General features: G+C 39.3%; 3 protein-coding genes across 6 annotated transcripts; all 3 read left to right on the forward strand.

Moving 5' to 3' along the window:
• Positions 1-7,003: 7,003 nt before the first annotated feature.
• Positions 7,004-11,612, forward strand: LOC124260637 (adipokinetic hormone/corazonin-related peptide receptor variant I-like). The gene is made up of 6 exons (XM_046694963.1): positions 7,004-7,471; positions 8,705-8,888; positions 9,298-9,402; positions 10,825-10,888; positions 11,246-11,340; positions 11,470-11,612. The coding sequence occupies exons 1-6, from the start codon at positions 7,061-7,063 to the stop codon at positions 11,517-11,519; spliced, it is 909 nt and encodes a 302-aa protein (XP_046550919.1). The 5' UTR covers positions 7,004-7,060; the 3' UTR covers positions 11,520-11,612.
• Positions 11,613-11,707: 95 nt separating this feature from the next.
• On the forward strand, positions 11,708-31,562 carry LOC124260630 (thyrotropin-releasing hormone receptor-like). Of its 4 annotated transcripts, XR_006894139.1 has the most exons (8): positions 11,708-12,720; positions 12,962-13,145; positions 13,490-13,582; positions 14,051-14,105; positions 15,665-15,741; positions 24,697-24,880; positions 26,384-26,476; positions 26,681-26,907. XR_006894139.1 is itself a non-coding variant. In XM_046694951.1 (7 exons), the coding sequence occupies exons 1-7, from the start codon at positions 12,571-12,573 to the stop codon at positions 31,541-31,543; spliced, it is 720 nt and encodes a 239-aa protein (XP_046550907.1). In that variant the 5' UTR covers positions 11,708-12,570; the 3' UTR covers positions 31,544-31,562. The 4 variants fall into 4 exon arrangements, 3 of the variants coding, with proteins under 3 accessions (XP_046550907.1, XP_046550908.1, XP_046550906.1); XM_046694951.1 differs by lacking the exons at positions 24,697-24,880; positions 26,384-26,476; positions 26,681-26,907 and adding exons at positions 28,705-28,781; positions 31,460-31,562; XM_046694952.1 differs by lacking the exons at positions 24,697-24,880; positions 26,384-26,476; positions 26,681-26,907 and adding an exon at positions 18,699-19,128.
• Positions 31,563-35,911: 4,349 nt separating this feature from the next.
• LOC124260629 (adipokinetic hormone/corazonin-related peptide receptor variant I-like) lies at positions 35,912-41,443 on the forward strand. Its single transcript, XM_046694949.1, has 6 exons — positions 35,912-36,457; positions 36,850-37,030; positions 37,311-37,403; positions 39,407-39,458; positions 40,873-40,949; positions 41,272-41,443. The coding sequence occupies exons 1-6, from the start codon at positions 35,990-35,992 to the stop codon at positions 41,322-41,324; spliced, it is 924 nt and encodes a 307-aa protein (XP_046550905.1). The 5' UTR covers positions 35,912-35,989; the 3' UTR covers positions 41,325-41,443.
• Positions 41,444-62,058: the final 20,615 nt, after the last annotated feature.

Below are 62,058 nucleotides of genomic sequence, written 5' to 3' on the forward strand. Positions count from 1 at the left end.
GTCTGTGCAGTCAACCACATCAGACCCATGCTATTCTGATGCTATTCATGTTATTCCGATATTGTTTTACGACCTGGAATGTTCTTAAAACATATCATGTGTGACCCCCAGTAGGTCAACGTGATACGGTTTCTATGGTGATGGCGTACATTCCATCATCCCGAGGGGAAAACACCTGTTTCTGCGCACTGGATACAATCGATCTAGCTGCGGCTTCCTCGAGACAAACATGGCACAACCTTTACAGATCACTTGTCCGCTCGAAGCTTGATTATGGCTCCATCGTAAATGGTGGAGCTTGCAGAAGCAATCTAAAACTACTTGATTCTGTCCATCACCAAGGTCTAAGACTTTGTCTTGGATCTTTTAGAACTTCTCCTGTTGACAGTCTCTACGTCGAGGCAGATGAACCTTCTCTTAACCAACGCCGTATAAAATTATCTTTACAATATATTAAAAATTATATTCTAACGAGTCTAATCCTGCATTTCACTGTGTCTTTAATCCTCTTTATGAGGATTTGTATAACAAAAATCTTCTCTTGTTCCGCCTCTTGGGCTCTGAATTAAGCCATTTATTGCTGCTGTCGGCATTGAGCTGGAAAATATAGCTCCTTCCCGTCTTCTTTCTTCTCCTCCTTGGCAGTTAGTTAGACCAGAAGTTGACTTAACACTTACAACATTTAAAAAATCGGAAACAAATGACTTACAATATAAACAAGAATATAATCAATGAAAAGTAAATATAATACATATAAATCCATATTTACAGATGGATCCAAGGATGGTGGCGCAGTGGCTTGTGCCACTGTCATTGGGTCCAACACAATGTCTTCCAGATTACCCAATGACAGTTCAATTTTCACTGCAGAAGCAAGCGCAATACTTACAGCTCTTAAATATATTAATAAACATCCTAAATATAAACAATATATAATATTTTCCGACTCTATCTCTTGCCTTCAGGCTATTAAAATCTTTCTTGTAAACATCCACTCTTATTAGAAATTATAGAATTATATAATGATCTTGCCACTGGCCAATACGACATCGTCCTCTGTTGGTTACCCGGCCACGTTGGTATTTCTGGGAATACTTTGGCCGATCTTGCTGCCAAGGCAGCACTCAACAAATCTGTGACACCACTTCTTATTCCATACTCTGATTACAAAGCCAGCATTAGAACTTACATCCGTGATCTGATGCAGAAGAAGAGGGACACTCAAGTAGGTATTAATAAATTACATGAAATAAAACCCTATATTGGCTACACTTACTTGGGTTGTCAGTCCAGATTTGAAGAGGTCATCATGCGACGATGTCGTATTGGCCACACTAGATACACTATTGAAAGGTGAGGATCCTCCGTTTTGTATCCCTTGTGAAGAGAGAACCACGGTCAAGCATGTCCTGCTGGACTGTGTTGAATTCTCCACCATAAGGGATAAATACTTCAATGTGAAAACAGTTAAGGATCTTTTTAACACTGTTAATTTTCATTTAATTATTGGCTTTTTAAAACAAATTGATTTAATGGATGAATTTTGAATATTATGTTCTGTACATATATGTATTTTAATTATTGGTAGATTTGATTAGAAACTTAGGTTGTTAGAGGCAGTGCCCTCAAAGGGGGTTGAAGTAGCGTAAAATTATTGTCCTCCTGAGAGGGTACGTAAGTCCCAAAACATTTAAAGTAAATTTAAACCTACTACTATTTTAATCGTAGAATATATGTTATTTTAATGTATGGCTAGATTATCTAACATTGCTAATAGCTGAGGGGGTGGTGTAAATCCAGCTAGGGTCCATGCAGGAAGCAAATGTACTGTAAGTCCCCATGGTCCCTAGTATGGTGATCTACCTTCAGGTGTTGGCAATATATAGCCTGTTTTTACCTTGTATTGTCATCTATAGTTAAACTGTTTTAGATTTAATTACTAGTTTTAAATTCGAATCTGTGATAGTTATTTTACTGTCTTTCCTTGAAAGGTTTTATTGTTTACCATTGCTTAATATGCATAAAATTAATTGTTCTCGTCACTATATGGCTGAAATATTGCCGATGTGACGTTAAATCTTAACTCACTCACTCACTCAAACATGGCACATCATAATAATTAGAGCTGCCTGTGACACAAACTGATCCTTCGTCTGACGGGAACCATCAACGACACACCATTGAGTGACACCTAAGCCGATGTCTGATGACGACAAACGTAGTCACGTACTTGGAAATACAGAAACCTTCCAAATTCTTACGGCAATAATTGCAGTCACAGGACACTAGTGTAAAGGTCAGCGTCTACTGGAAATGGCATGTTTGTATTCACGAAGTCATTACAGAGATGTCGTAAGGGTCATTGCGCCAGATGATGCAGATGCTGAGGAGCGCATGCAGTTCAGGATGAGTGAGAGACACTAAGTATGCATGTGTTAATTTTGTTTTGAAACTCGGAAATTTTACCACCAAGAAGCAGCATGCTTCGCAAGGGTGTGTGTTGACAGACTCACTTGTGTCCCAGGAGAAAAGTGAAGGGTGAAGGGCAGGATTAAGAGCGCTAAGAATAGATTACCAACAATGACAATTACAAATCTACCCTTAGGCAAACGTTACTGTGATACACAAATAACAGGAAGAACCAGTGTTCGCCTTCTACTGTCGCTACTGAAATGTTATTACATGCAAAGACTAATGTTTCAAGATATGGTAACGATTAACAATCCATAACAGCACAGCGTGAGTGAGTGAGTAAAAATTTAAAGTCCCATCAGCAATATTTCAGCCATATGGTGTCCCTGAAATGAGTAAATTCGTAAATGTATAAATGAATAAAAACATACTTATATATATACTCGAAACGAATAAGAACGAATAAGGGAACACATGAAAGTACAAGTGCTCCTATATTTATTTCCAGAATTTCATCCACAGTGCAATACATACCTTGTGAAGAATTCTGGAAAAGAATAAAGGAACACTTGTACTTTCATGTGTTCCCTTATTCGTTTCCATGAGTATACTTACCTTTCTGCAAAGGATTAGCCTATCACAGATTTACACTTTAAATTAGGATATAACCATGAAACACTATTTCTGTCTTCAGTGGGTTACAGGTCCCCAACAACTGAAGGTAGATCACCATTCTAGAGGCCACGGGGACTTACAGTACCTTTGCATGGAGTCTTGCTGGATAGCACACCTTGAACATGAGCCACAAACCTAAAGGGGGTTGACAGGCAAGTTCAATTGGTCACATGGTCTACCCGGTTTAGTACCTCTATGGCACTTCGCTCTGTGGCCTATCAGATTTTAATTGATTAGGATGAAATTTCCCGCTGTGGCCTATGGTCGTTTTGTGTGTCCCTGAGCTGCACTTGTGTGCATTGATGCATTGATGCAGGCCAGGCACATTCACCTCACAGAGGCCACTGAACGTCGAGGAAAGTCCTGGGGAAGATAATTCATTATCCAAGGAAGGCATTGGCGGAGTTCCTGCAGCGTTGTTGGATGCTATGGATGACGATGTAAACGACGCTTCATTTCTTCCCAGACGTATTCAGTGGGTGACAAATCAGGGAATATTGCCGTCCAGGGTAACACATTAACATGTTTTGAATAACACACTGCTGTACAACTCGAGCAGTGTGGTTTTGCGTTATCGTGAAGATACGTCAATCCAGGGTCGTTCTGTTGCCAACTTGGTTAAGGGGCCATTTGTAAAAATCTTGTCTTGGACACAGAATTAAAGTTCCGGGCTGTAAGATCTAAAATTTGATAGTTTTGCTGCAAACGTCACCATAAGTTCCAAATGTTTTCGTTTCCAGGGACGCGTTCGTTGAATCGAAGTGCAGCATCACGGTTCGTGGTATGAAGCATGCCTATATAACTCTCCATCTGTTATTTTCCAGAAGACGTGATATGTCGAACTTACTCCAAAACGACGAATAAATGTTATTTGACGTCTTCACTTTACAAAGACTACACTGAGTGGAAGATATAAGCGTCCGGCCGTCTGATACCAGAGAACTTCTGCTTTTGAGTATGGTCAAGCAGTAACAGTGAGTGAGTTTAGTTCTACGCTGCACTCAGCAATATTTCAGCTACCTGTAAATAAATCGAGTCTGGACCATGCAATCCAGTGATCAATAGCATGAGCATCGATCTACGCAACTGGAATACGATGACATGTGTCCACCAAGTCAGCGAGCCTGACCATCCGATCCCATTAGTCGCCTCTTACGACAAACATGGGTTACTGAAGACCAATTCTAACCCGGGTCAGCAACGGGTCAGCAACCCAAAGGCGCGTAGTGACAGCTTAGTACGTAGATCGATGCTCATGCTGTTGAACCCTGGATTGTCTGAACCGGACTTCAGACATTATTTACAGACCTGCGACATATAGCTGGAATATTGCTATTGTTGTTATACATTTTATTGTGGTTATTTTTGTTGCAAAAAAGGCTATTAAAATTCACATTTCTTAGAGGAAATCTACGAATATTTCTTTAGCTATTTCTAAAAAAGATCTCAAGGTTTAGATTTGCAAACTTTATCCAGGAATCAAAATCAAAGCATTACTCTAAAATTATTGTCTTCGCGAGAGGGTACGTAAGTCCCAATACATTCAAAGTAAATTTAAACTTACCGGATTTTTAAACGCAGTATTTTTGTGATTTTAAGTTTGGCTAAATTTTCCTACAATCGTCAGCGGCTGAAGGGATGGTGTAAATCCAACTGGGGTCCATGCAGGTAGCAAAGGCACAGTAAGTCCCCATGGCGGTCGGGGATCCAACCCGCGACCTTCCGCTCTCCGGGCGGACGCTCTAACCACTACACCACGGAGGCGGTCTCTTTTGCAGAAAGGAAAGTATGTAAGTTTGCTTTTATTTCATGTATACATTTACAAATTGACAACTTTCATAATCACGATATGGCTGAAATTCTGCCGATGTGACTCTCAATTTTACCTCACTCACTCACAATCAAAACATATAAATTATGTCTGGAATTGACGAAAGTTTTCACTGTAAACATTCAGCAGAGATCTCATCCATCTTACAATAATGTACTTCGCCTGCATCATCAATGAGTTAAATCACGAGGGAGATGGAAAATACACAAAAAGACTTGAGATGATAAATCCTGAAGGCACCAGTAGATCAAATTACATTCCATCAATTTCTTTTTAATGTGATATATGTTACAACGCTGCTGTACAGCATGATCTTATGGTAATGCTGGCTGGAAATTCAATTTCTTATCAAAACTGGAATATCAATTTGAAGCGGAATGTTTTGTTTTCTTCTTTTGAATACATGCTGAGAACAGGGAAACATATTGCATTTTCCACCAACATCTAGGTCTTTGTGTTTCATATACTGAGGGAAACAAATAAGGGACTACCTCTTTCATCTCAATGTTCTTTATCTATTCCCAGATTTTCTCCCACAGTGTAATACACAGCTTGCAAAGAAACCTGGAAAAGAACAGGTACTTTCATGTGTTTCCTTAGTCGATTCTCTCAGTATTTAGGCAACATGATTTTCATTTCTTGCCCATATCTAGACAGGTATCTATTTGGAATTCCTCACTTTGCACTCTTCCCTCGTAACAAATAGTGAACTTTGTCAATATTTTAATGATAGTTTGTTTAACAATTTTAATATATTTTTAGGACATTAATTCTGCAAAAGTCACACAGAGTTGGTCTGATGTTTTCATTATGATCGGCGTTTCATTGAGTATTTTATGTTTATTAGTTTTCGAGTTAGATTGCAATTAATCGGTCCGCTTCTGAGCCAAACGGACTATAGGATACGATGACATGTTTCAACCCAGTCATCGAGCCTGGCCACCCGAGCCCGCTTGTCACCTCTTACGACAAGCACGGGTTACTGAAGATCATTTCCAACCCGGATCTCCACGGGTAGCTCATACATGAACCATGTGAAGAAGCTGAAACACAAATACCAACGTGAAGGGATGCCGATCATACATTTCCAAAACCGACGCGAATTCCAGCTGTCCGCTTTCCCCACGGCACTTACAGTAACCAGCGTATCACTTTGTCAGTGTGGTAATGACGAATGGACAGTGTTTCCAGTCCAGGAGTGACGGTTAGAACTTTAATGTTCTTATTAATGTACGATGCTGTGGACATTTTATTTAGCTACAGCAAATACGACAACACAAGTGACCCATGAAAATAATAAGCCTGATTATGTCGTTGAAAGAAATTCAAGGCCTCATCGTTACCAGCAGAATCTAATAGCTTCTCATCGGAATTACACCCACGCTTTCTGTCAGCGCATGCACCATCTTGATACATGTTCTGCCACAGTAACCTAGACCCCGATCACCCCAGTGAGATTTTGGAGACTTCAAAAAACCCGGTCCAGTCCTGTTTTCGTGCGCTGTCTTCATTCTTTTCTTGACTTTCTAGTCTAACGAGAAACATGTTACCCTTATATTCAATGTGTATGGACTACCAATCACTGCATCATTCTTGATAATATTTGAATGTCTTCTTACACATTTGTCAATCTTATTCATGCTCATTCAATCTGGGGCGGTGGGGTATCCTAGTGGTTAAGGCGTTCGCTCGTCACGCCGAAAACCCGGGTTCGATTCCCAACATGGGCACAATGTGTTAAGTCCATTTCTGGTGACCCCTCCGTGATATTGCTGGAATATTGCTAAAAGCGGCGTAAAACTAAACTCACTCACTCACTCATTCAATCTGGTTAGAAAGATTTTCGTTATTTATGCTCAGCATTCCGAAATGTATGTTTCCTAGTTATATTCCATATCAATTACATTTAATTATGAGTCTTAATAACGCACTCTGTATTCATGCAATTTGTGAAAGCATGAACATTATACACATTCCACTATAATATCATAATTGTAATTGGCAAGGAACTGAGAGATTTGATTAGGCCAATTAAAGCAATTACCCGATGGTGCATCTCTTAAATGGTTCCACTGGCATGTACATTATACAACGCAGTGTGTCTTACATCTATCTGGTCTGATTTACAGCATTGGACCAAACATGGAATTTTCCCAGTCGACAAAGAAGAATATCATTTGTGACAGTGTTATTCTCTACACTGGGATATTTACAAATTTGGGCGTTCTAATCCATCTTCACAAGACATGGATTTCCAGGAACCGAGTGCAGGTTTACGTTCTGGTTCTGTGTGTTGCAGATTGTTTGGGGCTTATCTTAAGACAGTGCGTCGAAGTCGGTCTGCATACGACAGAAACTTGGAACACTGGGGAAATCGGTTGCAAAATCATCATGTCTATTTCAATGGCTGGAACCTTCCTTGCACATTTAGTCCTTGTCACTTTCAACATTGACAACCTCGTTGTTGTGACTTACAAACAGTCTCCATCACCAGTACGACTCTGTCAACTAGCGTGTGCTGTGCTAATGACCGCCCTGTTCATCGGTGTAAAGGTAGCTTTATTTATAACATTAGATACAGCCAGTGGCTAAAGTGATGACGTAAACCCTCCTGTGGATCATGTAGGAGTCATGTACAGTAAGTCCACTTCATCCTCAGGAAGGTGGTCCAACTTGGGTCGTTCGTGGTCTATACACTAGTTTACGTTCATACCACATAACTGTCTGAGAAAATAATATTTTTGATAAAAATGGATTTGTTTTATAATTAACTGAGATATTGAATATCTATTTTACCTTCCTTTGTAGACAGACTTTTAACATTATTCAACTTGTTCTCATCGCCATATGGCTGTAATATTGCCGATGCGATGTAAAAATTTAACTCACTCACTATTTTGAACATATACAGAAGTTGATAATTTAGAGGAATGGTTGAACATAAAGTATGTGCATTGCATGTAATAGTGTATGTGCTTGGGAAATCTTGAGACTATACCGCATTTTGTTTAACCTCATATATACAAACTCCACACCCAATATTGTGAGGTGATATCTTTCACGATGTGTTGAAAGCCGTAACCACAAAACTGCAATGTGTTCTCTTACGTTGTTTTATCAATACATACATATATATTTCCTCAAATCTAAATGATTCCCGATGAATAGTATTTCCGCTATATGAATCTGTCATGGTTGTTTTGAAATAAAAATATTCACAAACTTTCTACTTTTAGGGGAATTTGATAACAAAGTGTGAATTTATAGACATTATATGTAGATCATATGTCTTTCCTCTATATGAAAGCTTCATGGTTGTTTTGAAATTTAAAACATTAACCAACTTTCTACTTTTAGGAGAATTTGATGTCTTGGTGTAAATATACAGACATCGTGTGTACTGATAATGCGTTATGTTGTGCCCTCCCAATGGTGCTGCTCTGGGTTAGTGAGTGAGTGGGTAATGGTTTTACGCCGCTTTTAGCATTATTCCAGCAATATCACGGCGGGGGACATGTGAAATTGGCTTCACACACTGTACCGATGGGGGGAATCAAACCCGGGTCTTCAGCGTGAGGAGCAGGCGCTTTAACCACTGGGCTACCCCACCGCCCCTCTACTCTGGGTAGAAGTACAGGGCTCTCTCTCAGCGCCTGTCCCCCTTTACAACCCCACTGCTTTTTCATTCAAATGTGTCGTCAGATGTAGACACCTCATTGTCATACCACAATGTATTCAAAATTGAATACATAATATGTCTTTTAGCATATCTTTCTTCTTTTGCAGATGCATTTATATCACATTGAAATACACCCCATATACGCCACACTAAGACAGTGCACCCCATTTGGAAGAATCTCAGTGGATCAAGAATTGATATATGGAGTAGTCGATGTTGTTGCTGTTGTTTTGTTTCCCGGACTGCTTATTGCAGTCTGTGGTGCATTGGCCTTCATCCACAGGCGAAATGGTGATTATGTTTAACGATTCTCACAGCAATGTGATTCAGTTGATATACAATATGTGGTGTACCGACCGTTTGATATTCGGGATTATGAGTTGGGGTCTGTGGTATCATCTAAACAAAACTTTGTCTGAGGATAGTCTTGAAGACAATAAATAGTTTGCTCGAGATTGCAAGATTGTTTAAAAAAGAATTGTTTGCTTGACGCATCCCCATGACCGACCACTGGAGTTAACGTAGAATGTAGTGCAAGACATCAAAGCCATAAGTATTTCAGAAGCGGTACACCAAACCAGAATTGAAACAAGGCAATAATAGCTACGTAAAGTAAGTTACCATTTTAACAATTCGAGTCCCACGTGGATGTGAATACTGCCATCTGTTGATAAACAATCGTATTTTAATATGTTTTCAGTTTATTCTACCGAGAAGGGAGTTCGACAACAATACGACGACAACGACGACGCTAAGAGAGACCTGTGGGACATGAAATATGATATCTTATATACCACAACATTAGGTAAAATGTATTATCACTAATGTGAAGCCCATTTCTGGTGTCCCCCCGCCGTGATATTGCTGGAATATTGCTAAAAGCGGCGTAAAACTAAACTCAGTCAGTCAGTCAGTCAGTCAGTATTATCACTAAAATCAAAGGTACCTGTTTTCCTTGTCTTTATACATGCAATTTGTTATTTAAAAACCCCAAATAAACTGATCGAACGGAAAAGGAGTTTTCTTGCAGAAAGAGGGAAGTTGTGATACCAAAGCACAGTACATAAGTTATTTCTAACAACGTGAATTATGTATGAGCACGTAATGAGCACTGTAGTAAAATATGACGTTTTCGACTGATTAGACTTCGACGTTGAAGTATATGGTGTCACGGCGCCAACTACCGTCAAGGCAGACTGGATGGAAAATAATCCAGATTAGTAAGCAAATACACTACCCGATTGTTGATACAACCATTTATTAAAGCTAAGTTCCCACTCAAGCATGAATGAACTTGCACCTCAAGCACAACAAGCCGCTGAAAACAACAAGTAGCTAGTTAAGTAAACTCGCCTTAATAGACTAGCTCAGGGGTCAGAACATATATTGACTGGTGACACCCAATGAGTGGGGGATAATGAGGACCTAACTACTGCCACTTACAGGGAGAGTATCGGCCAATCAACATTTAAAACCCCAAGTGATCAATAGGACAAACAGACCAGAACAAGATATACCGTCACAAAAAACAGTCTTGAGCTCCCAAGTTCGGACCTCAGGTCGTCCCACGACCCAGCTATTGACAAATAGGTAGCTGGTCGCCATGCACGAAGCAGTGTAGACTTTCCCCAAGTGTGTTAGATAACTGGCCCCGTCCAGCTATAACGTAACCGCGCGGACGTCGCAGAGGACAATACACGACGCGAGGTGAAAGTTTGCATCTAGCCTCTGACGAGCAAAGAAGTGTGCTAATACTTGGGTACATAAACGACTATAACTAACTTGTAAGCGTATGTATAGTGAAGGGGAATACATGTATAAGAAGAGCGCGAGCTCTGCTACAAATAGATATTGGTGGATATTGAGACAATAGTTTGTACAATTTTGTAGTTAAAACCGTGATAAAATAAGGGGTATACATAAAGGTTGGAGCGGCATAAACGCTTATATCTCCCTTATAAAAACAGATACAGTGACGGGAGTCACATATACAAAAGAGATAGTTAACTCCCCTACAAAAGGGTACATACATAGGTGTTCAAAGATGTTAATTACAATGCATAACAAGCGAAAATTAGCAACAGGGCACGCACGGGTCAATTAGATGAGCTGAATAAACAAATGCGCCGGCACTTACGGCATGTTGCATAACACACACGCGAGTCGCGTGAGTGTCACTGACATAAAAAGTCAGATATGCTAGTTACATATTCTATTTGTTTTGCAGACTGCCTTTTTACTGTATGTTGGCTGCCGTACAGCATCATGAAGATGTTTCTTCTTACACACACGTACGTTTTCAATGGCATGATCCACGTTTGCAAGCAATGTAGATTGTGTGATAAGTATGTGTCAATGTAGAGATCGCTGGTGATCAATGAAGTGGCTTTTGTCGGTGGTGTACATGTATACGGTGTGATAAAAAGTAACCATCGACTTCAAACGCGGCTGACACAGTTTAATTATAGTAAATGTTTACTTTTGTCGAAACGACGGTCACGAGGACCAAAGGCTGGAGCTGCAGTGTTTAAAACTTATAAATGTATAGCTGTCTTGTTATGTCTTATTTGATAAAGTTTTAAGATCTGAGTGAGCTGAACTGGGCAACATTGTGTTAGAGATATGTATGTGCGTATATGGTTTTTCAGAGGACTGTTCCACGAAAGAAATCATTACTTGAAGATATGGGATGCTTTAACGTATCTGTCTATGGTAAACCACTGCTTTAATCCTCTTGTCTACGGTATGTATGCTTCTCACATAACTACTTAATTCCTGTATGTATAGATTCCTGTTATTCCTGTCAATGTGTCGTCCAACAGTATTATCTTCTGACTTATTTCTGAAGATATTCTTTCTTTCCAACCCACAGGTCTTTTCTTCATAGTCTACGGGAGAAAGAAAACTCCAGTGCATATATAGTGAGGCATCATTGCTGAATAATTAGTGATTGAGTGAGTGAATTTAGTTTTACGCCGCATTCAGCAATATTTCAACGGTTTGTAAATATTCGAGTCTGGACCAGATAATCCAGTGATCAACAGCATGACCATCGATCTACGCAATTGGGATACGATGACATGTGTCAATCAAGTCAACGAGCCTGACCATCCGATCCCGCTAGTCGCCTTTTAAGAGAAGCATGGGTTACTGAAGATCAATTCCAACCCGGATCTTTACGGGTCGAACTATTAGTGAACACTAATCTGAGCATTGCCATCGATAATAATGATTCCGTACACTCTCTTCAAGCCGGAGTTCAAATAGTGGCCTGTTTCCAGTATGTCACATCATATCCGAACTCTGGACTTTAAACTTTAAACGGCTGCTTTTCCTCCCACGTTAAACTGATGCATCTGTTCACGGAAGCGTTACCCAACTCACACACTGAAACTATAGCATTCCAGCATCAAGCTGCATGCAAACGCACGATGATGACCTTTCATGTTGCAATTTAATCGTGTCAGTGAATATCAAGCTAGTAATTATTGGCCTTTACAATATATGTGCAGTTTCAACCCGCCCAAGTATCCCGCCGACCTTAATGATTTACAATTACCTCTTGTACCCGAACGTCATTTTCTTGTCTGAACACATTCCACAGCAGAAGAGATCAACGGGTAAGGACTGCGTGGAGGATCTGTTTCTACTCCTTAAACATGGATGATGAATATTTCAACTCGAGTGACTACACATACGACTATGATTACAGCAGTGAAGCGGCAATACCATACGCGACGCCAATTGTAGTCAACAGCGTTCTACTATACATTGGAGTCTGTGCCAACATATGGATGATCAGGTCTCTCTACAAATCATGGAAGACAGGCAGCAGGATGCATTTCTACCTCCTTGCCATTTGTGTTGCTGATTTGCTGGGCTTGTGTGTTCGATGCGGAGTCACCATTGGCGTTCAGGCAACCGTTGTATGGAGAGGCGGATATTATGGATGTAAACTTTTGCAGGTTTTCAGATGTTTGGAGGTACTATGTCCCATCTCATCCTGGCTGGATTCAATATCGATAATCTTTTCACCATCACCTGTAGTCGCTCCATCAAGGCGTTGCGTATCGTCTTCCTGCTGTTGTCCGTTGCAACTGCCTTTATTGCCAGTGCCGTTAAGGTAAGCACATGCTGAGATTTACGTTTTAAACTGTATTTAAGTTGCTTTATGCGGTATACAAGCCATACCAGAAAGATAAGGATTTTGAAGTGGAATCGAAACTGTATTTTACTGTGTCAACGGCTAAGTATTTGATCATTTGGCAAAGAGCTATGTATTTGTTTTGGTTTTCATATTTCCATTTCTTTACTGCAAAACAAGACCTGTTGATTTAAAGTTGCATCTTCTTGTCTCATTTCAGTTCTACTTCTACCATCTGTTAAACGCGACGTACAGAAGTCAGGAAATGTACGTTTGCCTTATGGATGTAGAAACTCGTTTTGCTCCGGGTCCATTGGTGCACATGGCGGTGTATTTCCTACTTCCACTTCTCATGATGATACTGATTGGTCTCCCATCATTATTTGTATGGTGCTGCAAAAAGGGTAAATAATATAAGATATATTTCTTTGAACACGTATCTTAGCACACACTCCGGGTTATTATGCAGGATTATTTGGTTCCACAAACTGTAATATGTAGAAGAAATTCATTCATCCACCCATACACACGCACGCACGATCCATACATGCTTAGTTTTTGCTCTTTGTTGATTGGGCAATTATAATGATGTCAATAGACAACACAAAAATCGATATTTTATTATTAATATATCTATAATATCCTGATATATCATAAAGGGTGGTTTAAATGTATGGTCCAAGAAGTATTTTGTGGCAAGTGTAAGTACAATACTGTTTACAATGTGTCAGTGTTACTCTTTCTTCAGGAACACTCAGCTATGAGAAGATGACACGTGACGATGACTCCTCAACAGACCTTCAGTTCATTGGCAGAGATATTGGAATAGTGTTGGCTTACGGTATGGATAACTGATATGAATATTTGTATCACTGAATGCATCTTTTTGTGTCCCTGAAATAGGTGATGATGAGGCTGACAAAAAAATATGAACACAGAGAATCTTCTGGGTTTCATCTTCTTTTTATTGTTTAGTACAACGTTTCAGGTAGAACTAAAGAACAGTAACTGTTAATTCTGCCCGTGACGTCACAGTGCTTATGACGCATTTAATGACACACGTGATGGGTCCAGAACAAGCCCTGAAACGTTGTACTAAACAATAAAAAGAAGATGAAACCCATAATATTCTCTTTGTTCATCAAACAGCATCTTCTAAAATGCCAATCAAGCAACTGACAAAAAATAGTTTAAAGTATAACTACAAACATGTATCAATATACAAAGAAAATATATGTAGACCGTATTATACAGCTATTTCGAAGTTTAATGCACGAAAAATTTATGCACATACAATATATTTTTTCAGATGTAGTATTCTTCCTCTGCTGTGCTCCGGTGACTGGAAATGATTGGCTCTTCAGGTAACGATATGGTGACCTGAATACATATGTGAGTGAGTGAGTTAAAATTTAACGTCACCTCGGCAATATTTCAGCCATATAGTGACGAGAAATGTTGGGCATATACAACAAATACAAGTAGGCAAATAACTAGTCATCGACGGACTGTAAAATAACTAGAGTATCACAGATATGGATATAAAACTAGCATGGAAAACTAAAACATTTTAATTAAAGCAGATAATGCAATATAAAACACCGGCTATAGATCGCCAACAACTGAAGGTAGATCACCATACTAGGGACCATGGGACTTACAGTGCCTTTGCTACCTGCATGGACCCGAGCTTGATTTACACCATCCCTTCAGCCATTGGCGATTATGCTGAGATTTGGCCATACATTAAAATGACAAAAATACTTCGATTAAAAACCTGGTAGACTTAAATTTGCTTGAAGTGTTTTGGGACTTACGTACCCTCTCAGGAGGACAATATTTTTACGCTACGTCAACCCCCTTCGAAGGCACAGCCACTCACAAATTCAGTTTTTTACTTAAATCACGAATACTAAAAATGCATGTATGTATATCAATCACAATTCATCTATCAGTTCTATTTCTTTTAAAAATTCGATAATAAAATGATAATTGACATTATTAAAAAGATCCTTAACAGTTTTTACTTTGAAATATTTATCCCTTGTGAAGGAAAATTCAACACAGTCAAGCAGTACATGCTTGACCGAATACATATGGAACATCACTACCTGTTACTGACATGTATCATTTATAAGACAAAGTGGCCCAAAACAATCCGGGTAAGAATTGAGTGAGTTGGGTTTTACGCCGCTTTTAGCAATATTCCAGCAATATCACGGCGGGGACACCAGAAATACGCTTCACGCTTCATGCTTGTCATCTACTAATTGTTTCTTTTGAAGGAAATAGGATTGTTACATAAATTTTGAACATGGTACTTTGTAAATGGTAGTATAATTTAGCAGCTGAGATTATTAGTGGCGGTATCCTCAAGAGAGGTTGAAGTACCTTAAAACTATTGTCCTTCCGAGAGGGTACATAAATATTTCAGTGTCAAAACAATGAAGGACCTTTTATCATTTAATTATCATTTGCTAATTGTTTTTTAATAGGAACTTTAATTGATAGATCAATTTTGAACAGTATGGTATGTAAGTAAGTAAGTTTTGTAAGTACCATAAGGCCACGTCTTTCAAAGTGCATTTATTACTACCACATGTTTATTCGTAGAATATGTCTTCGTTATATATCTTTGGCTAAATTTGTCATAGTCGCCAACATCTGAAGGGACGATGTAAATCCAGCTTAGGTAGCAAAAGCACTGAAAGTCCACACGGTCCCTAGTGTGGTGAACTACCTTCATCTCTGAAACGCTACAGATTTTACAGACCTTTGGTGACTGGATTCGAACAACTTGTATTTATTGTGCATGCAAATCTTTACCCGTCACTATATGGCTGAAATATTGCCGAGGGGACGTTAAGTTTAACTTTCTAACTCATGTATTATATTCATGTATATTTTCTATTTCACTCTACAGATATTATTCAATTACGGCACACTTTGTTATGATCTTCCTGGAGATAGCAAACCCATGTCTCAACCCATTCATATATGGTAAGTAGTATAAAGAGTAATCGTGTGTTTTTTACACAGTAATGTCTATTTTCGTGCCTTTGTTCACCAGAGGGATACTCGTATTTGTAATATATCTCAAACAGAAAAGATTTAGGTTTGATTACTCACTAAAAGATTAAGATTTCGATCGGTGGCAAGTTATGTTCATGTATCAAAATGTACATATGTCAACCTTCTGCCACGCCGTGTAGCTACATCTGTTCATAAGCATGTGTGATCGTTATACATACAACTCGGAAATACATACATTGATAATAGTTCTGAAGAATCACTACTCCATAGCTTCACACAGAATGAGGAATGCATCCGCCAATATTCCATTGAGTACACACCTCAGGTTCCTAAAGGAGTGAGTGAGTGAGTTAATAGTTAACGTCACATCGGCAATATTTCAGCCATATCGTGACGGGTCCTAAAGCAATAAGTGTCACTGATACTTAGACAAAGGCCCATCGACATCTTTAGCAATGTCATGAAGATGGTGTTACTAAGATAGGAACAATTGAAGCATTGACCTTCAGTTTATGAAAACATAATTAATACAGTTGAACACTTGAGGGGTAAGTAGGAAGTACAGAATTTGATTGAATGGAATATTTACAAACTGAAACAAGTGTCCAAACTTTATCAACAGCCAAATGCAACAAGTCATGACTTGTCTCTCCACTGTGCAAAATGTTATCAAGTAATGTTGAATGTTCTTTGAGTTGCCACTGGAATAGTACGTGATGAGCACCCCCTTAAAATCAATTCAACTGATCCATCAAGGGTTATCAGAAAGATTAACGTTTGCCTTTATGCATGAAGGTACCCATGTAGCACCATAACGTACCTATATTTTGTTCTGTGTACAGATTCTTGTCATGAAACAAATTCATGTGCATTGCATGTATATGTCAATTTTTCTGTTTTTGCCTGTACAGAATACACATTAAGCTTTGAGAGTACAGATATTCCATCAGCTCAAACAAAATACAGTAAAGCGACAAACGTGACGCATGGGTCATAGGACGTCATGTTTGGCATTATTGTGATATGGTGATAAATATCAACAAAAACACCAAGAGCAAACAAGAAACAACAATAGGTTAATAAAATTAATAATAATGGAATAGGGTGACAAACATTTTTTCACTCTTTCTATATACTGAGTCAAAAAAGAAACTTCACATTCTATCTTCAGGGCACTATAAAAAACAAGAGATGGTAAGATGGTTAAATTGTTATTAATTCATTGCTGAGATCTGTGTGATGTACTCGATACACTGACAGTGCCATAATCAGTTCCATTAGGCTACACCGCCGTTCCAAAACATGGGTATGCAGAATGTCAAGTCACAAGAATAAAAATGCGAAATTTCTCAGTTCAATATCGTGTATGGCCGCCCCGCGCATTCACCACTGCCAAACACCGTGAACACGTGGTTGGGTATTCTGCGCCATTGCTCTTGCAAGGCAGCGCCAAGTTCCTGCAAATTCTGAGGTTGGTTCCTAAGACCACGAAGCCTTGTCCCAAGTGCATCCCAAACGTGCTCTATTGGATTAAGGTCAGGGGACCTCGATGGCCAGTCGATGACGTTGATTCCAGCGTTTTGAAGGAAATTTCGTGTCAACATCGCGGTATGTGGCCGAGCATTATCATGCTGGAACTGTAGACCTGGGCCATGAGCCGCCATGAAAGGAACGAGTTCAGGGGTGAGCACCTGGTCGCGGTAAGCAGCAGCTGTGAGGTTTCCACGGATTACTAGAAGTCGGGAACGGTTGTTCCCACAGAAAGCACCCCGCACCATGCAACTTCCGCCCCCGAATCTGTCGACTTCCTGTACACAACATTGGGCATACCGTTCACGACGTCGTCTCCAGACTCTATCCCTGCCGTCCGCGAATCTGAGGGTAAACCTGGATTCATCGCTAAAGACGACTTGATTCCAGTCTCTCTGGGTCCATCGGAGGTGACGTTGGGCCCACAGCAGACGTTGACGTTGATGAAACGGCGTCAATATTGGCCAACGATATGGACGTCGAGAATGGAGATTGGCAGCCCGCAACCGATTTCGAATGGTCTGTGAGGACAGTCGACCTCTAAACATCTCAGCCCTGGTTCGTGTAGCCGGCAGAAATCTGTCACGTAGGTGACGTAGGACGATTTGACGGTCTTCTGCTCGTGACGTCACACGTGGACGACCCGACCTTGGGCGATCAGAAGTGGTACCAGTTTGTTGTAGACGACCTCGCAAGTCATACACAGTACGACGGCTGCATCCCATTGCTCTTGCGACGTCAATAACTGATCTTCCCGCTTGCAACATGCCAACGGCACGTTCACGTTGCACATTTGACAATCGTGGCATTTCAAGTACCGTTAGAACTGTGGTTTAAAAGTGTTTTTTCAATTCTTGAGGCCAATGCAAACACGTGCATATGAAGAAAACTTCGATTCAAAGATCACGTGATCGACTGCACGTGCAAAACCTGATTTGGCACTAACGTCATTTGCACGACGAATGGATGGGTTTGAGTGGGTTTTGCTAACGTTTTTCTAGAGTCGAAAGATAGGGATCCCATTTCGGATACATAGATGTATCATCAGAGAAAAATTATTCATTATTTTTCAAATTACATTTTGTGAAGTTTCTTTTTTGACTCAGTATATTTACATTAGGGAGCTTATGAATATGTATGGTAGTAGTGTTGTGAAATTAATGACAACCTAATTTGTGATTTTGACACCAAAAACGAACAAATAACAGCAATCGGTTAACAAAATTAATTATGGAATATAATAACAAATGAACATTTTTTCACTCTTACAAATTACATTAGGAAGCTTGTTTTGCAACAATAGGTATGGTAGTAATAAGTATTTAGAAATTGATGACACACTAATATGTGATTTACATCTTCAATGTTGTGGATAAATCCTTTTATCTTTTCAGCCATATTCAACTGCATTGGCAGACGGAGGGAAAGAACTACTCCTGGACTGTAAAAGTCAGAATAGTCACAATCCTAAACAATGACCGGAACGAAATGACGACCGATGTTTACGTCTTAAATCTATTTTTCTTTGTGGAACTTCTTCTATAACCATGATATAGATTTGTTTCGCATGGACATCGCCTATGTAGGTATTGTATATACATGTGCACCATTCTGTATCTATACACACGTTTAGGGGTCACAGAAAGTATACTTCAACGATTTAAAGTTTGGGTATTGTTAATAGGAGCGACAAAACCCTTTCTACTTCCAGAAGAAATCTCTGTTAAAAGCAGAGTCGATTGAACAATTGTGACAATATCATGTGAATATCTTTGAATCTAGAAAAAATCAAATCTATACAAGATTTGAGAGAATTGAGCACATGTTGTGGAGACATCAAGGCGTGGATGTATCACAACAAACTAAATCTGAATAGTGACAAGGCGGAATGCATTGTCCTGGGGCCACAGAAAAGGAGATCACAGTGTGGTCTTACATTTGTCAAGTTTAATAATACAAACATCCAAATTGCTGACAAGGTCAAAGACCTTGTGTGAATATCGACTCAGATGTGTCACTGGATGATCATGTTTCCCATCTAGTTCACAGCTGCTTTGCTCAACTGCGCACTACTGAACATATCCGACCAATATCTCACCACCGAATCGGCCACCACTCTTCTCCTGTCTCTAGTTATGAGCATGATTGATTACTGCAACTCTCTTCTAGCTGTTACCACTAAGGCACAGATAAGGAAACTACAGCGTATGCAGACCGCTGCTGCACGTGTAGTGACCCAATCATGGAAATCTGATGACGCTCTGCCACTCCTTCATTCTTTACACTGGCTGGCCATTCACTACAGGATTCAATTCAAGCTTCTGTGCCTCACTTTCCGCTGTCTGTCTGGATCTGCGCCTTCGTATCTGGCCCAGTCCCTCACACAGAACCGCCCGTATCGCTCTCTCCCTTCTCAGGATAAACGTTTGCTCGTTATCCCCACTGTGAGGACTTCTACATATGGTGAAAGGTCCTTCTTGTATGCAGCCTCTACAACCTGGAACCAACTACCTCAATATCTATGTGACTGTACAAAACTTTCTACTTTTAAATTCCTACTAAAGACTCACTTCTTCAGATTAGCCCATGAGTACAAACAATAACCCATTGAATTGTGTTCCATGTATCTGTAGTCTTTCATTTTCTCTTAGTGTCGGTTTTGTACATACTTCTATGCCTTGCGCTTTGAACATGTTATACATGGAAAATAGTGCATTACAGGCATGCTAATATTATAAGATAATCCAGTGAGAAATAAGGCTATTAATAAGTCAGAAATACCCGTTTGCTTTAGTGATGTTTTACGGCATGGCTATTGCCCAATTCTTAAACGGATTTATACGAGCTTCAACGATATACAACTACAAACACAATTCTCACAATCCCATTGAATGCTTAGTGTGTTCCGACACAAAAATAAATTTTGATTTGCATTGTGATAGAAACACGATTTGATATGGCGACATGTTCACCTCACACAGATGTTCATATGTTTTTATTTCACTTCTCTGCTTATCTGTGCTGGGCCAACTTACACAAAAACCCCGGCTACTTCTGTGATAATTGCTCCACCTTTATATGCCCAGTATGTGTAAGTTTTCTTGACGTATACATGACATGCCGGACACTCGCAATGTTCTGTATGCTGAACGACCTGCTCTGTGTCAACATAGTATGATACCACGATAACGTCTACATGGAACCATGCGACAAAAGGTTGTATAGATGTATACTGAATTCACTTCACTGTCTCTAACAGCCGTTCTTGGCAATACATCTACACACTCCCTGTTTCCTAGCCTGAATTACGTGTACTAACGCTCTATCGAATCAATTATTAATATTCATAAAAAAATATAGTTACTCTGTTGAAAACACATTCAACACACACGTCGGTAACGACCACGTGTACTCCTGTTCATTGTATTCCATTTTAGTTAGCCTGTCAATCAGAATTTATCTTTGCATTGATTGCTATATATTCTTCAAAGTTTTGTCCCAATTTGTATTCATGATTACGCCTATTCATGTTTTCTTACAAAAGCTAAATTATTCATCTTTTTATTGTGTGTTTTCTACTGTTTAGACTTCTTCTCAGAGATAAACATACATAGTTGCACACTGCGTTTTCATATTTCAAAGAATATCCTCTGCATATTTGGAATAGTATTGAGTGGGGCTTAAAACTAAACTCACTCACTCATTCACCTATGTTTGATGGCATATATTAGTGTCTAAATCACATACAGTTTTGTGTTTTAAGACTGAGTCTTTTAGTCTTTATGGCTGAGACTAATCAGATGGTTACTCTACTGAACTCAAAGGTAACCACGTTTAACCTGACACCACGTGTACTAACATACAACTTGATAGACACGTGTGTTTCTGTTAACGGTAAATTTTGAAGTACGAAAATGAAACTAGAAGCGCCAGTAATGCGGTAGAGTGAGTGAGGAGTGGTAGGGGATGGGCACTACTGATGGTGTGTCATTTTACTGGAAATGGTGATAGTTCACATGATTGATAAAAACCTCGTTAATAGTGAGTGAGTGAGTGAGTGAGTTTTACGCACCATTCAGCAATATTCCAGCTATATGGCGGCGGTTTGTAATAATCGAGTCTGGACCAGACAATCCAGTGATCAACAGAATGAACATCGATCTGCTCGATTGGGAACCGATGACATGTGTCAACCAAGCCGGCGATCCTGACCACCCGATCCCGTTAGTCGCCTGTTACGACAAGCTTGGGTTACTGGAGGTTCATTCTAACCCGGACCTTCACGTTTACAGGTTCTATGTCGAAAAAATCAAGGATTATAATCCGCGCTAATGATCCATCGAACTATACAAAGAATACGCTAATGAACCAAAGGCAGGATGCCCCATACATATGTTTCGGAGTAATATTCCTAATTCATTGAACATGAAAATGTACAATTTAAAAACAGAAACGCATAACCCAGAAATCTGTTGCGAAAATGTTGTATTTTCAAACATGTAAAATTCGTCCACAAATAGACATTAGGAAATGAATTTTTGCATCGGAAGGAAATGTCTATACAACCAAGTGGATCATTTTAGAAAATGGAGGACGTTGAGCTCCATGGTGACGACGTAGCACGGGTCCGACGTTGGATCTCTTGGCTCTCAGTCCAATCTCTCTCAACCTGTTCCGTACAGTTTGACCGGATATCCTCCGAATTTCAGGCACCCTGGCTGCTGTGCTCTCGCCCGTCCAGTACGATCACGCAAACGTAGTACCCGGATGTACCAATCTTTGGCTACAGTGGTGACTCGAGGTCTGCCTGTACAGGGACAGTCATTTGTTATACCTGTTTGGTTGTAAGCTGTAAGCCGTAAAATCGTGCTCAGACTAACATTCAGACGCCTGGCAACAGAAGATTGGTAATCTCCAGGGTGCATTCTTTCAATGGCGATGTTCCGTGTCGCAGCGTCATGACGTGGCGTAGTGATTACATTTTGAAACTTCTTCAAAACGAGTGCCGATTTCCGAAAGTAATCTGGATTTTTATAGTCAGATAGTGCATGCTCTTTGCTGCACAATTTCAACTAGAAGGCGATTTCTGTTGCGTTGTGGAGATGCTTTTTTCATCCTTGTAAGAAATCTCAGCAAAATCAACATTTTCAGGTAAAATCGATTTTGTACTTGTGCAATTGTGTAAAATCATGTTATCAACACTTTTGGTACATATTTTGACGATTGTTTGAACACAATAAGTAATTAATAGATTTTAAAAAAATACAAAACGTCTATGCGTTTCTTTTTTTGGATAGTATACTTCTATGACGAATGACGAATATAACTGTATGACAATCTATTCTCTACTCTCGTTTACATGTACATATAATTTCCAAAGCATATACGCGTTGATTCATTTCCGCAAAATGGAGACACTGCCACTGAATACACCACTCTTTAGGATAAACATCAACGCCTGTACTGAGCAGAGAGTGGCTGTGCCAACGTTGCAGTACTCGTGTCGTTACTGAAAACATGGACGTTCATCATCAGTTCTTCATCCCATGTGTTTGTATTGCCCACTTCCTTTGCCTTTGTCATCATTTTGGTATCGATATTGGATGGTTAACGACGTTCGTGTGGAGTGTTCGGAATGTGGGTTGCACGATTTTGTTCGACATAAAAGGAAAACTGCCTCCGTTTATCAATCGAGTAGTTTATGAAGAATGTTGCTCTTATGTTATTTCTGAACTTTTGAATAAGATTCATGGGGCGCCCTTTGGAAACTCCCTGGAACAAAACCTGAAAGGTTCTGTCAACAGACAAGCGTCATATAGTGATAACACCGACTGACTGATGATCGCGAACATGCCAGAATATCCTATCTCACCTGTGGCATTCGTCACAAACACATGTAAAGGGCGCGGTACAAGAACATGAAAATAGGGAAATCCACAAACATCCTTTTTGTCAGACACAAATGAGTCAAATTGTTTAATTTCTCTCTCTTACCATGCTCTACAGACGAAAGCAAACCTGGGTGCATAACTACACCTAATAAGGTATCATCGCTAATCAATCATTAAATACCGACATGAGTGTTGCCATTGATGACTGTGTAAGTAAAATGATTTCCTTCACTCCCCTCAAGCCGGGTAGCTCATTCGCCACTTGATCATGCAAGATGCATCATCATGAGGTTCAAATCCCCATTTATGGTACAAGGTCTGTCAGCGAAATATTCCAGCTTCCAGATTTCAGCAAAGTGGTAAACGCCTGAGATCTGCATCGAATTGAACTTTCCTCCGACATAATACTGACACGTACGCCTGTTCAAAGAGGCATTGAACCCAACTCACTCACCATACAATTCTAACATCAAGATGCATGCGATGATGACCTTTCACGTTACAATGTAACCGTGTAAGTGGAATGCCAATCAAGTACTTATTAGCATGACCAAAATTATGTTAGTTTGACCCGCCCAAAGAATCCTGCCGTGATCTACAATTACCTCTTGTATTTGTCAGTTATCCAGTTTGTTGAACACATTCCACACCAGAAGAATTGAACGTGTAAGAACTGCGTGAAGGAGATTCGTCTCGAGCCTAAACATGGATATGGAGTCTGGCAACATAAGTGACTACACGTACGATTATGATTACGACAGTTTTATACAGACAACAACATACACGACGGAAATTGTGGTAAACAGCGTTCTGCTGTACATTGGAGTCTGTACCAACATATGGATGATCAGGTCTCTCTACAAATCATGGAAGACAGGCAGCAGGATGCATTTCTACCTCCTTGCCATTTGTGTTGCTGATTTGCTGGGATTGTGCATCCGATGCGGAGTCAACATTGGCGTTCAGGCAACCGTTGTTTGGAGAGGTGGATATTATGGATGTAAACTTTTTGTAGGTTTTCAGATGTTTGGAGGTACTATGTCCCACCTCATCCTGGCTGGATTCAATATCGATAATCTCTTCACCATCGCCTGTAGTCGCTCCAACAAGGCGTTGCGTATCGTCTTCCTACTGTTATCCTTTGTAACTACCTTCATTATCAGTTGCGTTAAGGTAAGCACATGTTGAGAATGACGTTATGAAATGTTGCTTTATGAGGTATACAAGCTATATCACTATGATTTAGGGGAAATATTACTAATAGGATTTTGACTTTGTACCTCTACGCGGAATCGAAATTGTATTTTCCGTGTCAGCAGTACGGCTGATGTTCAATTTCTGTTGATTTGAACTTCTAACTCTGTCATTTAATTCTGTCCCAAATACATATTAACTATTACTGTTTAACTGCTGTACTCTAAGTAGTTTGTATATAACTGTCAGAAAGAAAGTATACCATATGCGTTTTGAGTTTTAGTTCCCCCTCCTTGTCTCATTTCAGTTCTACTTCTACCATCTGGTTAACATGTCGTACAAAGGTGATGACATATACTACTGCCTTATAGATTCAGGAGCTGGTTATCTTGCAGTTCCAGTGGTTCACGTGGCGGTATATTTCTTACTTCCACTTCTCATGATGATACTGTTTGGTCTCCCATCATTATTTGTATGGTGCTGTAAAAAAGGTGAATAATTTAAAATATATTTCTTGTACTTACACGTATCTTCGTACAAACTCGGCGTTGTAATACAGTATTGTTTTGTTCCATAGACTGTACTATGTAGGAGATATCCATCCATTCTTACGCACGCATGCACACACATATAGTAGCGAGCAGATAAAATGCGACAAACATATTTTTCCTCGGATTCGGTGCCACTCATGAAATAGCCCAAATAATGTGTTTTGAGCTTTATGTAGCTTATACCGTTGTTATGATATAATCTCCCTTGAGTTCACAGACGGCTTGGTCTCGTTGCTTGCAAACGATGCCGAAACTTTAGCATTACGTTACAACACAGCAGAAATCCATTCCTGGCCTTTTATGAATCTGGTATAAAATCTGTAGATTTAAACTTGTGGATTTGACAAATGTACATCGGGCTTCAATCTACCGCAATTTAAAGACATTTTAAACTGGATTTGGGTCAGAGCGAAAGGCTTGTCTCGGTGTGAACGACAGGCGATCGTGCGTCTTGCAGGTGTACACCCAAACTGGTCTGCAACTTGTTGTGAATTATATAAGTCAAGAAAGCCCTGTTGTATCAGAATGGACTATCAGAAGATATTTGCAGCAATCTGGGTGTGTCAAGCGAGTCCCAAAGAAAATCCAGTTAATGACGAGAAAAAGCTCCGCTGATGTACGGAAAGGCAGAGTAAAGACTTTTCAAATGTGATTTTTACGGACAAATCAAAGTTCCAGTTTCATAGCATCACCAGAAAAAGATGGTCAAGAGGTGGTCGTTGCTGTAGAATGGTTCCAAAGTTCTCACCAAGTATCATGATTTGGGGTGGTATTAGAAAACTCGGAGTAACGCCTCTTCTGACTATCGCAGGAAACGTGAATTCACTCAAGTACTGCCAACTTATACAATATAGTAGAATCACTTAAACAACTCAAGACACACCTGTAACTGGTTTGAGACGAATCACGTGACTTCACATAAACATCCAGCAGCATCAACGGAGTCAAACCCCATTGAAAATGTGTGGCAGATAAGGAAAGACAAACTAGAAAAACCAAAGAATTGTCCAACCTCATCAGTTAAATATGGGTAGATCTACCCCAGGGGAATACATCGAAATTTGATAAACAGGATGGAACGCCGCGCCCGAACAGTGTATCGAGAGAAACGGCGCACTAACAGACTATTAACTTGAATATTCTTAAACTTACGTATCCAAAGTAAGTGTATGTAAAATATCTTTAAATTTACTTATGTGAAAAGTCGCATTTTTTCTGCTCTCTACTGTACATGCATCCACAAATGCATATTTTTTGCTCTTTCGTCAATAGCGATTATAATAGGGATTATAATGAAGTCAATCGACAAGAAAAAATCGGCAATATATCTCTAATAGTCCGATATATCGTTAAGGATGGTTTTAATTTAAGGTCCAATAAGTATTTTGTGGCAAGTGTAAGTACAATACTCTTTACAGTGTGTTAGTGTTACTCTTTCTTCAGGAACACTCAGCTATGAGAAGATGACACGTGACGATGACTCCTCCACAGACCTTCAGTTCATTGGCAGAGATATTGGAATAGTGTTGGCTTACGGTATGGGTGACTGACCTCGATGTGAATATTTGTATCACTGAATGCATCTTTTTGTGTCCCTGAAATGGTTGATCATGAGACTGACAAACAAGAGTTAAGAGGATAATTACAAACATGTATCAATATACAAAGAACCTATATGTAGACCGGATTATAGAGTACAGTTATTTAAAAGTTTAATGCACGGACAAATATATTTTTCAGATGTAGTATTCTTCCTCTGCTGTGCTCCGCTTGTTGGATATAATTGGCTCTACAGGTAAGGTTATAGTGACCTGAATACATTTGGAAGATCACTACCTGTTACTGATACGTATGATAGATAAGACAAAGTGGCCTATGACCATCCGGGTAAGAATTGATACACCCATGTTTGTCGTAAGACGCGAGGTCAGGTAATCGGGCGGACTACATCATCATCTACAACAACACAGAGATACTAAAAAGAACGTATCTACATCTTATCTATTTGTTGAATACATTATACAACCAAGAATAAGTTACATTTAGAGTTGACTGTAAACAGTGTCTGTAAATACGTATATTCAAACCGTCAATGTAAATTATATCGTTACTGGTGTCGAATACAAACACGTAATGTCAATGAATATGTCACTATGCCGTAGTGGCTCATCTTTGAATAAGTGAGTTGGTAAGTTAAGTGTCAGGCCGCATTTACAGTTGGCTAATGATGTTTCAGTTTGACATGAACCACTTTGGTATTTTGATGTGGTAGGTCTTAATAGTTATAAACGGTGAAAGACTGAAATGGACATAAAAAGATCGAACTAGTTCCACAACAATGAATAGATTGATCAGTAATGAATTGACAGTTCAAAAAGTCATTGACATAAATATGTGAAAAATATTTAAGCTTATTTATATTTCTTACATCATCCATTCTAATTTGAGACAAGAAATGCATTTAATTCATGGAAATAATTCCTAAATCAATAATTAATAAAGAGAGAATCCAATCGTATTTTCAGTGAAGTAAAATTCTATGTCGTCTGCCAGTGGGGTCAAAACATAGAAAAAGTTCAAAACATTTAAAATCACTTTTAATACTCATTTCCTTACTAAAACTAATAATGAAAGTGACAAGAAGCTTTACTGAGATAAAAGAAATAAAACTTACTCTGTGGGGACTGTGTAAGTGTCTAACTTTCTTTATTAATGGTTTCTAAAAATGAGCTGCTGAAAGCAGACGGCTCACAAGTCTATCTCTTTCGCGAATATTTAAACTTAGGGAGGTAAATCTGGTAGGATAAACTGAGTGAAGAATTCATAAAATCATTAATCGGTGTTACAGAGCAGTTAGTGTAAATCCTAGTCTGTCTCACAGTCCCTGAACCACATTATTTTCCCTACTGCCAAGCCCTCTCTGCAGTGCTAGAGCCCTAAATAAAGCAAGTCTAGATTTCCTCAGGTTCTGAATCTCTGGTGCTTCTAGGGCTCCTTTTCAATTTAAATGGGCTTGTTTGTTATTATCAAAATTATATATATTCAGAGACTAAGCATTAGTCTATGTAAATCCGTGTAAGTCTGTATAAAGTGTCATCTTACAGTAGGAGGTGGGACCCAATGTGATGCTTTTCGTAATTCATCGTATGTAGGTTTCATGTGTTATATTCATGTTTTCCCATCACAAAGGATAACTACTTCAGTGTCAAAACAATGAAGGACCTTTTTACCTTGTTAAGGATCATTTACTAATTGTATTTTTAAAGAAAATAGAATTGTTAGATAATTTTGAACGAAATCTTCTGTCAAAAGATAAATGGTATTTTATAAATGGCAGTATAACTTAGCAGCTCCCATGGGAGGTTGAAGTACCGTAATATCATTGATATAAGACCACTTCTTTCAAAGTGTCTTATTTCTACCACATTTGTATTCGTAAAATATGTGTTTATTTTATATCTTGGCTAAATTTGTCATATTCGCCAACATCTGAAGGGACGATGGAAATCCAGCTAGGGTCCAGGCAGGTAGCAAAAGCACAGTAAGTCCCCACGGTCCCTAGTGTAGTGATCTACCTTCATCTGTGGTACTCTAGTAATTTTACAGTCCTTTGACTGGATATTTAACAACCTGTATCTTTTATAATATGTAATGTAATAATTATGTATGCAAATCTTTACTCGTCACTTTATGGCTGAAATATTGCCGAGGTGAAAGTTTAACTCACTATTATATTCATGTCTATTTTCTATTTCACTCCACAGGTTTCATTCAATTCCGGCACACATGGTTACGATCTTCCTGGAGACCGCAAACCCATGTCTCAACCCATTCATATATGGTAAGTAGCATGAAAAATTAATCGGGTTTTTTGACACGACTTCACGACTTCAGTGTCCTAATTCACCAGAAGGACACCCGCATTTGTATTACACGTATATCTCAAAAGAAAGGATTTAGGTTCAATTACTCACTAAAAACTTAGAAATCAATCTTTCAATCGGTGATAAGTTATAGCATTCCAGGTGGAAAGAGATCTCAACAACAACACTATGTCCATGTATCAAAATGTACGTATGTCAACCTTCTGCCACACTATGTAGCCAGAGTAGTACACAAGCATGTGAGATCGTTATGCATACATTTCGGAAATCCATACCAATAGTTCTGAAGAATCACTGCTCCAAGGCCTCACACAGAATGAGGAGTGCACCCTCTTTAACACCCATATCCTTCGCCAATGTATCCATGGTATTTTATACAGTACAACCAGAAATTATTGAGAATTTAAGATTGTAATTTGTTTAATTTTTTTCACTCATTACTCACGTATTAAATATGTGAATAATAGCAGAACATAACTCAAGATTCAAAGACAGGTGAACAGTTAGTATTTCAGTGTATTAGGAAACAGCCACACAGAACTTTCATCTGAGAAAATCACATTGTCCCAGTTAAAATTTCTATGCTATAAGCACCAGTTCAATCTTCGCCCCTTTTTTTCAGGTTTCATGATCGGTGATGGAATTCCTCGACTTTTCTGCCAACCCATTGCTTGTAGTTCAGTTCTAATTATCTCCTTACAGGCAACCACAGTTCCTCTATCAATCATATCCAGCCTTAAGTTTTCTAAACGCCTTCGTTTGTTTTAGAAACAAGAATACCAAGCCGCCTCCTGTCACCGACAGTCAATTTTCTGGGCCTACCTGCGCCTCCCTGGTGCTCAATGCCATATCCATTTGCAATATTTTTCAAAACACGATAAAACAGTGGACAAAGGGATGCCTGTTCTACTTGAAATGACTTTAGCTGATCTGATGTCCTTGTTATAATACTCTAAAATCAACTTTCCCTTCTCTAAATCATCCATACTGAGGATCACTGAAAATGTCGTCTGCTAGCAAGTAAACAAAAGGGGATAACTCTTCAGAAACTAATGAAAAAGGATTAACGGAGTTGTCTCTCTTGAATGAAACCAAGCACTTGATAGCTGGTCAAGGTTGTTTATACTGGAAATCCAATTAAACATATTCCTAAAATTCTAAATAATTTCTGGTCATACTATAAATGGTACTGGTAGTATAAATTAGCAGCTGCGATTGTTAGTGGCGTTATCCAAGGGAGGATGAAGTACCGTAAATTATTGTCCTGAGAGCTTACATAAGACCACGTCTTTCAAAATGTATTTATCTCTACCACATGCTATTTGTAGAATATGTTTCTTTTATATCTTTGGCAAAAGTTGTCATATTCGCCAACATCTGAAGGGACGATGTAAATCCAGCTAAGGTCCATGCAGGTAGCAAATATACTGTAAGTCCACATGGTCCCAAGTGTGGTGATCTACCTTCAGCTATTGGCGACTTATAGCCTGTTTTAGTTATTGTATTATCTTCAGTGGTAAAATAGTAAAATATTTACATGCTAGTGTTATACACCGTCTGTGATACTCTAGTTATTTTTTCGGTGACTGGTTGTTTAACAACTGTATTTATTGTGCAAAACATTTCTCGTCACTATATGGCTAAAAGTTTGCAGAGGTGATGTTAAATTTTAACTCACTCACTCACTTCATATGTATTCAGGTCACCATATCATTACTCACTCACTCACTCACTCACTCACTCACTCACTCACTCACTCACTCTCACTCACTCACTCACTCACCCACCCACTCACTCACTCACTCAAGTTCCTAAACGAATAAGAGTCAGTGTCATTAAGACAAAGGCCCATTGACATCTTTACAATGCCATGGAGATGGTGTTACTAAGATAGGAACAACTGAAGCATTGACCATCAGTGAATAAAATGGTGATTGTACTTGTTAAAACATAATTAATACAGATGATCACAAGAGGGAAGACATACGAATTTGACTGAATGGAATTTGATGTCATTACAACCTGAAATATGTGTCCGAAGTTGATCAATAGGTAAATGCAACAGTTCATGGCTAGACTCTCCTCTGGGCAAAGTGTTGAATGTTCTTTGAGTTATGTTCTATTACGTCAAGGGTTATCAGACAGACTAACGTATGCTATTATGCAAGAAGGTACCAATGTGGCACCATAACGTACCTATATTATGTTCTGTGTACAGATTCATGACATAAAACACATTCTTGTCCAGTGTATGTATATAGCATCTTTTCTGTTCTTGTCTGTAACAGAATACAACTTATGCTTTGAGCGTACACATATTCCATCAGTTAAAACAAAATATAGTAAAGAGACAAACATGACGCATAGGTCATAGGACGCCCGGTTTGGCATTATTGTGATATGGTGATAAATGTCAACAACGACACCAAGGGCAAACAAGAAACAGCACACGGTTAACAAAATTGATTATGGAATATAGTAACAAATGAACATTTGTTCACGCCTACAAATTACATTAGCAAGCTTGTTTGGTAACAATAGGTATGGTAGTAATATTGAGTATTTAGAAATTGATGACACACTAATCTGTGATTTACATCTTTAATGTTTTGGATAAATCCGTTTATCTTTTCAGCCATATTCAACTGCATCGGTAGACGGAGGGAAAGAACTTCACCTGGACTGTAATAGTCAGAATAGTCACAATCCCAAACAATGACCGGAACGAAATGACGACCGATGTCTAATCTCCTTTCTCTTTGTGGAACTGCTTCTATAACCCCGAAATATATATATTTTGAATTGACACCACCTATTGAGGCATTGTATATACATGTGTACCATTCTGTATCTATACACACATTTTGGGGTCACAGAAAGTATACTTCAACAGTTTGATTGTTGTTTAAAAGGAGCGGTGGGGTAGCCTAGTGGTTAAAGCGTTCGCTAGTGACGCCCAAGACCCGGGTTCGATTCCCCGCATGGGTACAATTGTGTAAGGCCTCTTTCTTGTGTCCCCCGTGATAATGCTGGAATATTGGTAAGGCAAAATTGAATTTTCATTAGATAATCCAGTGAAATATAAGGCTATGATGAAAAGCTTCATTAAGGTCAGACCACTTGTTGCCTTTGGTGATCTCTTACAGCATGACTATTGTCCAATTCTTAAACGGATTTATACGAGCTTCAATGATATGCAACTACAAACACAATTCTCACAATCCCATTAAATGCTTAGTGTGTTCCGACACAAGAAATAACTTTTGATTTGTATTGTGATAGAAACACGATATCATTATGGCAATATGTTCACCTCACACAGATGTCCATATGTTGTTATTTCACTTCTCTGCTTATCTATGCTGTCTGTTGATAAAAGATGGTGGAGATGTTGAGAAGTGTATCCTGGGCCAACTTGCACAAATATAACGGCTACTTCTATGATAATTGCCCCACCTTTATATGCCCCATTTGTGTATGTTTTTTGACGTATTCATGACATGCCTCTCAATCTCAATGTTCTGTATACTGAACGATCTGCTATGTGTCAACACAGTATGATATTACTACAACGTCTCCATGGAACCATACGACAAACGGTTGTATAGATGTATACTGATTTCACTTCACTGTCTCTAACAGCCGTTCTTGGCAATACATCTACACACTCTCTGTTTCCTAACCTTGACTGCATTGATTTTTCCACCACAAGGGATAAGTATTTCAATGTAAAAATTGTTAAGGATCTTTTTAATACTGTTAATTTTCATTTAATTATTGAATTTTTAAAGGAAATAGAATTATTAGATAAATTTTGACGAATGGTTTGTAAATAGCGAAATATTTTATTATTGGTTGTTTAGTTTAACTGTGATTGTTAGTGGCTGTACCCTCAAAGGGGGTTGGAGTATTGTAAAATTAATGTCCTCCTATCCTGAGAGGGTACGTAAGTCCCAATACATTCATAGTAAATTTAAACCTACTACTATTTATAATCGTAGCATATATGTTATTTTAATGTATGGCTAGATTTATCTAAAGTGCTAACGGCTGAAGGGATGATGTAAGTCCATCTAGGGTTCATGCAGGAAGCAAATGTACTGTAAGTCCCCATGGTCCCTAGTATGGTGATCTAACTTCAGGTGTTGGCAATATATAGCCTGTTTTTATATTGTATTGTCATCTATAGTTAAAATGTTTTAGTGTTAATTACTAGTTTTAAATTGGAATGTGTGATAAACTAGTTGTTTTACTGTCCTTCGCTGACAGGTTTTTATAATTTACCTTTATCTATTGTAAATTTATAACATGTTTGTAGTCACGATATGGCTGAAATAATGCCGATGTCACTTTAAATCTTAACTCACTCACTCACTCACTCACTCACTCACTGTTTCCTAGCCTGAATTGTGCACTAACGCTCTATCAAATCAATTAATAAAATTCCTCAAAATAATATAGTTACTCCGTTGAAAACACATACAACACACGTCGGTGGCGACCATGTGTAGCATACAGATGCATGTCAAATCTGTTCATTGTATTCCTCTTCAGTTAGCTTGTCAATCAGAATTATCTTAGCGTTGATTGCTGTATATTCTTCAAAGCTTTGTCCTATTTTGTATTCATGATTACGCTTATTTGTGTTTTCTTACAAAAGCTAAATTATTCATCTTTTTATTGTGTTTTTTTATTGTTTCGACTTCTTCTGAGAAATAAACTTACACAGTTGCACACTGCGTTTTCATATTTCATAGAATATCTTTTCCATGTTTGGAATATTGTAGAGTGCGGCTTAAAACTAAACTCACTCACTCATTCACCTATAGTTATGTTTGATGGCCTATATAAGTGTCTAAATCACATACAGTTTTGTGTTATAAGACTGGGTCTTTTAGTTCTAAGTCTTTATGGCTGAGACTAATCAATTGGTTACTATACTGAACTCAAATGTAGCCACGTTTCACCTGACACCACGTGTACTAACATACAACTTGATAAAGAAGTGTGTTTCTGTTACTGGGCACTACTGGCGGCGTGTCATTTTACTGAAGGAGAAAGAAATAGTGATAGTTCACATGTTGGTGAAAACTACGTTTATAGGTACTATGTCGAAAACATCAATGACCCATCGAACTCTTAAAAAAATATGCTAATGAGACCAAAGCAGGATGCCCCATACATATGTTTGGGACTTAAATTCCTAATTCATTAAATATGAAAATACTTCTAATCATCATTGAGAGACGAATATAACTGTATGACAGTCTATTCTCTACTCTCGTTTACATGTACATATAATTTCCAAAGCATATTCGCGTTGGTTCATTTCCGCAAAATGGAGACACTCCCTACTGAATACACAACTCTTTAGGATAAACGCCTGCATTCGTAACTACTCGTCGCTTTCCGTAACCCGAAAGAAGACTCGTACCCCTCTCGTAGCCATTTTATTGAACGTGGCTCTGTCTGAGCGCAAAAGCGCAGAGAGAAGGAATTAGTCTAGTCGCCTCACTATTTTCAAGGGCATGTAACTCTAGTTTATTTGGAAAACAAACATGGGTATGTTTAACATGCTTAAAGACGGTGAATACTTTCCTACGCCATAATGTTGATATATCCTGGTTATAAAAATTCAGAAAACCCCGGATGATTGTGCAATACCTAAAATATACTTGAAATGTCTGTGAAAGAAATTTGCAAGCCGAAATGAAAATTATTTCAACAAACTATGTTGACCCAATTTCTTCTCTATAGACGCTCATTCTGATTGGCTGGGGGAATATTTCTCCCGGACATGGCTACGAGAGGGGTACAAGTCTTCTTTCAGGTTACGGAAAGGGACGAGTAGTTACGAATTCAACGCCTGTACCAAGCAGCGTGTTGCTGTGCCAACGTTGCCGTACTCATTTCGTAACTGAAAACCTGCACGTCCAACATCAGTTCTTTTCCCCTGTGTTTGTATTGCCCTCTTCCTTTGCTTATGTCTTCATTTTGGCATCGATATTGGTAGCGACGTTCCTGTGGAGTGTTCGGAATGTGGGCTGCACGGAATGTGGGCTGCACGATATTGCTCGACATAAAGGCAAAACTGCTCTCATGTCATTTCTGAACTTTTGAACAAGATTCATGGGGCGCCCTTTGAAACTTCCCTTTAACAAAACCTGTGCGATTGTAAGGTTCTGTCAACAGGCAAGTGTTTATGAATCACCGTCATATAGTGATAACACCAACTGGTGATCGCGAACATGTCAGTAAATACTATATCACCTGTGGCATTCGTCACAAACAGATGTAAAGGGCGTGGTACAAGAACATGAAAATAGGGAAATCCACAAGCATCCTTTTTGTCAGACACTGATTAGTAAAATTGTTTAATTTCTCTCTCTTACCATGCTCTACATAACTACACGTAATAAGGTATCATAGTAAGACAATCAGTAAATACCGGCATGCGTGTTGTCATTGATAACTGTGTAACTAAAATGATTTCCTACACTCTCTTCAAGCCGGGTAGCTCATGTATGGTAAACCAGCGCGCTTATAATTTTTTATACGGCATGTATGCTTCGCCCATGACTGGTTTACTAATGCACGTCTAGTTATCTTAAATCAATGTCTTCTTACGTGTTATGAACTTTTTACTTCTCTCTCCATTCAGAAGAAAGCTAACTCGTCGCTAGACAATATTGACTAATGGCATGTTGTCATTGATAATCATAGAACTAAAACGATTTCCTACACTCCCTTCAAGCCGTGTACCGTACGGAAGGTCCACTCGTTAGGTTCAAATCCCCATTTATGGTGCCATGTCTGTCAGCAAAATATTCCAGCTGCCGATTTCAGTAAAGTGGTAAACGTCTGAGATCTTTATCGGATTGAACTTTGCTCCGACATAATACTAACACGCCTGTTCAAGGTTCACTCACCATACAATTCTAACATGCGATGATGACCTTTCACGTTGCAACGTGGAATGCCAAGCAAGTAATTATTAGCATTGCCAAAATTAGGTGGTGTTTAACCCGCCCAAGTATCCTGTCGACCTTAATTATCTACAATTACCTCGTGTATTTGTTAGTCATCCAGTTTGTTGAACACATTCCACACCAGAAGCGCTGAAAGTGTAAGGTCTGCGTCAGGGAGATTCGTCTCGTGCTTAAACATGGATATGGAGTCTGCCAACATAAGTGACTACACGTACGATTATGATTACGACAGTTTTATACAGACAACAACACACACGACGGAAATTGTGGTAACCAGCGTTCTGCTGTACATTGGAGTCTGTACCAACATATGGATGATCAGGTCTCTCTACAAATCATGGAAGACAGGCAGCAGGATGCATTTCTATCTCCTTGCCATTTGTGTTGCTGATTTGCTGGGCTTGTGCATCAGCAGCGGTGTCAGCATCGGCAGTAATGCGACCGTTGTATGGAGAGGCGGATATTACGGATGTAAAATATTTTCAGGTCTTCAGATGTTTGGAACTACTATGTCCCATCTCATTCTGGCTGGATTCAATATCGATAATCTTTTCACCATCACCTGCAGTCGCTCCATCAAGGCGTTGCGTATCGTCTTCCTGCTGTTGTCCTTTGCAACCGCCCTCACTATGAGTGGCGTTAAGGTAAGCACATGTTGAGAATGAGTTTGTGCAAGTCTTATCAGTTAGTCTAAGCGGTATGCAAGCCATAACTCTGCGTTAAGTAAGGTAAGCACAATTTGGGAATGACTTCAAGAAATGTATCTAAGTTGCCCTGTGTTGTATACAATGCATAACATTGCGAGGTGCAGGAAAGGATAGGATTTTGACGTTGCACCCTTAGAATCGAAACATTATTCTCAGTGTCATGAGCGAACCTTTTGCCTTTTAGTGTTGCTGCAATGGTTGATTTGAACGTTTTATTATGTAAGCCGTATTACTGGTGAGTGCTCTCTAACTATTTTAAATATCACTGACAGAAAAGAGTATACCGAATGTTATGTTATGTTTAGATTTTCTGTCTCGTTTCATTTCAGTTCTACTTTTACCAGCTAAGACCCATGGGACACAGTAACGAGGCATATTATTGCGGTTTCGGTTCAGCATTTGGCTATGCGTTACTACCATTGGTGGACACGGCGGTCTTTTTCTTACTTCCATTTCTAATGATGTTACTTTTTGGGCTACCATCTTTGTTTGTATGGTGCTGTAAAAAAGGTAAACAATACGGAAATACAGTTTTAGCTTTTCGCGTCTTTCACAATGAATTTTCTTGGAGTTTAGTACAGTATTGTTATGTTCCATATCTTAAATCTGTAGAGGATATTCAGAATGCATAGTTTTGGCTGTTTCACGATATTGCATGATTATGGAATTGGTCGACCATATAGAAGTCAATTGATAAAAGATCTCTGATATCTCGATACGTCGTTTAAGATGGTGTGAAGTCTAGGCTCATGGAATAGTTTTGACAGACTGAGTGTTGATCTTTCTTCAGGAACACTCAGCTATGAGAAGATGACAAGTGATGATGACTCCTCCACAGACGTTCAGTTCATTGGCAGAGATATTGGAATAGTTTTGGCATACGGTATGGATGACTGACCTTGTTAACGCAAACTAAAAACCAGTCTTTCCTTTGGTTTTATTACAACCGTAACCTTCTTGAAAATGTTGGTCATGAGGCTGACACAGAATACGTCAAACATAAAGATATGTTGGATCGCTTTGCTTTGTGCATTTGAGGATATGGAGGGACGGAGTTAGTGAACTTACCACTGTGAAGAGTCTTGCATGGCTAGGTTCAGAGTAAAATAAACAACAATAAAAACTATAGTCCTCTTGAAAGTGTTGATGATGAGGCTAACACAGTTTAATATCACTGTGAAGAGTATTGCAGTTATTTGCCGACCTTGCTACTGATTTAGCAATTCATCTGGGGAAGAAATCCAAAACCGACAAACCACTGTCTATGCAATGGTTTTATAATTTCTTGTCGCGTTTGCCTGATCTCAAAGTCCAAAAACCAAGATCACTTGAGTTACAGTGCGCGAAGGCTACGTCCAAGGAAACGGTCGGACACTACTTCAAAGAACTTGGACAGATTCTTGACAAGTACAACTTGAAGGATAACCCACATCGGATATACAACATTGATGAGAAGGGAATTGTGGAAAACCACACTCCTCCGTCTGTGGTATCGTCAAGTCAGGCCACCCCATATGCTGTCACTTGTCCGAGATCTAGCACTACTACGATTATAGGGTGCGGTAGTGCTTCAGGCGCCGTAATACCCCCGTATTTTGTTTTCAAGGGGAAAAGAATGCGTGAAGAAAACATGACAGGATCGACACCAGGAGCAGCCGGAACCGTTTCTGATTCTGGATGGTCGAATTCCGAAATATTTCGTCAATATCTTGAACACCATTTCCTGAAGAATTCCGTCACAGCGTCTGTTGATCGTCCCTTGCTTATTCTCTATGATGGACATAGATCGCATGTGTCATTATCACTGATAACCTGGGCTCGTGAACACAACATTATATTGTTTGTTTTACCGGCGCACACGTCACATGTCTTACAACCTTTGGACGTCTGCTGTTTTGGACCTTTTTCCAAGATTTACAACAATCTCCGACATAAATTCATGAGGAACAATTCCATCGTTGCTGTTGCAAAACATTCCGTTTGTGAACTGGCATGTAAAGCGTACTCCTTGGCATTAACTCCATCCAATCTACAGTCATCGTTCAAGACGTGTGGGATTTATCCATTTGATAACAGTACTGTAAGTCGCGTTAACTTTGCCCTTCAACTGTTTTCACACCCCATGTGAAGACGCTGATAGATCCGAACGTGTCGACAATTCTAACGACAAAACAACAACATCGTCTGTCAAGAACTTTCTTTTTTCAAAACAAAGCGTTTTGACTGATAAATCACAGTCTACAAAGAAGAGGAAAGTTCTTAGTGCGGTCGTCGGTGGCAAGGCCATTACAGAGGATTCAATTATGGAGAAAGTTAGAGAACATCAAGTTAGCAATCCCCTGTGAAGAAAAGAAAAATCTGCAAATAAAACACCAAAATCGAGACAAAACATCATGACAGATAAATCATCGTCTCCTCAGCCAGGTACATCAGGCATTTACTCCCGTAGAATCGATCCTGTCGTTGATTCTTCTGACGAAGAAAATGAGATCACAGATGATGAACTTTGCTGTCAGTGTCACAGATTTTACACCACAGGAACTCGAAGGATGCCAGAGCATCGTGTTTGTCTCATGGGCAGAATGCACACACCCATCGATGCAAACACTGGGTTCACCTGAAAGTATGCACACCTGTAAGAGTTGTTCGTGCCACGTCAGAATTCTGGTGTCCGTGTCATGATGAGAAGGAGGAATAACTTATACCGCTAGGTTTAGAGTAACAATTATGAGAGTGATTTTCTGTTTCAATATACATGTTTTTATGTTACTACTATGCAAACATTTAAATGTATTTGAAAGCATATGCAGCAAGACCGAATTTTATATACAGATTTTGTTTTGTTAATGCTCGGGAATCTAAAGAACATGCAAATATATTTTTCAGATTTGGTATTCTTCCTCTGCATTGCTCCGTTCATTGTACTTTGGGTCCTTGGGTAATGTGACGTTTTGTTTATCTGAATACAATTGGAAGATCACTTCCTGTTACTTAGCTAGATATAAAAGAAAAAACTGCCCAATACAGCTACCTTAACGTACTGATCTATAGTTACCCGTGTTTGTCGTAAGACGTGACGAAGGGGTTCGGGTAGAAACATCAAACAACCGTCAATATACATTCCATCTCGACGTTTTGTGATACTTGATTCTGATTGGCTGACAGCTCACCAAAAACATACTTGATTGGCAGTTAAGGACCGCTAATTAAAGCGACCGATTGTCCGCGTATGAATACAATGAACTCGTTGACCCTTTTGTTTGTAAGCAAACATGTCGGGACATCGGCGCTTTCACCACCGTTACACTGGGGTTGAAACAAGGGAAATAGTTAAGATTACTTGGCACAGGACTGAAAACTCCCAGAATTTGTCGTCATATACACTGATTTGTCAGCAGCGCAAACGCGGCTGTATTCCGCCATACTTCAAACCGGGTTTAGATCTAGTGGGCATGACATCGACAACACATGTCCTAACCTTTCCGCGTCCGTACCAGCCGTAATGCAGAGGGATTCCACTTCTACTGTCCATCCTTCCCACATAAAAGCTGGCATGTCAGTTCTTTTCCAAATTGGGAATAGTAGCGTGGTTATCAACAATCACTTCAGTGCCACAGTCACACACCTTCGAATAAGAGAGTTGGGCATTTAACTCATGCAAGTTGTGTTATGACTGTGGTACAGCTTACAGGGGAGGAAATCCCGAAGTATTGCAAACCTTTGTCTGAAGTTTGACCCTCGAATACTAAAATCTGTTCATATTAGCAGAAGGTAACGTTAGATGAGAGCGTGTTGGGTGTGAAGCCAAATTTAACTCAAGCGAGTTGTGTCAAATTCTTAGAGGAACTACTGCCAGAAGTGATGCATGTCTCAGTCGTTGATCACTGCTACAAAAACATGAGCACGTATATGGCTCTGAAAAACCTTCGTCTGAAGGAGGACCCTTGAATTCCTAAACCTTTTCATGTTAGAAGAAGATAGTGTTGTTCGGTAACAGCTTTGGCATTATTTTAAACCTCATTAATAAAACGTATACGACAGACACATAATTCATTATATGTTGTTTTCATCCAAAGTGTGATTTTTAATGTGACATGTTAATATATATTTTCTATTCCACACCACAGACACCTTCTATACAGTCTTAGCCTACCTGGAGACTGCAAACCCCTGTCTTAACCCCTTCGTCATGGCTTTACATACGATGATATACGATCATGTACAATTAGAAATATGAATTGCTCTGTAACAGCTTTGGCAGTTTTATTTAAACCACATTAAATAAACGTATACGACCGACACACAGTTCGTCATATGATGTGACTTGTTAATATCTATTTTCTACTCCACAGATGGCATACAATAACCGTCTTCACAATCTTAGGCTACCTGTGGGTAATAAACCCCTGTGTTAACCCCTTCATATATGGTAAGTAACATAAGGGTTATTTTTTAACCAAATATTATCTAGTTTTTTGTCCTTAATCGCCAAAGGAATACACGCAGTTGAACTATATCTTTAGAGAAAATATATATTTTCAGTTAGGTTTTCGCCTGAAAAACATTTGGGAAATTCAATATTGTCTCCACAGTAACAAACAAGCATTTTTTTTCACTCTTACAAACTGCATTACGAAGATGTTTTTGGTTACAATAAGTATGGTAGTTACATTGGTTATTTATAAATTGTTGACAAAATTAATCTGTGTTTTGCATCTCCAAATTATTTTTTGAATTCTTTGTACTTTCAGCCATATTCAACTGCATTGGCAGACGGAGGGAAAAAACTTCTCCTGGACTGTAAACGTCAGAATAGTTACAATCCCAAACAATGACCGGAACGAAATGACGACCGATGTTTACATCTCAAATCTCTTTTCTCTTTGTGGAACTTCTTCTATAACCCTGATAAATATTCATTCCGATAGAACAATACCTACTGAAGCTTTGTACATACATGAGTATCTTTTTGTATCAATGAAGACGTTTGTGCTTCACAGAAAGCAGCCTCCAAAGATGTAACACCGCACACAATATCCCAGCCATATGTAAAAAATCGAGTCCTGACTAGATACTCCAATGAGCTACGATGTCAAGCTTCATCCAAGTCAGATTACCCGATCCCGTTTGTGATCTCTTACTGAATGGCTAACGGCCTATTCTAACACGGATTTGTACAAGCTTCGACGATATACTACTACAACTACAATACCCATATTCCCATGGAATGCTTAGTGTGTTAGATCCGTGAAGGTCCGGGTTCGAATGTTGATCTTCAGCAACCAATGCTTGTCGAAAGAGGCGACTAACGGGATCGGGTGGTCAGGCTCGCTGACTTGGTTGACACATGCCATCGGTTCCTAATTGCGCGTGCTGCGATCACTGGATTGTCTGGTCCAGACTCGATTATTTACAGACCGCCGCCATATAGCTGGAATATTGAGTGCGGCGTAAAACTAAACTCACTCACTTAGTGTGTTACGACACAAAAAATAATTTGTATTTGCATTGTGATAGAAACACCATTTCTTTTATGGCAACATGTTCGCCTCGAACAGATGTTCATATGTGTTTTTTTCACTTTTCCAATGACTATCTGTGCTGTGTGTTGATGAAAGATGGTGGAAATGTTGACAAGTGCATCCTGGGCAAACTTACACAAAATAAGGGCTACTTCTATGATATTTGCCCCACCTTTATATGCCCCATATGTGTAAGTTTTCTTGACGTATACATTACATGCCCCTCACTCGCAATGTTCTGTATACTGAACGACATGCTCTGTGTCAACATAGTATGATACCACGGTAACGTCTCCATGGAACATAAGACAAACGGTTGTATACATGTATAGTTACTACTTTCACTTTAACGTCTCTTACAGCCTTTCGTAGCAATAGATCTGCATACTCTCTGTTTCCTGGCCTGGATTACGTATATTTACGCTCTATCAAATCAATAAAACAATTAATTAATGAAATAGAATTATAGTTTCACTGCTGAAATAACATACAGCATACACGTCAGTTGTGACCACTTGTAGCGTACAGATCATGTCAAATCTGTTCATTGTATTCCTTTTCAGCTGGCCTTTCAATTAGATTTATGTTTGCATTGATAGCTATACATTCTTCAAAGTTTTGTCCTATTTTGTATTCATGATTACTTTTAGTCATGCAATCTTACAAAAGCTAATTTATTCTCCTTTTTTATTGTTTCAACTTCCCTCAGAAATAAACATACATAGTTGCACACTGCGTTTTCATATTTCACAGAATATCTTCTCCATGTTTGGAATATTGCTGAGTGTGGCGTAAAATAAAACTCACTCACCCATGTTTGATGGCCTATATAAGCGTCTAAATAATATACAATTTTGTGTTTGAAGACAACCAATTTTCGGTGCTTTTCTAGACTATCAGTTGATTACTATACTATACTCAAAGGTAACCTAACACCATGTGCACTAAACAACTCGAAAAACAAGCGTGTTTCTGTTAATGGTGGATTTTGAAGAACGAAACTGAAACTAGAAGCGCCAGTAATGCTGTAGAGTGAGTGAGTAGTGGTAGGGGATGGGCACTACTGACTGTGTGTTATTTTACTAAAGGAGAAGGAAATAGTGATAGTTCACATGTTTGGTGAAAACCACGTATATAGGTACTATGTCGAAAAAATCAATGATTATTAATCAGGGCTAATGATCCATCGAACAAAACGTTATAAAGAATACGCTAATGAGCTCAACGCAGGAAGCCCCATACTGGACTTAAATTGTTCCCAATTTTATTGAATATGAAAATACTTTTAATCTTCATGAATGACGAATATAATTGTATGACAATATATTATATACTCTCGTTTACATGTACATATAGAAGATGTACAAACCATATTCGAGTTGGTTCATTTCCGCAAACGAAGACACTCCCGATTGAATACACCACTTTTTAGGATAAACATTAACGCCTGTACTAAGCAGCGTGTTGCTGTGAAAACATGGGCGTCCAACATCAGTTCTTAATTCCCAGTCCTTGCATTGCCGACTTCCTTTACCTTGTCTTGATTTTGGTATCAATACTGCATGGGCAGCGACGTTCGCGTGGACTGTTCGGAATGTGGGTTGCACGATATGCATGTTCACGATGTCGTTTGGGGAAGACATGGCTCACTACTTGGAATCATTTAATGTCAACAACGCCGTCACCATATGCTGTTATAAGTCGTCGAATCCTGTTTGTTGTCTTCATCTTTGCTGCTCTGTGTGCATTTATCTCAGAGGTAAACACTGGAAAATGTTTCTGTTAAAGTGAACATTTCACTTTATGTTTGCAACGGCGTTAGAAACAAATAACTCCTGCTTGCTCAAACCATACATTTGGAGTTGTGGCTGTTTAGAGATCTACTCAGTTAAAGAAATATATAGCGGTTCATCATGTGCTGTATCAACCGTCTGGACGTTTAGATATTCATAATCCATTTGAAGTTATCCTCAAAGGGGGGTTACAGTACTGTAAAAATATTGTCCCCCCGAGAGGGTACGTAAGTCCAAAACCATTCGAAGTTAATTAAAACGTTCCACTTTTTAATCGTAGAATACGTGTCTTTTAATATACGGCTAGATCGCTGAATTGCTAACGGCTGAAGGGACGGTGTAAATCCAGCTAGGGCCCATGCAGGAAGCAATTGTACTGTAAGTCCCCATGGTACCTAGTATGGTTATCTACATTCAGTTGTTGGCAATATATAGCCTGTTTTTATATTGTATTGTCATGTATAGTTCAATATTTTAGATTTAATTACTAGTTTTAAAGTTATATCTGTGATAATCTAATTGTCTACTGTCCTGCATGTTATAATTCACTTTAAATTGTGAATATATTTACAACTTGATTTAGTCACAATATGGCTGAAATACTGCCGATGTGACTTTAAATCTTAACTCACTCACTCACTCACTCACCCTATTTGAAGTTTATATGAAAGGAGGGAGTTAATATTTAACGTCACATCGGTAATATATCAGCCATATCGTGACGAAAACAATTTATTCAATCAAAAAGTGAAAACCTTTTGATTAAAACCTGTCGACGATGAACAGTAAATATACTAGAGAATCACATATATGAATATAAAACTAGCGAGTAAAACTAAAAGAGTTTGATTAAATAAGACAATACAGTGTAAAACAGGGGTTACAGATCGCCAACAACTGAAGGTAGATCACAATGCTAGGAACCATGGGGACTTACATTACTTTTGCTACTTGCATGGACCGTAGCTGGATTTACACCATCCCTTCAGCCACTGGCGATTGTAGGAAAATTTATCCGACTACGTTTAACATACTACGTTTAAAAATGTGGTAAGTTTATTTTTTTACTTCGAAAGTTTAGGACTTACGTACCCTCTCAGGAGGACAATAATTTTACGATACTTTAACGTCATTTGAAAATTAACCGTGGTAAAAAGATCCTTAACTGTTTTCACATTGAAATATTTATCCCTTATGATGGAAAGTGTATATGGAGCAACAGAATTCGTTCTGAAGGACATTATGCACATGGAGGTGCTGTGTGTTATGTTGCAGAGCAAACCATGATGCAATAATGACGCTTTGAAATCTCAGTGGAAGGCGCGTGTGTGATGGAACTTCAACGTTGTGAAGCGTAGAGACCAAAAGCCGTCGGAATATTGCTCGATAAAAGGCAAAACTGCCTCTGTATATCAGTTGAGTAGTTTTGGAACAATGTTGTTATGTTATTTCTAGCTCTGATCAACGTTTGAACAAGGTTCATGGGGCGTCCTTTGAAATCTCTCTGAAAAAAACGTGTGCGATTGTACTGTTCCGTCCACAGGTAAGTGTTTATGACTCACTGTCATATAGTGATGACACCGACTGGTGATCGCGAACATGTCAGCTTGTCCTGACCCACCAGTCGCATCCGTCACAAACATATGTAAAAGGCACGGTACAAGAACATGCTTAGCAGGTCAAAATAGGGAGATCAACAAGCATACTTTTTGCCACTAATTAGTCAAATTGTTGATTTTCTCTTTTTATCATGCTCTACAGACGAAAGTAAACCCAGGTGCATAACTTACATGTTATAAGGTATCGTCACAAGAAAATCAGTGAATACCGGCTTCGATGCAACTAAACTGATGTCCTACACTCTCTTCCAACCGTGTAGCGGGCACGGATGGCTCATTTGCCCCTTGAGCATGCAAGATGCATCGCCACTGTGGTCAAATCCCCATTTATGCTTCTAGGTCTGTCAGCGAAATATCCCAGCTCCAGATTTCAGCAAATTGGTAAACGTCTGAGATCTGCATCAGGTTTAACTTTCCTGCGACATAATACTCATACGCCAATTCAAGAAAGCATTGAACCCAGTTCACTCTCTATATAATTCTATATTCTATTCTAGAAGCATGCGATGATAACCTTTCACACTGCAATGTAACTGTGTCGACGTCTTTGAAATGCCAAGCAAATAATTATTACCATGACCAACATTATGTCGTGTTTAACCCACCCAAGTATCCTGCCAACCTTAATGATCTACAATTACCTCTTGTATTTGTTAGTCATCCAGTTTGTTGAACACATTCCACACCAGAAGCCTTGAACGTGTATGAACTGCGTGACGGATATTCGTCTCGTGCTTAAACATGGATATGGAATTTGCCAACTCAAGTAACTACACATACGATTATGATTACGATAGTTTTATACAGACAACAACATACACGACGGAAATTGTGGTGAACAGCGTTCTACTGTACATTGGAGTCTGTACCAACATATGGATGATCTGGTCTCTCTACAAATCATGGAAGACAGGCAGCAGGATGCATTTCTATCTCCTTGCCATTTGTGTTGCTGACGTGCTGGGTTTGTGCATCCGATGCGGTGGCAACATCGGGATGTTTGCGACCGTTGTATGGAGGGGTGGATATTACGGATGTAAAATATTTTCAGGTCTTCAGATGTTTGGAGGTACTATGTCCCACCTCATCCTGGCTGGATTCAATATCGATAATCTTTTCACCATCGCCTGCAGTCGCATCATCAAGGCGTTACGTATCGTCTTCCTACTGTTATCCTTTGTAACTGCCTTCATTATGAGTGGCGTTAAGGTAAGAAAAATTGGAAAATGATATCGTGAAATGTATTTTCATTGCCCTATGTTGTATACAATCCATAACCCTGCGAGGTGGGGGAAAGAACAGGATTTTGACTTTGTAACCCATAATGAGAATCGAAGCATTATTTGCAGTGTTATGAGCGGACCTTTTGATCATTTGGCAAAAGCAACCATCACTTGTTTTGTTTTGTCTATTTGAAACCGGTATTACAGTTGATTTGAACGTTTAATTACGTATACAATATTACTGGCGAGAGCTCTCTAAGTATTTTGAATATCAATGACAGAATGAAAAGTACACCGAATGCTTCTTGAGTTGACTTTCAGTCTCGTTTCATTTCAGTTCTACTTCTACCAGCTGAAAGCCATGGGACACAGTAACGAGGCATATTATTGTGATTTGGATTCAGTAGTGATCTATGTGTTACTACCATTGGTGGACATGGTGATCTATTTCTTACTCCCATTACTAATGATGTTACATTTTGGGCTACCATCTTTGTTTGTATGGTGCTGTAAAAAAGGTAAACAATATGGACATTTTTAGCTTTTCGTGTTCTTTAAAAAATATTTTTCTTGGAGTTTAGTACAGTATTGTTATGCTCCATATCTTAAATCTGTAGAGGATATTCAGAATGCATAGTTTATGCTGTTTCACGATATTGCACGATTAAAGAATTGGTCGATTATGTAGAAGTCAATCGATAATCGATCTCCGATATCTCGTCGTTTAAGATGGTGTAATGTTGTGAAGTCAAGGTTCAAGACAGAATGTGTGGTGATCGTTCTTCAGGAACACTCAGCTATGAGAAGACGATAAGTGATGATGACACCTCCACAGACGTTCAGTTCATCGGCAGAGATATTGGAATAGTTTTGGCATACGGTATGGATGACTGACGTTGTTAACGCAAACTAAAAACCAGTGGTTCCTTTGATTTCGTTACAACCGTAGCCTTCTTGAAAGTGAAAGAAAGTGAAGATATCTGGCATCGCCTTAAATTTGTGTACTTGAGTATAGTGAGGGGAGGAGTTATTGAGTAAAATGCCACTGTGAAGTGTACTGCAGTTATACCATGGCTTAGTTCAGAGTAACAATAATGAAAATGATTTTATGGTATGATATGCAATCGTTTAAATCTATTTGCAAGAACACGCAATCAGACCGGATTATAACATACAGATGTTGTTTTGTTGATGCTCGAGAATCTAAAGAACATGCAAATATATTTTTCAGATGTGGTATTCTTCCTCTGCATTGGCCCCTTCATTGTGTATTATTGGTTCTTTGGGTAATGTGGCATTTTATTTATCTGAAAACATTTGGAACACAACTACCTATCACTTTGATATATAATTTAATTGACCAATAAAAATACTTTTTAGAAGTGCTCTATTGCAACCCGTGCAACCCGACGTACAGTATCGGATAGTCTGACCCTCGGGTACCATGTTATCGTAACCCAATTCCGTAGATCAATTAGATAGTTTGGTCTAGATTCGATTATGTAACTGTCTAAACTGTCTGATGAAGATCTGGGTAAAAATGATCGCTAGCGAAGGTTCGAAGGTTTTTGTTTCCTCAACTTCCACCAACGGTGGTACATGAGTGAAGTGGAAAAACGTTATATACACATATACACCAAGATGACATCGGAGAGATATAATTGAGGTAGGATAATGTACAATACAATATACATGTACATACATATTCATATATACAAGGGTGTCATTAGAGAATGATACAAACATTTAATTACATATATTTATATCTAAACTTCTATTGATACATTTAATAAATTTTGACAATTCTTTAACATATTGAGCTTTCTTTGAACAAAGTAATCTATTGAGTGTATAAAGGTTGGGCCAGGTATTGACGTACTGAGGTATGTACAGCTGCCGCTGTTGGTGAAGAGTTTGGCACCTGAAAAGATAGTGAAACTCATCACCGACAGCGGGTGAGTTACATAATTTACATAAACGATCAACCCATGGTTGTCTTGACACGCGACTACCGCGATCAGGTAATCAGGCCATTGGATATCATGGTATCATATCCTTAGTGCGTAGATCGATATTTGTGATGTCTCGACTCGATTATTTACAAACGACAGGCACAGAGGTGAAATGTTGCTGTGTAAAAAATAATCAGACAATCTAGGATAAACTGTATCATGTATATTGGTTGAATGAATATTAGAATCAAGAATGGTTGGCATGGTGGGCGAGCTGTCGAAGGCGCCAGGCTAGTGATCTAGCGAGCTTAAGGCGCCAGGATCGAGCCTACCTGTGACCGCGTGTCACAAAATCCTTGGCCATGGTAGCACACTTTCAGTGTTGCCACAACCCCTAGTGTACAGTACACAAAAGAACCCGCAAATCCGCTGGTAAATGAATAAGTGCAAACACCTAGCTGCGGCTACAACGGTAACTGCGGTAACGTGCAGTAAACTTGGAGTTGAGATTGAAAATACGATGCGCCGTTGAGATTGACATCCATTGATCGAGGAAAAACAAAGCGCCTTTGAACAGATGAGCTGGATGTTGGTGCTATACAAATATTACTAAGTATGTATGTATGTATATATGTGTGTGTGTGTGTGTGTGTGTGTGTGTGTGAGTGAGAGAGAGAGAGAGAGAGAGAGAGAGAGAGAGAGAGAGAGAGAGAGAGAGAGAGAGAGAGAGAGAGAGAGAGAGAGAGAGAGAGAATAAGTTATATTTATGGAAAAAACACACACCTTCCATTAGGTGATTTGTGTGTGGAGCCGTATTTAACTTACGTGCATCTTCACGGGTTTCAATCTCAAAGAGGAAGGGATGCCAGAAGTGACGCATGTCCGTCGTTGATCACTGTGGTACAAACCGTGAGCACGTGTATGGCTCTGACAAACCTAAGTTTGTCTGAAGGAGAAGCCATGAATTCCTGAATCGTTTCATGTTAGAAGAAGATAGCGATGATAGCTTAATATACGATCATATATAGTATGAAATATGAACTGTTTGGTAAGAGCATGGGTAGTTTTTTAAACCTCAATAATAAAACGTATGCGACCGACACATAATTAATCATATGTTGTTTTCATCCAAAGTGTGAATTTTAATGTGACATGTCAATATGTATTTTCTATTCGGCACCACAGATTGCTTTCAATAACCGTCTTTACAGTCTTAGCCTGCCTGGAGACTGCAACCCCCTGTCTTAACCCCTTCATATATGGTACGTAACATAAGGAGTATGTTTTGTAACACAGTGTTATCTATTTTCGTGTCCTTATTCACCAGTGGGATGCATGCATTTTTTAATATATCTTAAGAGGAAATATTTAGGTTAAGTCAATTGTTCGCCTGAAAATAAGTTTGAAAAAACAAGTTTGAAAGCTTCACTTAGGCCTTGCATGCTCTTATCTTGATGAGTCGGAGTCAAAGTCGTGTGGCACTCTGATTATTACTTTATCTATACCCACCATGTTAATCCTTAAGCAATCTCATTGAGATGGTCCCTAGTGTGGTGATCTACCTTCAGTTGTTGGCAATATATGGCCTGTTTTTACCTTGTATTGTCATCTATAGTTAAACTGTTTTAGATCTACTTACTAGTTTTAAATTCAAATCTGTGATAATCTAGTTATTTTACTGTCCTTCGTTGACAGGATTTTACAATTTGCCATTAATTACTATGTATAAAAAATAATTCTTCTCGTCACGATATAACTGAAATATTTCCGATGTGACGATACATTTTAACTCACTCACTCACTCATTGACCATGAGATGGTGTTACTAAGATACGGCCGCCATACAGCTGGAATATTGCTGAGTGCGGCGTAAAACTGAACTCACACACTCACTTACTCACTAAGAGATCACTTAGGGCATTGACCATCAATGGATAAAGTGGTGCCTTATGCTCGTTAGAAACATACATGGAAACAGTTGACCACTTGAGTTGATCACTTTGATCCAAAGTTCCCCAATAACTACATGCACCAATTTATAGTTAGTCTCCCCCCTGTACAAAGTATGATCATAAATACGGAATGGTCTTTGACTTGTAATATGTGAATGGCGGAGAGCACTCATTTGCAACTCCAAAGGTTGCAGGGGATAATAATGTGGACAGTACATTTGAACACAGTTCTGTCAACTCTTACTATAGTCTGTTTGCAGTGAAAACGTACCGGTGAATTTCACTTTAAACAAAAATGTAAATCGAATACAGTGAAATTAAGATTGCGAATCCTCATAATTCTACCTTGCCAATTCAAAAATTATCTTAGATTTTTATTCAACAAAAAAGTTGTTTAACAAACAATCATTGTTTCAAATCGCTTATATTGGTTTGTGTTACAAGGGGGTAAGCGCAGTAGTTGGAACAGTGAAACAAATGCACGTGTGGTACGTGATGAGCGTTAACTTAGATCAACCCTCCTTGTTCTCGGTGTTTCATTTAATGTGCATACCCCCTTGTAATGCAAACCAATAATACCGATTTGAAACTATGATCGTTTGTTAAACAACTTTTATCCTAAGTTGAATAAAAATCTGAGATTTAAATTTGAAATGGCAAGGTAAAATTATGAGGATTCGCAATCTTAATTTCTCTTTATTTGATTTACATTTTTGTTTAAAGTGAATTTCATCGGTACGTTTTCACTGCAAACAGACTATAACTACTCTATGAAGATATTTTCTGGCAATAATAAATATGGTAGTAATATTGAATATTTATGAAGCGTTGACATACTAATCTGTGTTTTACATCTTTAATGTATTTCATGAATTGTTTTGTATTTTCAGCCATATTCAACTGCATTGGCAGACGGAGGGAAAGAACTTCTGGACTGTAAAGGTCAGAATGGTCACAATCCCAAACAATGACCGGAACAAAATGAAGACCGATGTTTACCTGTCATATCTATTTTCTCATAGTGGAACTTCTTCTATAACCATGATATATATTTATTTCGCATGGACATTACCTACTGAGATTTCTAACGGAATGGCTAATGGCCTATTCTAACACACTCTAATACTGGCTTCAATGATATTCGACCATAAACTCAGTATTCACAATCCCATGGAAATTCCAGTGTGTTATGAAACAAACAATAAATTGTACTTTGCATTGTGACAGAAACATGATTGGGTGTCTTCCTACACATCTGCCTAACACACATCTTCATATGTTTACCCTTTCAAACTATCTGCAGTGTTTGTTGCTGAAAGATGGTGAAGATGGTGGCCAGTGCGTCCTAGGCCAACTTGCACAAACAGGGCTGCTTTTATTGAAGCTGCCCAATCGTAACAGGTCGCATGAGTAAGTGTTTTGACGTATACATGACATGTCCCTCGCTCGCTGTATATAGTCTGTATACTGAAACATCTGCTGTATGCATACATATACATGTCCAGCCTGTTGATTGTATTCCGTGTCAGTAACACTGTCAATTAGATATTATATTTGCATTGATTGCTATATATTCTTCAAATTTCGTGTCCGCCCGGAGAGCGGAAGGTCGCGGGATCGATATTAAAATATGGTACTTGTTGGTCCCTGCCTGGCGCTCGGCATTAATGGATACAACAAGGACTGGTCGGCTCGGAGTCAGTATAATGTGTCTGAGTGGGGTATTCATGCTTCACTGCGGCACGGTATCTCAGTGGGCTAGCACTATAAAACCAGCTTCAGTCTGGGCTAGTACAAGCAGCCGCACATACACATACACACGCATGCACGTCGTCATATGAGCGAAATATTTTCAAGCACGACGTAAAACCCAATTTCACCTCACCTCACCTTCAAAGTTTCGTCATATATTGTATTCATGATTACGATTAGTCATGTTTTGTTACAAACCTAAATTATTCATCTTTCTATTGTACTTTTTTATTGTCTCAACTTCTCAAAAATAAACATACACAGTTGCACACTGCTTTTTCATATTTCACAGAATATCTTCTCCATTTTGGGAATACTCACCATGTTTGATGGCCTATGTAAACGTGTAAATCACATACAAATTTGCGTTTTAAGACAACCAATTTTCGGTGAAATGGGCCTTCTTCATGGCTAAGACTAATCAGTTGGTTACTATACTGAACTCAAAGGTAACCACCTTTCACCTAACACCACGTGCACTAGAAAAAACACGCGTGTTTCTGTAAATGGTGGATTTTGAAGAAAGAAAATGAAACTTGAAGCGCAAGTAATGCTGTAGAGTGGGTGAGGAGTGGAAGGGGATGGGCACTGCTGACGGTGTGTCATTTTACTGAAGGAGAAGGAAATGTTGATAGCTCACGATTGATGAAAGTTACGTTTATAGGTGGTATATGTCGAAAAATCAAGGATTATAATCAGGGCTAATGATCCATCGAACAAAACGCTATGAAGAAGACGCTAATGAGCTCAGCGCAGGATGCCCCAGACATATGTTGTAAATACTTCTAATCATCATTGAATGACGAATAAAACTGTATGACAATATATTCTCTACTCTCGTTTATATGTACAGATAATTTCCAAATCATACCCGCGTTGGTTCATTTCAACAAAATAGAGACACTTCCTACTCAATACACCACACTTTAGGATAAACATCAACGCCTGTACTATCAATCGTTGCAGTACTCGTGTCGTTACTGAAAACATGAACGCCGAACATCAGTTCTTCATCCTCTGTCCTTGCATTACCGACTTCCTTTGCCTTAGTCTTCATTTTGGTATCGATATTGCATGAGCAGCGACGTTTGTGTGGACTGTTCAGGATGTTGGTTGCTCGACATGCTTGTCCACGATATCATTTGGGGAAGACATGGCTCACTACTTGGAATCGTTTAACGTCAAAGACGCCGTCACCATATGCTGTTATAAGTCGCCGAAGGTGGCCAGGATCCTGTTTGGTGTCGTCTTCATCTTTGCTGCTCTGTGTGCATTTATCTCAGAGGTAAACACCGGGAAAAGATTAAGCCAGTATAGACAAAAAATGCCAAGACTGACAGAAGCTCAACGACACAACGCCATCGGCCGTTTACAAGGAGGGGCATCACAGCATGAGATGGCAAGGCACTTCCTCCAGACAGACCATCTCAAACCTATGGACCCGATACAACATTACTGGGAGTGTTATTGACAGACTCAGGTCATGTCGGCCAAGAGTTACCACCGCCGCCCAGGATCGCTACGTCCGGTTGAAATATCTTCGTTCACGCACCACGACCGCAACATCCACAGCAACCCAAATCCCTGGACTGCGCCGAATCTGCGACCAGATAGTGCGCAATCGGCTACGGGAAGGCGGACTTTTTGCCAGAAGACCAGTTCGACGTAACGTCTTGACACACAGTGCACAATGGTGCAGACAACGAGTGACATGGACGCGGCCAAGATGGAGGACAATTTTGTTCTCAAATGAGTCTTGGTTTCTTCTCAGACGTGCTGATGGTCGTTCACGTGTATACAGACAGACTGAACGAACGTTACTCCGATAACTGTGTATAGCAGATCGATAGATTTGGTAGTGAAAGTGTCATGGTGTGGGCAGGTATCCATACTAATGGCCGGACAGCTCTTGTGCACGTGGCAGGTGCATTGAACGGGGTTCTCCATAGAGACGAGATTTTGGAACGTCACGTCGTTCCCTTTATCAACGTGGATCTTACCAGCATGCCAATGCTCGACCTCACGCTGAACGTGTTTACCAGGACCACGCGTACGTGTTTGCCTCCAGCAAAACAACATTCAGGTGTTGCCATGAAATTCTCTATCACCCGATTTGTCCCCCACGCAGCACTTTAGCAAGAGTATCAAAACATTCCCGAAGACAGCATTCGACGTTTCCTTTCTTCTATGGGCCGCCGCTGCCAAGTTGTTATCGATGCTCATGGTGGTCTCACCAGATACTGACATTTTACTTTAATAGCCCTGGGTGGTTTCACATAACACTTTCTGGATAATCATGTTTTGAAAACTTGTAAAGGGATGATTTTACTGAAATTGAGTGATGATTTCATGTTTGCACTCAGTAAATAAACTCCAAAACAGCATGTCAAGTTACTCTTTTAGCAGAGTATATGTAAGCACATGTGTAAGAGTAAAGGAAAGATGACTATTAGGAAGTTCAAATTATCCGTATTGTCATACAGCCTTGTTGAGAGTTTATTTTTTGTCTGAATCTCTGAATCTTTATGCATATAAAATTAAGTAAATATGAAACAGTTGAGGCAGTCTCACTTATCTCCTTAATTTCAAGTTCAGGTGGATAAATATGTTTTCTTATGCACCACAGCATTTGTTAAATTATTAGCGAAATCCGAAGTATCTGTTTTGCTCTTCTTTATAAGTGCCATGTGTTTTGCTGATAGCTGAAGTGTTGGCCAGTCATGCCGAAGGCCCGGTTTAGATTCCATTACAAAGTTTGCAGCTCTTTGTTTGTTGGCCCCCATCGTGATTATTGTTAAAACGGCTTACGCCTTCACTCACACGCTCACACACTGATCTTTCGATGGTTATCTAAAAATCAGCTTGGCGAAACATACACTTCTCCCTCGCGGCGAACAGCTGATGCAAAATTGCTGACGCGGTATTCAGGAGCATTCACTCCCTATTATGGGCCGTATCAAATACTTGTTTAACGACAGAATAGTTTTTATTCTGATCTACTCAACTGTAAAGCACTGCATTTATGCATGCATCATGGATATGCTCATTTTGTCCAGCTGCAGTCATAGAGTCTAGTGATCAAAACGTAACCTTGACTGAGGTTTCATTACTCAGAATATGAGTAGTACTACAATGAATTAGGCTCATTGTTGGTGTACCCTTTCGAAACGTTGGTAGAAGAATGTTAAAGCAGCTTACAGCAACATATACGAGTACTTTCTTTTTTGTGACCATTTGTCGGGAAAATCCGAATAGCGATATTTTTGTTGATGACCATGTCTTCAATTTGGGTCTGTTTACGTTCAGGTGCAAAAGGGCAAAGCGAAACACTCTCACCTTGTGGATGCTAATCAGCATGGTGACTGTTAATTTGGTGTGGCTGTAAATACTAACTATACTTATAAATAGAGGATACTAAACTCGCTTCCATGTAATACCATTATATTAAATGAGTTAATGATTTGGCATCAAAAGAGCGAAAGCGAGTTTGATGCTAAATCTTTCACGAATTTAATACAAATGTTATTTCACTGAAGCGAGTTTAGTATTGTTTATTACTCTCCAACATAAATTGATAGAAACTGCCTACAGTGTGATGACTCTCAGCTTTCCGTGAGTGAAGCAAGGTCTAATACCATTGTGACAGAGGTATTATTATTGTGACGTCATAACTAAAGCATTATCACGTCATACGTTCAGCGGTTTTACACTCGTGTAATATTGCCGTGAAATTGTTACACTGCTGTATATTCCACGGGCGAATAATAAACAAATATATTAAGGAAGGACTAATTTAATGAACACACATTCGTATTCATAGTTCCGACTTCCGAGCCAAGCTCCGCCCACCTTGGTTACTGTTGCTACGTCCCCCCAAGCTTTGTGATGCCGAGCTGTCAAAATGGCGGATACACTGTCAGGCACCGTTTGTCTGTTGACAGTTCCCGACACAATATCTGTTGCATTTTTGCCAGATCATCCTACTTTGACGCAGCATCGGAAGAGAAAGGCTTAAACTATTTTTTCACGGGGTTATATCCATGAGATACGAGTTTATAGCCGTGACAACACCTCTGACACTGATGCCATGTTCTGGCGGTCAATGTCGAAATATTGGAGCCCGCACACCCTCCATTTGAGGATTGACACACGCGCCGAGAACATTGTTCACAGCTACTATTAGGCCAGTAGAAACTGCACTGAACCTAGACATTTCTGATAACAGGCCAATTTTTGTTTTTTTTCATACTTTGATGTTTACTGATTCACCAAAAAAAACACAAGAAAAATCAAGAGTGGGGAAATATATTTTTTTCAGTCTTTTGTAACGAGAGAAAAAAATGATTTTTTCTGAAAATGTATACCAATATTCGCACTTGCTAGTCTTGTGCATTTCTAAAACAATTGTTATTTTTTACTTTTCCACCTTACTCACATTTAGCAATTGCAGGGCAAAGTTAAAACTGTATTAAAAAAATAAAATGTGTATTTTAATCACATGACCTATATACCATGGCGGCCATCTTGGATTCAAGATGGTCCGTTCTCTCAACATTCACAGATCCTGCAAATTTACTTCCAGTATGTACATTGTATTTTGATGGAATAGCAGATATAACAAATTCAAAAGTTGAACATCACTATTGAAACATTCAGAAAATTAAAAATGTTAAAAGATACAAACATTTTCTCTGATACCTGCATATTAATTAGTTTTGAAAAGGCTGAAAATCATAAAATCATGTGCTTCAATGTTCTATTCCATTTTTCAGACAATTTCTATGTCTCTATAAAGGTTATTTACAAACTCTTAATCAAAAAGGATTTCAGGAAAAGTTTATATTTTCCTTAATAATGTATTATTTTAAAAGCTGTTACATACAGAACCACTCACCAATATTACTCTGGTGCTGTGAAAACCATCTGAATAAATGTTCATTCCAGCAGAAAATGGTATCACAAGTTATCACTGTCACTGTTATATGACTGTCCCAGACATAATTCTGAACAACTTCTGTTCACATTTAACTTTGAAATAACATATATCACTTTATCCAATACACAATTAGTCACTTTGTTCTGAAATAGTGTATGGAACTGTCAGACCATATATATGTCCCTTTGTATTCCCTGAGGTGCAGTTCATGCTGGGCCAAGTCCAGTCATTCTTCTGAGATAGCTCCAACAATAGAAGATGGATTTGAACATGATCCCCTACACTTGCAGTGGATGCTACAAGGAATTCTCTTCTTGGAACATGTACAGTTATTACACAGTTGTGTACCAGCTATACATGAACATCGGATTTCCTTCAATAGGTTGGCTGGGGCAGCACACTTATCAGTTATTATAGGTGTAACAGTGTTGCAGATAGTTTGAAAGCCATGTTCATGTTTGTCCAGGACAGTCTTGAGATGGATCCATGTACACACCTGGTGATGCACTCGTAGGGAATGGAATGCACATGCTCGGCTTGTTGGTGGCATTCTTTCAACAGATGTGAATTTTGTTGAGACAGCAAAGAGATATCTCAAATCATCTAACCTGTATATGTCATCTGTGTTGCTATACAGAGAACTCACAAACTTTTCTCCAGCTTCTATGACAGATTCTTTTGAAGAGGATGGATTTCCAAATCTTGACACAGTCTTTCTGAGTGGTTGAGATTTCTGCAACAATTTGAGATGTTTAACCTTTCCAATCCCAAACATTGCTGAAGTGGTGTCACATCCTGACATGGCATGTACAAAAGGGAGCAAACGACATACATCATTTCCCAAACCTTGTTTGCACTGATTGACAGAGACTAGTTGTTTCTTGGTCTTCATGAAAATGTTGGTGTTTGGTTTGCTGTGGTGAAGGAGTAAGACAAGGATGTCTGTGTCATCAGCCAAAACAACAACTTCAGCAGTGGCCTCAGCCATTTCCAGTGCTTTTCGGGCAACAACAACATCGGCATCACCTTCATCGCCTGCATGTTCGACAGTAATGCCATCCTCTTGAAGCTTTTCTCCAATGAAGTTGATCAGAGCTTGTTTGTTGTGCTTGTTTGACAAAAATGCAGACTTGTCTTGAGGAACTGGTGTTGTAGCTGAAACTACAATGTCAGGTGATGATACCTTCATGAACTTTCTTCTTTTCTGCTCTGGTTCCTTGGTGGTTGATGTTAGGTAGCTGTCAAATACAACATATAATGGGTGATGCCTCAGTGTTCTATGCTTAACATTGTCGATGAAGATTTGACAAAGATCAACAATGCATCCAATCTTTGGCCACTGTAGTTGTTGAAGAAGTGCACATCCGTCGATCACTGTTCCTGCTTCAGCAGCATGCATGGTTAAATTTCCTCGTGTGGTGGTTATCAAGTATGAAATTAGCCAGTGTGGATATTTTGACAAACTCAGTCAGTCAGTCAGTTGACCCGTCATCGTTAAACAGAGCAGTGTGGCGACTCATTGACTGCTGCTAGCTCATAGGAGAAGACAGTTGGTGATGGAGGACCATTGACGAGAGTCATTGCCAACAGTCGTTGGTAGAGCTCTGTTGATGACATTCGCAGTTCTTCTCCATCAGAGAGGCGTACTGATTTCTTCATGACAGCAAAATGTGACCACTTGATCAGATTTCTTCATGACAACATCTCCAAATCTCTTTCCAGTCAGATTTGCTTGAATCTTGTGACCAATCTCAGCTGCATCATGAGCATTAACCTTGTCGATTGCAACCACACCAGTAGCAATATTTCTCAGCTGATCTTGATGAGGTGTGTCAAAAGGGTTGTGTGCTCGGAGAAAAGTGATGAAAGTTTGCAAATCAGCCAGATCTTGCTTTATCCTGCCTGGGTTGACATCTCTGTGATGATCTGTAACCTCTGTTGTCGTGCCAGTCATCAGTCGCAGTGCATCAGTGTATTGTGCAACAATGTGAGCTGATAACAACCATTTTGTTCTGGCAGAGTCCTTATGGGTGATATTGATTAACCCTCCTTGTGTTTTCCCTGCTCTCATGAGGCACTGTTCAATGGTCATATCGCTCCAGGTTCCACTCCAAAATCTCTTGGGATTCCTTCTGACTGTAAACAATCCTCTCTCCATCGGACCACGCAGACATTGACATAGATCTTGGCAGTCTTGCAAATATAAGCGACAGAACTTGGCATAATTGTTGTGACCTGAGGCAGCAAATAGGGGAAGCATATCTTCAGTGGCCTTGGGATGCAACATCCAGTTACCAGATCGTTCAGCTCGGATGAACATTCTCACATTTGAAACAAAGTCCATAAACATCAGCCAAAGTTTACTTGTCTTCGTTTTTCTTTTTTCCTCTTTCAGGTTCAACAGTTTCAGGTGAATCTCCTTGAGTGTTTCTTCTGAGCCTGAAACTTCATCATTTCTTTGAAATAGCTTTTGTTGCAGTGTGGCAAGGTTACCTTTTGCTTCTTCTGAGAGAAATAGGTCACTGTACGAGAATATAGATTCATCATCTCTCCATTCATTGTCAAGTGATGGTTTGACAGACTCAGTAAGTACAGCATGGAGTGCAGCATCAGTCAACAGACAAGCACGGAGTGTCTTAGTGTAAGATTTTCCATCTACCATTTTGGGGAGACTTTTACATGCATAAACATTTGCCCACAGTTCTTCTAAGCCGCTGTCCTCCATAATTTTGCAGCCTGCACCTAGATATGACATGAGTTGATGAAAGCCTCCAAGACGCAACTGAATATGAGAAAACTCATCTTGATTGTCACTCTTTATCTTGTATGCTTTGGCATAAAGTGGCTGGTCAAAAGTGAGTTGGGCACAACACTGCTCTCGTTGTCTTCTCTGGGAGTCAACATATTTCATTGTGCTGTTGATGCTTCATTGGTCTGTGGATTCAGTGGTATCATTGGATTATAGGTCACAGAAGTGCATATGCAATGGCCACTGGTAATCTCTGACATAAAACCCTTGCCAATTTGGTGTTGAGTTCAGGTAAACACTAGACAGCAGCCATAGTGTATCTAGCTCAAGAAAGTTCTGCAAAGAAATGGTGATGTTTGGCATTTGCTTGAATATCATGTCAGACATAAGACTTCTGAGAGGCTGTTTATACGGACGAACAATATTTCCAAAGTTGCCCTCTGTAAGTACATCTGATGATGAAACTTTTCTCCTAGGTATGTTCACTGGACAATGTTGCGCTGGAGTCTGGCAGGTGACAATACCCATCACATGAGTTGACTGCTGCCCATTTAGCGTGTCTTCATTGTGGTCAAAGTTATCGGCCACCCACTGAGAGAACCCATGGCTGGTAACATCTCTGGGTGGTGATTCAGTTGAATTGATGTTGGCCTGACTTACAGCAGCAGCCTTCTGAAAATCCATAACCTGGTCATAAGACACACTTACTCCCAGTGATGACAGGAGATTGAGAGCAACTCTTGGTCTGGTGAATGAATAGTCCAGTCGACAGAAGAAGTGGTGATGTAAATGACTGATGCGAGGCTTGCATGAGGATATGGCACACAGATGCTATCAGTATCCGTTGTTTGAGAGATGCTGATGTTGTACGAGGTTTGTCAAAGATGCTTTGCATAAACTCATGGAGGATTTGAGGAATTTGGTGTTCAAGAGTATTGATGTCAACTTCAGATGGCTCCGGATACCTTTCAGAGTCAGTCGTTACATTTTTTATTAGATCCTTAATTGTTCTTCCCAGATCCTTTGCTGTCTTAATGTCTTGGTCAGCTAATGTATCAAATGCATCATGGTATGACTCAGACAATATTGAACTTGCCTGATGTTTAAGTGTAACAATATCTGGTCTTCCATCAACTTCTGCGATAGTAACATCAGTTCCAAGTTCTTTTATAAGTTTTCGCTTGAAGTGTTTAACACTGTACGGAGCAATTTCTGGTGGAAGGTGACTTGCATACTGATCTAGTAGGTCTTGAACCGTAGACTGTTTCCCATGCTCCATCATTACCGGGAGCTCCTCACACCATGACTTGAAAGTCTTGTCCTGGATATCCCTACCTGACTCCTAAGAGGTGATGTTCATCTTCCTATCGTGCTGAGACATGAAGGACTGCATACAATGTCTGTGATATGTTGCCTCAGCTGCTCGGATGTCTCCTGCGACAATGATGCGGGCTTTAATATCAGCTGCCTGGTCATCAGTTCTTTCATTACAAATAGACAGAAGTGTTTCCTGTAGTAAGCTTTTCTTTTCAGAACCAATAATCTCAACATGGCTTATGCCGGAATGTCTGCTTCTATGTTTTTGTAGATCATCAAAATCAATCTTATTGGTACAAATGGTGCAATGAGTCTTAAAATCAAAATCAGTTCCATCAGATCTGACAGACCTCAGAACACACGGCTGTATATTATCTGTGTTGCTCTTCTGGGCCTTTATTACATTAAATGCTGAGGTGTAGGCCTTTATTACATTAAATGCTGAGGTGTAGGCCTTGCGGCATTTTTCATGAACATATTTGCTGTCTTCTGATCCAAGCGTTACAAATAGCGAATCATTGCGTTGTGCGGAAACTTTCAGCAAAGAGTTGAACCCCTTGTCTCCCAGTTTCACCTCACCAGCACTTCCTTGACAGATGACACAACTCATGTCTGTAACTGCATGGCTGAAAGTAAGGGGAACAATTGTCAAGAAAATCAGAAAAGAAATAAATACCAAGTTAATATTTTAATAAAATGATCAGATTTCTTATCATTGGAATG

This window comes from Haliotis rubra, unplaced genomic scaffold (genome assembly GCF_003918875.1).
Source record: "Haliotis rubra isolate DU_JTF1 unplaced genomic scaffold, ASM391887v1 Scf770, whole genome shotgun sequence".
NCBI classification, from domain to species: Eukaryota; Metazoa; Mollusca; class Gastropoda; order Lepetellida; family Haliotidae; genus Haliotis; species Haliotis rubra.

What these genes read in the sequence shown, in the direction of transcription:
- LOC124260629 (XM_046694949.1), top strand. Translation starts at nt 35,990, where the DNA reads ATGGATATGGAGTCTGCCAACATAAGTGACTACACGTACGATTATGAT. An exon ending in TCACTATGAGTGGCGTTAAG is followed by an intron (nt 36,458 to 36,849) that starts GTAAGCACATGT and finishes GTTTCATTTCAG; the next exon opens with TTCTACTTTTACCAGCTAAG. An exon ending in TGTTAACCCCTTCATATATG is followed by an intron (nt 40,950 to 41,271) that starts GTAAGTAACATA and finishes TTGTACTTTCAG; the next exon opens with CCATATTCAACTGCATTGGC.
- LOC124260637 (XM_046694963.1), top strand. Translation starts at nt 7,061, where the DNA reads ATGGAATTTTCCCAGTCGACAAAGAAGAATATCATTTGTGACAGTGTT. An exon ending in CTTATATACCACAACATTAG is followed by an intron (nt 9,403 to 10,824) that starts GTAAAATGTATT and finishes TTTGTTTTGCAG; the next exon opens with ACTGCCTTTTTACTGTATGT. An exon ending in CTTTAATCCTCTTGTCTACG is followed by an intron (nt 11,341 to 11,469) that starts GTATGTATGCTT and finishes TCCAACCCACAG; the next exon opens with GTCTTTTCTTCATAGTCTAC.
- LOC124260630 (XM_046694950.1), top strand. Translation starts at nt 23,901, where the DNA reads ATGGATATGGAGTCTGGCAACATAAGTGACTACACGTACGATTATGAT. An exon ending in TCATTATCAGTTGCGTTAAG is followed by an intron (nt 24,369 to 24,696) that starts GTAAGCACATGT and finishes GTCTCATTTCAG; the next exon opens with TTCTACTTCTACCATCTGGT. An exon ending in TGTATGGTGCTGTAAAAAAG is followed by an intron (nt 24,881 to 26,383) that starts GTGAATAATTTA and finishes CTCTTTCTTCAG; the next exon opens with GAACACTCAGCTATGAGAAG.